Source organism: Acomys minous (genome assembly GCF_964271855.1).
Source record: "Acomys minous genome assembly, chromosome: 11".
Lineage (NCBI taxonomy): Eukaryota > Metazoa > Chordata > Mammalia > Rodentia > Muridae > Acomys > Acomys minous.
Genome location: NC_140492.1, coordinates 82414529 through 82486617, shown reverse-complemented (window position 1 = coordinate 82486617; position 72089 = coordinate 82414529). Strand labels below are relative to the sequence as shown.

Sequence of the window (72089 nt, the reverse complement as noted above, 5' to 3'; positions counted from 1 at the left end):
GTAAAATTCTCTATGCAAGCTTTTTTTCTGAAGAAAGGACTTTTTTTTTAAAGTTTTTATTTTTTCCAAAATTAGTTTTTTTTTTTTTTTTTTTTTTTTTTTTTTTTTTTTTTTTAGCACACTATTACTTTCTTGTAAAATGAATCAATGGGGACGTCACTCTCAAATAATGCTTGAGAACATTTTTCTTTCCATGATGTAGTCAGTGATTGTACCCACTGGTCCTACATCTGTTGATCAAATCCACTCTTCAGAGGACTTGGGCGCACCGCCACAGAGCCATCCTGCTCAAGCCCTCTGAAAAAGGTGGCAGTACGGTTACTTCATCGGCACATGTCCTTGCGTCTTGAAATATTCTGATAAATAATCCTATCGCCTCAGAATTATCTTTGTTCCTGTTGAAGAGCATTAGGATTATATTTGAGGTATAGAAAGGATAGGTTTAATGTTACATTTATTTGCTTAAAGTGTAATTCTAAAATATATGTTTCATGTAGTTGTGGCTGTGGGAATTCCAAAGCCATAGGAAGAAATGCTTGGTGAATTCATTTGCATACCAATACCCAGAATGCTTTTCCAGCTCACTGCTATTTAATCTAAGTCAGCTGGTGTCAGAGCCCTGGGAACACACTGAAGAATCTTGACATGCGTCTTTGTGCATGCATCAAGTTCCTCTTCAGCATGAAATGCATAGTTAAAACTCAAAGTTTCATATTTAATATGAATTTTCTATAAAGCTTTGAATATTTAAAAATCCATTTCAACTTTTCTTTAAACCTTCTCATCATATAGGCTCAAATTACAATTGTAATAATCTTTTAATTGATAAGTGTATTATTTGAATAATTTGAATGCAAGTAGAAGAATTGGAAGAAAACATTCTTCTATTTTGAAGAAGGTCAAATAGGAAATGATTTTCTAACTTGGAAAAATCTGCAGTTCTGGTACATGAAAGACAGATGATGATGTCTCCCAAAAGGCAAGAGTAAGGAAAAATCTAAGAAAAAAAATTAGAATCACATAGCACTGACAACAAGTATGAATTTTAAAGTTTGCGTTTTCTAGAGAGGTTCAAGTGTTAGAGAGAAGTCAAGTGTAACTATTTGATACCAATAAAAGTGGTATTAGTGTATTCAAAAATAGTAATATCATTGCTGACAAGATTTTAAAGTTCCTTATTTTTTACTCATATTTGAAATTATTTAAAAATAAATTCCCTCTAAAGCTTTGAAATAACATGGGAGAGGGAGAGAAATGAATGGGTTATAGAGGAAATGAAATTGCTATGTGAAGATAATTGTCACTTGTGTACTTTTTGGCGCATGAACATTCATTCTACTATGTATTTGTAGGTTTCAGTCTACTGAGAATATTCTGCAACAAAGTTACAACGATGAGGAAGGAAGGTATAAGTAATAAGAAACCGAGAGATGAAAACATAAGTCAAAAGAGACCTAGGCATTTGAGTTTAATACATACTTTTGTTCCCCTAAAAAGCCTTAATAATATGCCTTTAGGTACTTTATTATGCATAACACATAACTGTGAGAAATAAAAACTTGATGATTAATAAAATGCCAAGAAGAGACTTGATACCCTATGAGCATATACAGGGGGAGGAGGTCCCCCTCAGTCACAGTCATAGGGGAGGGGAGTAAGGGGAAAATGGGAGGGAGGGAGGAATGGGAGGATACAAGGGATGGGCTAACCATTGAGATGTAATATGAACAAATTAATAAAATAAAAAATAAAATAAAATAGAGAAGGCATGAAAAATTCACTTACTTTTCTCATTGCTCATTTGTTTTCATATTAGTCTATCTCTATTGACCTTCTTCTTGACCCTACACCCTAACACTCATGGGCTTATGGGCTGGAGAGATGTCTCAACACATAAAAGCCCTGTCTGTTCTTCCAGAGGACCCAGATTCAATTTCAGCACCCACATGGAAGCTCACAACTGTCTGTGACTCCAGCTTCAGAAGATCTAACACACATTCGGGAAAACCACCAAGTCACAAAAAGTGGAGATAAATCATTTAAAAAAATGTCTCAGATCTTATAGTAATTCCAGTTTTAGTCTGAGAGCCTCTATACTGATGAACGCAATGACACCATTCTGGATGAATGGCATCCATCAGATGGATGGATGGATGGTACTGACAGGATCCTGTAAATATTTTCACATTATTATTGCTGTCTGCACTGTGGATAATGTAGAAAACTACATGAAACAGAAGCATATTGGGTGAGTAATTCAGACTCAGAAGCTCAAATTCTGTGTTAGCTTCATTTTCATGTGAAGACCCTAACTTCAAACTGCCAAAAGGTATGTCTATGTGGCAGGAAATACGATTTTAACTCAGGTACTTACAAAGAGCCTCTAAGACTTGGAAATAACACCAGAGCAGTATCTTTAAGGAAAGGTGCTACAAGGAAGAGAATAGAACATTGTGGAAGAGAAAGTGCTGCGAACAGTGGTACAGTGGGGAGGGGGACAGCAGCGGACAGCTTCCAGGAGATGAGGGGTCAGTCAAGCAAAGTAAAACATATGTAAACCTGTTACTTTGTAAGCCAAATTTAAAAGCTAAAAATCCTTAAATACTTAAAACAATGGTAAAAAGCGAAGTTGAGATCTTTGTAATTATGGTCCAGACCCCCTTGTCTGTTTCTTCTTAGATCCTCTCTCGTTCTTTCACAAGATCTTTTTAAAGACATTTTTATTATTTTATTAATTTATTCAGATTACATCTGAATTGTTTGCCCCTCACTTGTATCCACCCGTTTCTCCCTCCCTCCCTCTGTCACCTTACTCCCCTCACCTAGGTCTATGATCATGGTGGACCTTTTCCCCTACTATGTGGTCATAGGCTGTCAAGTCTCATCTTGGTAGCCTTCCTATTCTTTCTCTGAGTGCCACCATGCCTCCCCACAAAGGGGATGCGGTCAAATATGGAGCACCAGAGTTCATGTCAGAGTAAGTCCTCACTTTCCACACAACTGTGGAGAATGTCCTGTCCATTGACTAGATCCGTAGGGGTTCAATGTTTACTGCCTGTACTGCCCTTGGTTGGTGCAGTAGTTAGAGCAGAACCCCCTGGGTCCAGATCCGCCTGTCTGATGTTCTTTTTGTAGGTTTCTGGGACCTTCTGGCAAGATCTTAAAGGCTTGTGAATATGATCTTTATTCTTTCCTTACCATGTTGGCCTTTGCTTAAAACAGAGGAGAAAACAATATCAGAGGTTTAAATAATAATTAAACACTCACATGCTAATATTCTATGAGGAAATGTAATGTTACCAATGATGTAGAGTTTTTGCTCTCTCCTTGCATCATACCTACCTTATCATGCTGAATAATATACAGGAAGATGGTACCTGTGCTGACTCATGCTTTCTCAGGGTGCTCTTAATATTACAGCAGGTGCTCAGATCACCTACAGGTTTATATGACTTGGATTATAGTCTTCTATGCTGGAATTATTTTTCATTCAACTGTTTTTGGAGGTTTCCTTTTTAAAAATACATTTTAAGTGCAGCTTTCCAAATTTAGCTTGTTTTATAACTATTTCCACAGCAGATTATTTTCACAATTAAAAAAATATTCTGTTATATTTTTACACAGCCATGCATTTTATTGTTGTTTGCCATTTATTTCTAGGTACTGTATTCTTAAGAATAACACCAAAATCCACCCTCTCATATATGTAAACAAATGGTAAGCACGGGTAGAAACATTAGTGAGTGTATGGCTCACAGAACCGAAGTCTCCTCAGTTTGTGTAAGCGAAGCGAATTGTTTCTCATGCTGAGCATCATGTCAGTGTTGGTGGTGGCAGATTACTGTCAAATTTGAGTCTCAATATTGGGGTTCATTTTTCTTATTCTATAGATTCTTGAAAAATCCAGTATCTCATTCACTCAACCTGTGGGTCTATCTACCATGAAACCTTCACTGAAGCCCATGTTAACAGACAGACAAGAAGAGGACTTCCCCACATTGTTTGACTTGGCTTTTTGTGGCTTGTACCTAAAAATCCCCAATTTAATTTTCATCACAGTTTCACCTCTTTTCTTGTCAGTATTTGCTTAGCTTTCCTTTCTAGTATTTACCTGTGTATATTTTCAAAGTCTGCCCTTGTAGTTCACACTTCATCCTGACCTTGTCTTATTGTTCCCTATCTCTCTGGGGCATTTTCAGGGTTGATGGAGTCTGCTGTGGTGTCAACGAGTCAAAATGAACTCTCCTTGGTGTTTTCTTTCCCTATTTACCAGTGGTTATGTTTTGTCCTTCAAAGACACTTAATAATTACTCATTAAGTTAATAGTGTCAAGACTTTGAGATATTGAGAAAGTTATGAAGCAGCACTTGAACATCAGTGCCTTATTTAGTTTATATTTAACCTGAGGATCAAAATTTCACCACATCATAGTAATTTCCATTAGTTTTTAAAACAGAGTTATACAGAAAACTTCCTTGTTCTAATTTCTATTTCTAATGTCTACTATACATTGAAAAATCAGTAAGTTACCCATCTTTTCAGCAGTGCAAATAAATACAATTTATGGATTTTACTTTTATTAATAGATGTTTACTGAGTCTCATTATATGTTTAATGCTTTGTTAATGTTTGGTACCACAATGACTGACAGAATATAGAGTTACCTTAACAAGCATTTTATGAGTCTAAAAGATGTACTTATCATTTAAACAATTTTGAATTAACTTGAAGTGTTTCACTGAGATTGCAAGACAGAAGTATACTTTTGAGGAATCGAATTCCCCCTTTCTACTTTATACACCCATAAATAGCAATTCAAATATCCACCAGGATTTTAACAAGGTGGTATTTATTAAAACACCCTGACTCTGGCAAAATTCTTCCTTCAGCTCATGTACTATTGATCCTCAACTCAAAGAAGAGAAACATACAAATCTTGTAACTATTATCCTCCTATTCCCCAATCTGTGGCTTTACAATCGCAGGAAGCAGCTGATAACACTGCCCCTTTTCATTCATCTCACCTTAAGTACAATCCATCTTTGCAGTTCTTTCATTGTTCATTGAGACAGCAAAGAAGTCATGTGTGGTTTATGGCTGGAAACAACTTGGAGAGAAGTGTTCAAAAACCTGTTCGTGCATAATCTAGGCCCTGTCCCTCCCTGTGACCCTGCACTCTGCTAAGTGCTAATCGACACCCACCCGGAAGTGAAAGTAGTTATCAGAGCTCTACCTCATATAAAACTTTCAAAAAACTTTTAAAAGGTCACTTTATATTTAAGGCTCTTTATAATTCCATTTCATGCTGGCTTATTATGTCATGAGTTTTATTGTTGGCTGTTTGGTCGTCACACTTTCTCTGCTCTGCAACATGTCATTTAGTGCTAATTTCTCCCATGTTAAAAAAAATTAAGTTAAAAAAATCTTTCAAACTAATTTTTAAAGTAGGTCTAAGATGTTAGCAGTTTGTCTTTCTGTAGTCTGCATATTTCCCCTTTTATCACAGACCTCCAGACAAATGATCTCTACTGGCTGCTAGTCAAACACTGAAATACAAACCTGGCAATCAACTACTTAGATAACCACAGTTCTGTGATCTTTCAGAGTCCTGTATCTAAATCAAAGAGGGGAGGATATTCTATTGGGACTCTATATGAGAGAAGCATGGGAGAATGGCAAAGTAGAAGGATCCAGAGGGTCCTAGAAACCTACAAGTAGAACATTATGATAGGCAGATTTTGGCCCAGGAGTCCTGCTCAAACTAAGGCACCAGCCAAGGACAATACAGGCCGTAAAACTTTAAACCCCTACCCAGATCTAGCCAATGGTCAGAACATTCTCCACAGTAGAGTGGAGAGTGGGATATGACTTTCTCACATACTCTGGTGCCTCACCTTTGACCATGTCCCCTGGAGGGGGAGACCTGGTGGCACTCAGAGGAAGGACAGCAGGTTACCAAGAAGAGACTTGATACCCTATGAGCATATGCAGGGGGAGGTAATCCCCCTCAGGAGCAGTCATAGGGGAGGGGAATAAGGGGAAAATGGGAGGGAGGGAAGAATGGGAGGATACAAGGGATGGGATAACCATTGAGATGTAACAAGAATAAATTAATAAAAAAAAAAAAAGGAAAAAAAGCTATAATAAGAAATGTAATGCCTATCTTATGTCCTGGCTCCAGAGACTTTGGAATGTTCCTACAGAAGTATAACCTGGGAGAAATGGAGCAAGTGAAGTGTCTTGTGAGGTGGTAAAAATACCAAAGGTAAGACAGTGGACCATAATAGAGATACCATTTACTTTTCATTAGAAATTCCTACCTGAGCTGGGTATAGTGATGCATGCCTTTAATCCTATTACTTAGGGCTGCAGAGACAGGCAGATCTCTGTAAATTTGAGACTATCCTGTTCAACAAAGTGAGTCCAGGACAGCCAAGGCTACACAGAGAAACCTTGTCTGGAAAAGCCAAAGGAGGAAAAAAGAAAAAGAAAAAGAAAAAAAAAAAAAAAGGAAAGAAATTCCTACCTGAAGATGAACTCATCTTTGTGAACAGTTTAATAAAACATGGTTAAGACTGTTAAATTTGAGGATAGAAGACTTTTAAAATTAATTGGCTTTTTATTGCCACTCACTTTTCTTAATAAGAGAATATTTTCAAAGAAATTTAGTCTCATTAAGTTCTTCTTTGGACATCAGCAGTCTTTATATTAAAATGTTTTCCAATTAAGTCTGTAGGCCAGTAATGAACCTTCAACTGAACCTATTAAGTGATACGAACATGTAGGTTGTTGTCAATATTACTTCTAATATGACTCTTAACTAGTACCGGTTTTAAGGAGTCTTCACCAAAAAACACAAAGCTTTTGTGAAAAATATAGTTAATTTGTTTTGACAACACCAGGCATCAACTTGACCCAAACAATTTTGTGAACTAGGTCTCAATATTGTTTTTAAGTGATATAGCTTGTTGTTAGCATAAGCAAGTTAAGAACAGTACTTCTTACTGTACAAAACCTGGAAAATTCTCAAGGATGATCTGTGCTTAAATCCTCTGAGAGAAATAATTCGAATAGAGGGAATTCTATCTTTGAGGCACATATCTATTAAGTGCTGCTGCCATCCATCTCTGGCCTGGTCCAGATGAAACAAGTAGACTCTTCATTGTCAAGATAGTCTGAACCTTGTACTGAACCAAACCAAATAAGGCTTTTTTTTTTTTTCAGTAGTGTTCCCGGCACTCTACCTAATAGTTGCTATTTCTGGTGGTCCAGGTAGCACAGCAAGGATGAAAAGGAGCCAAACACCTCTTTCATATGGATGGGGAAACACATGTGTCAGGGCTATTATAGAGGCTGATTAGGTGAAAGCAGTAGCACTGAATTAGAAATAATCTTGAATCAAGTAGGTAATTATTTTACGAACCACATTCAAATTCATTTCAGCTTCTTGAAGTGCCAAGCAGTGTCTTTCATGGCAAAACCACAGTGACTCAAGTACAGAAACAGAGCATAGGCAATGACGAGTGGTGAAAGGTTCCACCAAGGCAACCCAAGGGCCTACATTCAAGGCATTTAGGGGAATAAATAGCCGTGACTCTTATGTATGTATGTATGTATGTATGTATTTATTTATTTATTTATTGCAGGGGTTGCTAGATCAGAAAGCGGATAAGTTGAGGGATGCTTTTTTTCAAAAAGGTAGTTGATTTCGAAGCAACAAATAAAAACAAAATTTCCTAAGTTCTAGAAAGAAAATACAAGTAAATATTTCCCCTTCTCTGTCAATTACAGAAAAAAAAAATAGATCATCAGGTCCAATGCTCAAGGAAATGATTTCTCTCTCCCTTCCCTTTTCTTTCTTTCTTTCTTTTTTTCTTTTTTTCTTTCTTTCTTTATTTTTTTCTTTCTTTCCACACTGTCCCTCTGTCTTTCTCTATCTTTCTATATCTCTCTGTCTCTATTACACAACACAACACACACACACACACACTTGTCAGATATAAGCCATAGATTATGTTCTTGGTATAATTGTTGACATTGGGATCTTTTCTGCCTTCAGTATATTGAAAATGAATTCTATATTTTCGATAGACAAGGACTATCACGTATACAATGTATGCATTGACTAGTTTGCTGTCAAGTGTGTTGATTATAGTAGGGCTTATGATCACTGGTACCCTGAAAGAAATAGTGTATGGCTAACGAGTGAGGAAAATAGTGAATCTCATATTCGATGTGCACACAATCTTACCTCAGGTCATGGAGCCAAGTTTTCAGATTGCCCCCACCCTTTCATCAACCCCTGTGGACCACAGCTCTCATCAAACAGTGTTCCCTGGACAGCTGGATCTGCCATGTGCCATCTGGAACTTGTACTCCCCAGTGAGGCCCATTGCAGAAAAATTTCAAGTCCTCAATGTCACCTTTAGGGAATCTATATATCATTTACTGAAACATTCAATGATATATTAGAGGACAGTGTTGGCAAAAAAAAAAAAAAGAGAAAAATTCTTTGAGGAATATACAGTTGTATTTTAAGAGAAACGACCCACAGCAAAATAGAAAGAAAGGTGTGTATTCCTAAGAGGTGAAGAGAAACCCAAACTGAGCAATTACTGTGTTCCCGGATCCAAGCTGGTTGCTGCAAATACATTAGTTCAGCACCCAGAAAGGTACTCACCAAAAATTCGAGGGTTCCATATATACAGTAAGCTCCTCAAGAGACAACACGCAACAGTATAAATCCACCCAATCTGTATGCATCTGTTTTTCAACTTGTGTTTACTGCTGACTTTCTGGGATTAAGATATTGTTTTCTATTTGGTTTGGAGACGATATAGGTGTCACATATTGGGAAATCACATACACACACTTTATTTGTCCTGATGTATATGAGATTAGCCTTCTATGATATAACGTGACGAATTGTACAGAAGAACTGCACACACGGTTCTTTAGGGCAAATAACAGACCCACATTTTCCTCAGAAGGGAAAGAAAGATTTCATAGCATAGGAAGATTTTTGAGTAGGGATGTAAAGTACGATTACATCCCACTGCAATAAACTCTACATACACTGCAAGATCAGCTTGTACGCGTTGCTCCCTACCTATACTGTGAGAAATTTACAAGGTATAGTCTCAAAAAACTTCTACTATTCCTTGAGGCTTTTGAGAGAGGAGAGGGAGAAGGAGTGAGGAGTATAAGACCAGGGGGAAATGGAGCGGTAAGAATGACAGTTGAAGGAGAAATGAACGGAGGAGAGAGCAGCTCAGGTGTAGGCACATGTAAAATAAACAGAAAATAAAGATGACTCTAGAAATGTCTGGGAAATAAGGAAAAGAAGTAGAAAAGGAAGTAGGCGGGTATCAGAGCAGGAGGTGAAATAAAGGAGGGACTTGCCACGGGAAAGGAAACAAAGTAGAAAATATGGGTAAGAAGATAAAAGGTACTAAGAGCTTTATTGCATTTTGATTTATGCTGCTACAATACAAACAGATCTCTTACGGCAATTTCCATGCATGTTTTCTTACAAAAACAGAAAAAGTTGATTGAAAGTTATCTAAAAATCACGAATAGCATGTAGTTTGCTTCCATTTAGATACAACCATAGCTTCAAATGTTGAGAACAAAGCTAAGGAGAATTTTAGGCACCAGCATTCAAGTGTCTGATTCCAGTCTGTTTCTATGGCACTTTTATATAACAGAGACCAGAAGCAACTTCAGAAAGAAAGCATTTATTTCAGTTTACAGCTTGTAGTCAGTTTTCCAGGGTAACCAAAAAAGAGATCAACCAGGAACCTGGAGGCAACTGAAACAGAGACCAATGCTTACTGTTTTTAATCCTAGGCTCAAGTTCAGTTTCCTTTTTGATATGGGCCAGGCCTGTGTGCCTAAGAGTGACACTGGCCACAGTGGCCTGGACTCGCTTACATCAACTGACATTCAAGAACATTCCTCCACAGACTTGTCTATAAGTCAGTGTAATAGAGACAGCTCCTTAGTTGAGATTTTCTCTTCTAGGTCATCTCCAGTTGACAAACAAATGAGCCATTAGAGAGGTTAACGTGCATTTCAAAAACAAAGATTCATGATAATGGTGTGGAATTCATCATTTGAATATGATCAATTAGTTATCCAACGACAAATTGTCATCTCTGACAACATACACATACAAATAACATTATACAGACTTAGCAAGCTGTATTCATATCCTCGTAAATATATATGCATATACTTCTGCACACGTGTGTGTTACAACAGTTAATGAAAAGGAGGTTACAAACCTGAAAGATAGGAAGGGAAGTTATATAGGAGAGTTGGGATGGAGGAGAGGGAAGGAGAAATAATTTAATTATATTATAATCACAAAATAAATGTTTTAAATTACATTTTAATATTTTGTGAAATGTGATAAACTTTTTTAGTATTTAAAATAAAGCATGGGTTTTCATCTTCAGGCATTATCATAATCAGAATTAATATTTCTAACATCTATATCATTCTATAAAGGATTTCACTGTGTGTTTTCAGGACATCTTTATGGAACTGGTTCATAATGTTTTAGTGCTGTGTGAAAATTCATTTTCGGTTTCTAAAGAAGTGTTTCAATCTCAATCCCACCAACTGTGTATTGTAGTCACTGCCCTGATGTCTTTAAGTCTCTCTCTCTCTCTCTCTCTCTCTCTCTCTCTCTCTCTCTCTCTCTCTCTCTCTCCCCCTTGTGTGTGTGTGGGTTGTGCTGAGAGAGAGAGAGAGAGAGAGAGAGAGAGAGAGAGAGAGAGAGAGAGAGAGAGAGAGAGAGAGAGAAGAGAGTTATAACAGGAGGACTTAAGGGTGTGGTAGGCTTTTCTGACTCTATTGCTATAAACTCTTGCAACACATAACAAACAGCCGATCAGAGAAATGGCAAACATTGTCTCTATTCTCTGTGCACTTGGCAGGGATTTTTCATATTGTACATTATTGGCTGTGCTCTGTGATAGCACAACAGAGCCTTTGTAATGCTCTCGGCAGAGCTATTTATATACTGCGCCTCTACTAAGTACCCTTCCCTCTGCTGGTGTTCTTCCACAGCCTCAAAAAGAAAGTGATTTTCCCAAATAAAAGAAGTATGGATTGGCATCACTCGGAGCACAGGATGCTGCAAAGGCAAAATACGTCTTTATGGAGCTCACATTAAGTGTCATTATTTTCTGTTGAATGGTAAAATGAAGGTTAGCCTACAGTGAAGAAACGGGATAGTTCCCTCAAGCAGGCTAAGATAATTAGAATCTGGTTTGCCTGCACCTGAGTTCAATGCATTTGTTATACCACGGGCTGTGGACTCTGGGGCCACTTGGTTATCAGAGATTTCCTTCATCAACTGTTCAGATCAAAACTTTAACAGATGTGGGTCAAAAGGCACCTTTTCACTTGGGATAATTTTTAAAATTAGGTTAGTGAGAATGTAAATGACTTTGCTGTCCAGGGTACACAATAAAGAGAGTGAATGTAAAGTTAATAACAAAAACAGTGATGAAGAATATTTTTAGTCCTTAGAGTTCTAAATAAGTGACTAATAATTTTTAAACTGACAGTCAAATACCTAGAAAGATGACATCATAATTCTCCCCGATATTTCAAGCTTGGTTTGGCAGTGGATCTACCTTCTTTCTCTAAATTAACTGAAACCTTTGGGTGTTATTGAATCCATCAGTAGCACTATGTAGCTGCTTTCGTAGGGACACAGTTGATGTGACATTCTAGTTTTAACTTGACATTGCATGTGCTCTCTGTTATCAGATACAACCAACAAGGCTCTGCCGCGAGCTGACATTTGTATTCACATTAAAAGGTCTGATATTTGGATTCACTCATATTCAGTCAAGACATGCTCAACAGCATGACTTTAAAAATAGCATAAAATGCATACAAATAACAAGGGAGAGATATTCCAGCAGAACGCAATGCTCCTGTCCAGTTAATGTCATGCTAACCTGAGGATGTACAAAATGTCAATTTTCTGTGGTTAAGGCAGCTTGTAGATATGTGTTCAGTCAAAGGAAAAAATTAGGCAAATGAGCAAAGATCTTTTATTTTTTATGTATTCATTTCTTGGTTAGCTGTTTAAAAGATTAGATAGCCACGGGAGGAATAATTTTCTAGGCCTTATTAGTACAGTAAGATAAATGTCAGCAGAAAATAAAACTGTAAAAATAACTGTCAGGTGTTTTAGAATTAAGTATCATAGTATGGTTAATAAATAATATGATTTTCATAAAGAAAAATCATGCATATGCTTTTGTCAAATATAGGTATAAATTTATTCTCTTCTTGAGATAATTGTCTTTAAATTTCTCCCAACTATGAAACTGCTAGTTATTATCTGGCTTATTTTCTACATATGGCATAAAAAATTGAGTATGTGTTCAAACTTTTAATAGGTTATACTACATGAGAACTTATAAGAACTAATAAAATGGTGACTGATAGATATGTGCTCCAGTTTCAAAGTTATAGATTTGGCAAATATCTGTCAGTGAACTTATGTTGGTAAGAGGAAGCCTGCTGTGATAGTAAGATGCAAGAGCTTCAGGTAGGGGAAGAAGGCTAACTTAAGAGCAGAACTTTGGTACTGATGAGATGGCTCAGCATTTAAAAGTGTTTGTTGCTCTTCCACAGGATATGAGCTTGGTTCCCAGTACCCACATCTGACAGCTCACAACCTCTCTAACTGCAGCTCTGGGAGATTCATGACTCTCTTATGACTTATACAGTAACCCACAGGACATGCGTAGACACCAACACATACTCATAAATAAGCACAAAAACAAATATTAAAATAGAAAAGTCAGTTTCTAATATACTCAGCTGAGTATAAAGCCTTTTGTCAAAAAAAATAGTGGTAGGTCTTTTAAAATAGAGCCTCCCACTCTGAGGAAGGATAACAGACTACCAACATGAGACTTGATACCCAAGCATCATATTCAGGGGGAGGAAGTCTCCCTCGGTCACAGTCATAGGGAAGGGGAATGGGGTGAAAGCGGGAGGGAAGGAGGAATGGGAGGATGCACAGGATAGGATAGCAATTGAGATGTAATATGAATGATTTTATTTTTCAATAAAAAATAAAATAAAATAATAAAATAAAAGTAGGGCCTCCCAAGCATGAGGCCGACTCTATTTAGCCTGACAGTTCTTGAGTGACTTCTGAGACCAGAAGTTCATCTTCTGAAATTGACATTTGTGTGTTGGTGAAAAATTGCCTTTCCTGAAAATATATGTTGAAAATTTACATGTTGTGACTTTCCAAGTTCCAAAGGCACCTGAATATATCAAACCCTGTGTGAAGTCAAGTAAGTAGGAAAAGTGTTATTCTTCTTTGACATATTTTAAAACATATATATGATTGTTGACTCATTTTTATAATTTTGATTGATACAATAAGAAGCAAGAATTTCAGAGAACATAATTTGGACATATTGGATGGCAGTTGTTAAAGATAACTATGTTTAAAAATAGTCTAAAATGTATATTATGTTTTATTCTATCTATCTATCTATCTATCTATCTATCTATCTATCTATTTATCATCTATAAAATTGTACATCACTCATTGTCTGTCTATCTGGTAAGTATTATCTCTATTTTAAACAGGTGGAAACTCTGACTTATGGACAGTTTTGGTGATATCTGAAAATATTAGTTTTGGGTAAGAATGCTGTCACAGACCCAATCAGCACTTGATTCCAAATCTGATGAACGTTTGTATTGTTTCTTTCATTTCCCAGAAATGTTGGTTTTCCTAGTTAAGCTTACCACATTTTTTAATGTTTCAATTTTTCCATCAGAGATAGGACAAGTAACTATTGGGTCACTGATAATCATGTATTTGTTATTGGGTTGGTAAGATCATATTAGCTATGTTTTCTAAGGGCTTATGCTTCATGGAACACAGAAAGGTAGTAAATGATAAGCAAATGCAGTCTTTGGTAGGACCAAAGAGAAGAATTCTGAAAATGTGTCATTTTTTATGTGTACCCTATAGGGTGAAGTATCTTCTTCTCTTTATATCATGGAGTACTGTTACAGCTATGACTTTATATATTTTCCAAAGTCTGAATCTTCTAAAGTATTTGTGGGCTGTTGATATCAAACCCTTTTTCTTAGCAGTTCTTTATTTCTTCAAAGAAGGGATAAATGAGATTTTTAAAAAGTAGTTGTTCCTCTGAATGCCAGGAAGAGACTTGATACCCTATGAGCATATACAGGGGGAGGAGCTCCCCCTCAGTCACAGTCATAGGGGAGGGGAGTAAGGGGGAAATGGAAGGGAGGTAGGAATGGGAGGATACAAGGGATGGGATAACAATTGAGATGGAATAAGAATAAATTAATAAAATATATTAAAAACACAAAACAAACAAGAAAGTAGTCGTATAGACAGGATATCTGGTCTCAAATTCTTAGCACTCCTCATGCTCAAGTCTCTCTCCCTGTCCTCCACTACCATCTTCTCTTTTCTCTTTTCTTCTCCCATATCCGACACAACTGTATAATCATGGTTTTTTAATTTTTTTTATTTTTAGGATAGTAGACAATGGTAGTCCTGAGAATTTGGGAGGGGTCCATCAATGCTTGGTTTCCCTTAGGCCCACAACACAAGAGCAAGCCATGTTCTACACTTCCCAGATGTCCAAGAACCAGAGACTGGATATCCCAGAGACCTAAAGTAGAACCAATCAGGAGTGGGAAAACAATCGAGGAAATGATCCCTAGTGATATTCTGCTATACTCATAAATTACTGTGTTATCCATCTCTACCAGCAGACGGGAGCGGGTGTGGAGACTCACAACCAGACATTATGCAGAAAGAGAGTCTAAGTTGGAGGTTCCCATTGGGTTCCTCCCCTCAGAGATGGGGAATCTCACAGGAGAGGAGTCAAGAAGATTGAAGGAATCAGAGGGGATGGAGGACACTGAATCATCTAAACAGGGTTCATATAGACTCCCACAGACGGCAGCAGCAAACATGAGGCCTGCCTGTGTCTGGAACCAGATCCTCTCTGTATGTTATGGCTATAAACCACGGTGTTTTTGTTGGTGTCCTAACAGCAGGAGCAGGTGTCTCTGACTTTTTTGCCTGCTCTTGGAACTCTTTTTTCCCCTGCCTATTGGGTTGCCTTGTCTAGCCTCAATATGAGGGTTTTTAAATTTGTCTTATTGTATTATGTTTTGTTCTGTTTGGATTTCTTCTCTTGGAAGCCTGTTCTTTTCTTGAGAGAACGTGGAGGATAGTGGATCTGGGTAAAAGAAGAAATGTGGAGGGGAGTTAGAGGGAGTAGAGTGAGGAGGAACTGTGGTCAAGATGTACAAGAAAATAATACATTTTCAATCATAAATATAAATAATTATTTTTTAAAAAAAAGTATTAATTAAGAAAGGGGAAAAAATGAAAGAAAAGCTGCTTCAGCTGTCAGGCCTTGTAAGTCTTTATAATAGGTAAACATTTCACTTGCCATTACTAAGTGTTGGGTTAATCTAAGTTCATGATGTCAAATAGCACGAAACAGATCAAGCAAAATGGATGTTTCACAGTGAAAGGACAAAATGCTCAGGAGACATTTCTATAAAAGAAAATAGCCATTTACACAGAGAAACATACTTGTTCTACGCAACTTGGAAGGTCACTAATCCATTATGTTCTCATGCGGTGGAATAATCTTCCATCCAACATTAGACAACCCTTCCACCATTTCTTAAGAACTTTAAGGGCCATCCTTGTATTTGCATAGGAAACAGCTTCAGACCTATCTGAGGTAAGATATTATATTTGTTATAGTTTATATATTATATGTAGGCTACTATTAACTATCTGACATTGGTAAACTTAAAATGTTGATTGGTTTGTTACATGTTTTGGATATCACGGACTAAACTGTCTTTCTAACCCAAATTCTGCCATCAGCAAGGACATTTTGCTATTATGACACAACAAAATCTTCTATGAAGTTGGAGAAGTAAGAACATAACACTGAACTAAGATTGCAGTGAAGTTCCAATGAAATGTATATTTGATATTTACTACTAGGCAGACTATTGAATATTTTACAAATGCTCCTGGATCATGGTAATGCCAAAATGGTAAGAAAAACACTGTCTGATATGGAGAAGCTGAACAGGAAGAAGATAATTTTCATTACACACTATTTTGTCACAGTTTCTCTTCCCTTGAATTCTCCCAGATCCTTCCTGTCTCCCAACTATCCAACTCTATTCACCATCTTTCTCCTTAGCAAACAAAGAGGGGATCCACTCAAACAAACCCAAAGAAAACAAAGAAAAAATGCAAGACACACACACACACACACACTCACACATACATCCACACACATCCACAAACACACACCAAAAGCTCAATAAAATATCAGAAAAAGGAGTATACAAATTAAAGACAAGTAAGACAAAGGAATACGAGACAAAAATCTGCAAAAATACCATTGTTGGCTTTAGGTTGGTATTCTACTGATGATCAAAGGGGCCTGCCTGTAAGTGTAGTTTATACACACAATGAGGCTCCATTGAAGAAAACTAAGTTTTCCTTAGGAAGCAGTTACCAATTTCAGATAGCTTCTTGATTACTGGGGAGAGCCTCTGTCTACTCCAGGGGTCATTTATACTTAGGAATATTTCTGTTAGTCAGTTGCCTTTGAAACATTGCACATTGCTTTTTCTGTTTTTCCTTCATTGAGAAACTTTTCTTTGTTATCTAAAGCTTTGTTTATAAAATAAAAAAATCTGTATTTGAACTGAAATTTATTGAAAAAAGGACCCTCCAAAAGGAAATGGTTATAGAAAAATTAAGTCTAACTCTATGATGAGGCATTAATCAGCAGTTTCAGAACTTTTCAAATATCATGGACATAAGCATTGCTGGAAGCACTAGGAAGCCATCATGAGAGAGAGAGAGAGAAAGAGAGAGAGAGAGAGAGAGAGAGAGAGAGAGAGAGAGAGAGAGAGAGGCATTTTAATGTAGGTCAGTGGTAAGTAATACACATATGATAAATGCATCAAAATATATTATCCTGTCTTTTGTTTTAGTTTTTACTGAGTGCTATTTTTTAAATTTTTAAAAATTTTTTAAATTAATTTATTCTTGTTACATCTTAATGGTTAGCCCATCCCTTGTATCCTCCCATTCTTCCCTCCCTCCCATTTTCCCCTTATTCCCCTCCCCTATGACTGTTCCTGAGGGGGATTTCCTCCCCCTGTATATGCTCATAGGGTATCGAGTCTCTTCTTGGTAACCTGTTGCCCTTCCTCTGAGGGCCACCATGTCTCCCCTTCTCAGATTACAGCTCAATTGTTATCCCTTCACTTATATCTTCCTGTTTCCCTTCCCTCCCTCTTTCATCCTATTCCTCTCCCCTATGTCTGTGACAAAAGGGGACCTCCTTGTCCCGCCACTATAAGATCACAGCCTATCAGGTCTCATCCTGGTATCCTGCTAACTCTTCCTTTGAGTGCCATGAGATCTCCTTATCAAGAGGAAGTGGTCAAATAGAGGGCACCAGAGTTCATGGCCGAATCAGTCCCTGCTCTCCACACAATCGTGGAGAATGTGGTGTCCATTGGCTAGATCTGGATAGGGGGACTAGGTTTGCTTCATGCATTGTCCTTGGTTGGTACACTGACTGCTATTTTTATATTGTTTGAGTGCGCTTGCTAATATTTTACAAACTGTTGTGAGAAATACTTCTTTGGAAGTACAAGAAACTTTCAAATTTTTTTCCTTATTTTAAATGATGACTACCTGATAATATCAGACTCACAAAATTATCAGGTAGCAAGTTAACAGAAATCCTAACAAGAATTTCCTAAGCTATATTATAAAAAATTATTTTTGTGACACTTAGGATGGGCTTTATACATGCTGGGAAAACCTTGTCCTACTGAGCTACAGCCGCAGCCCCATCCTGACACGTAGACTGTACTAAACAGAGTAGCTGCAATAAAGCTCAATGCATGGTTAACTCTTCAGTGTGTAGCTGGGAGAAGCTGATAGGCGAAGAAACACAACTGGTGTTTTGAGACGTATTTCAGGAGTCTGTACAGTAGAAGCTAGGCTGCTGCCGAAGCACTTGGTTTCGTGCCAGACGCTCCTCTTTAGTTTATGGAAGGATTGTGGTTGCTCACTTCCGAAAATCTCACTGCTGCTTGGCTAGTGTACAAATGCTAAATCAAACACCTGTTTTCGAGGCATGCACACTTAATAGTCCGCCTACTTACTCCAGTCCATCTGATGCTACGTGTTGCATTTTCTGATGAAGTCTTACAATCGGTCTTTCCATGTCAAAATAATGGTTTGCCTTCCTGATCATTTTTATTTTTTATTTATTTTTAATTTTTTATTAATTTGTTCTTGCTACATCTCAATGGTTATCCCATCCCTTGTATCCTCCCATTCTTCCCTCCCTCCCATTTTCCCCTTATTCCCCTCCCCTATGTCTATTCCTGAAGGGGATTTCATCCCCCTGTATATGCTCATAGGGTATGAAGTCTCTTCTTGGTAACCTGCTGTCTTTCCTCTGAGTGCCACCAGGTCTCCCCCTCCAGGGGACATGGTCAAATATGAGGCACCAGAGTTCATGTGAAAGTCATACCTCACTCTCCACTCAACTGTGGAGAATTTTCATTTTTAAAAAATAAAATATTTGAGAGTGTAAACTGCTTTCTTTCTTTTCTTTACTGGGGACTGAACCCAGAGTCAAATGCATACAAAGCCTCTGCTTCTGGGCTATATGCCTTACCCAGTGCCCCTCAAGCCTTTTTAAAAAATCTTTATCTCTGTTTCAAATTTTGAATTATTTGTAATTAAAATATTCCCAAATTCAGGTACCTCCTGCAAACATTATTAAGTGAGATTTTTTTATGTACTAGATGGAAATCTTTCTTTTCATTTATTTTGCTGTGTCCTAGGTAGGTTTTGCCAGGACTCCAACTTGTTGGGCAGACTAAGCTAGATAGCTAGACAGATAGAGAAAAGATAAGATCCGCTTAATGGAGAAATGATTTAAATTTGTATATGCAAATCTTGTCAACTGTAGATTCTTTGAATATTCATAGCAATATACATGTCTGTATCTCTCTCTCTCTATCTATCTATCTATATACATATATGTGTGTGTGTGTGTGTATTTCAAATAATAAGTACAATAAAGGATTTTTAACCTTGATTTTTAAAACATTTTATTTATTTTGGAATATGAAAGAATGTGGTGTACATGTAGATAAGAAGCAACAAGTGACTTCTTCATTCATCAAAAGTTTACTGAAAGCATGGTTAGCCAGTAGAACACAAGAACCTGTGGAGCAGACAAAGATTAATTGTACCTGTACTCATGCAGCAATGTTTGTGTTCCAAACAAATTATATTTGCTTGTGTTTAAACGCTGCATAAATCTGATGCGTGCAGATGAACGCGTGTTCAGGATGAGCGAGCACACTTGTTTGAATGTCATATTTATCCCTGTATTTTGTCAGAAAATTAACTTCTTTGGAGTTTGTGCTTGAGCTGAGCATATGGTTGCTGATCTCTGGAGATGACAGTCTATCTGAGCAGCGGCTCCTTATGGCTCCTGCTCTCCTCGGCTGGCAGATGCTTTGGGCTTTTCTACAATTAAGTGGAGATCATCACTGTTTTCTTTGAGCACTGCTGTGCCTTGTACTCTGAAGTGTTTTGTTAATCACTGTCTGCCTTCGACAGAAGCTGCCAAAGCTCTCATTAAGTCTGAATTTTGAGATGTCATGCTCGGATGATGGAATTTCATCCTTTTTTTCTGCATGAATGGAATTGGCTATGGAAAGGTGCCAGGAAAAAAAAATCATGTCACTACAGTGTACTTGCTTTATATTTTGGAGATGAAACAAAAGGCAGTTGGAGGGGGGGTCCCCAATAATTTGTCAACTCTGGAGGATGTAGTTTCCTAGGTGATATAATTGTTGGGTGCTCACCTTATTAACAGTAGTTCCATTATTATATTACTTATCAACAGCCAGGCATTTATTCTTCACAAACTGAACTCTCTTCTCCTGCTTGCCCCAGGACCCTTCATGGCTTTTGCTATCGACTCCCAGGACACTGAAACACAAAGCAAGTCTAAGTTGCATTAAAAACAGAATGATTTCTTTAACAACCTGTCTGCCTAATTGGGGACAGGAGAAAATATTTGGTAGTAAAGAAAAAAAATCCACTTTTGCCCTTTAAAGTAATTGCTTGAAGTTGTATAGAAACTAAAAACTAAATGTGACTGTTGACTGTTTAATGATTTGCTGCAGAAAACTAAGTGCTATGGGAAATATGGTTTGAAAAGACATTATCCATTTCTCCTGGCGAATCTAATTGTTTCAGCTGAACGAGGAAAAGTAGGAAGTAAGCCTCGAAGAGAAAAAATACTCAGAGTAATGAGCTCTAATGCCTAATCACTTGAGTCATAACGCATTTGGAAATTTATTAAACTGATCTATAAATCCCTATTCTTACAAAGAGTTCCACCTCCTACTTGTTAATGAACTTGAAAGAAGTAGCCATTTTGTGCATGTCTGCCTGTTGCTGTTAACTTTAAACAACAGCATGTGCAACGGATATTTCACTGACCCATTTCAATACATAAAAACAAAATAAAATCGAAATCTGTTCCATAGTAGGAGGAAGAGGATTGGCTGCTCATGGCCACAGAAACGCTGCAGGCTGCTCACTTCTGTATGAATGAAGTGCATTTGCTGTAAAGCTAAGGATGAGTGTCATAGCACACTATATATGGAGAATGTTTCCTTCATCAGTGTCATGAGTTTGTGGGTTGAAAGAAGTGGGTCACATGTTGATTTTGAATTTTGAGCCAACATCTTATGTAATGGTTTCAACACATATAATGCAGGGAAAGCATACTCTAGTGAACATGTTGCACTGTAATTGTATGATCATGTGGTGCAAGATAGGCATTGGATAAAAAGCTTTATGCATGTGAAATTCTACTTTTCCTCCATGACCCATGTTTAAATAGAGAATTTAGTTAACTTGGCAGGCATAAATAGACTCATGGAATGTTATTCTGTCACCCAAAGTATAACACATACTTGAGCTTAATGAATTACCTCTAGGACTAAAAAGTATATTAATTACAAATTTCTGTTGAACCAAATAATGCTATTATTTCTTTTACCTCCAGCAAGTATTATTTTAGCCTGTGGAGCCAACACTTCATAGACTGTAAAGGAGTCTATTACAGTAGGGGCCCACCTGAAAATAGTCAAGAAGATCTGGGAAATCTAGCTGGCTGACTTACCTTGTAACCTTAATATATTAAAAAAAAAAACTATGATGGTGACTGGTACAAATGGTGTCCCAAAGCAAAATCTAAAGATGACCACACCTACTCTCACTATAATTCAGAAGATGTAGAGGATGCTGCAAAAACCAATGGAACACTAAATCTGTCTTGTTTTGCTCCATCATTGTGGACAAGGTTACCAAGAAGCCACACAAATTCTAAGATTATTTTTTTTTAGAAAATGCTATCTGCTGTGTATGACTCAAAGTGGCACTATAACTTTAACTTAATTGTATATTGAAGACCATTAAATACCTGGGTTGGCATAAAGGGAAGATAACATCCAGCTTAAAAATTTCAGCCTTCTTTATAGGCTCCTTTCCATAGAACACAGATTCAGTAATGGTCTATAATTACTGCAAATACTGAAAATTCCCAAAGCAGACATCTTCTGTGTATGGTATAGTAAATCATGCAAAATATTAATTCTCCATGTATATGTGCAGGTACATATAACATATGATTTGTGTACATTTGTATCTTTCTGCCTATAGTCTTGGATTTATGGTAACTAGTATATTTTTCTCTTCTTTATACACAGGATACGTTTAAATTTTATTAAATTATTTTGAAATTTACTAAAATAGAATATAAAGGGCAAACATGTCATTGATATTGGCAAACACTTTGCCAGATATTTGAACAGCTCTAGTCATCAAAAAGGGAAGATTTCTTTATAATTTCTAAATTTTATCTTGCATATACTAATTTCTGAAGGAGCATATGGAACAGAAAGATTAGCTGTTTACAACTTTTAAATCATCACCTCTTTGCTTCAAAAAATTAAAAATTATAAATCTTTATGGTAAAAAGTACCATAAGTAAGGGAAAACAAAAGAGTAACTAAAAGCAGTCTTTCTCTTATAGGATGTGATATGATACCTACTTAAATATGTTGATGTATATCTACTGCATGCTCATCTTTAAAACAAGGATGCCTGCCAGGCATTAGTGGAACAGGCTTTTTATTGTAGCACTTGGAAGGTATGGGCAGCCTGATCTTTATGAGTTCAAGAACAGCCTGGTCCGTATAAGGGAGTTCTAGACCAGGCAGGGCCACAAAGTGAAGCCCTGCCTCAAACTAAACTAAACAAGCATCTTAACTGTTATATTTTATTAATTCTTGTGCTTTTGATTTAGTAGTATAGATACTTATTTGACTTTGAAACTCCTTAATTTATATACAGTTTTCATGTGTCATATGATATATAAAATATACAACACAATTTGCTATTCTGTTATTCTGAGATCTCAGTTTCTCTAGTATTTAATTGTTTCAAATAAAACTCATATATATTGAATATAAACTATGTGAAATGAGTATAATTTTTTTTATTTCTTTTTTTTTTTTCAGAATTCTAACACTACTTGAAAAGTCATGGGCTTTGTTAAGGCTGTAATACATAAGGACAAATTTCAGCTTGGAACTTAATTTGAAAGTTATTACATATCTTGATTTCTTTCATTACCATAACAGCACACCACAGTGAACTCCCCAGTAGTAACATGGAAACAATGTAATGTTTTTTTTTTTTTACTTTCTTGTTACATACATGGTACACCCATGTGCAACAAGTGATCCAAATGGAGAAATAAATATAACTTTGTGTAAGGAAACATACATGACATAATATTTCGGGATATAACCTCTTGGGTCTCAGCTGAGCAGAGTGCAAGTGCACCCCTTGACCACAACCACACTTGCAAACATGCTTGGTCACTGTCGTCTGCTGTGTTCTTCATCCTTTGTCCCTTCATACTCCTTCCACTGTCTCCATTTCTATCACACTGCTGTAGTATATAAAAAATCACTACTAGACATGTGTTTAAGCATAGGTTTAATTAACTAATTATAAGATGCTTATGAATATTAAGACAGTAAAACACACTGAGCGACTGATAGGAGAACATAGCAAATGCTCAATCAGGAATTAGGTTTTCCACTTTATGCCTGTAAGCAGATCAATGACATAACCCTACTGAACTTAAAAATTGCCTATAAAATATATACTATGTATCAAAAGTAAATTATTTCTAGAAAATTAAAAATCTTAAATTTAGAAAAGTCTTCATACCAGTTAAATTCTAGCGATAAATGATAGCTATTGAGGAATATAAATCCATTTATTTTCCTATAAAGATATGAGAAAAAACTTCAAAATATATATATAAAATGTAGCTATCAGAAATAATTATGATTTTTTTATTGCCTAGAATCAAGATTATTGCCTTTGTATTTATGCATCCTCTCTTAGGTTTTTCTTGTTATTTATCTTTTTTGGGTCTGTGAATTGTATGTTAAATCTCATCCCTAAGGAGAAATAGAAGCTGAAGTAGTTGAGGAGAGGGCACAATGTAGGAGAGGGAACTAGGAAAGAAAAGAGGGTCGAGATTGGATCTAAGGAGAGTCGGGGCTGGAGGAGAGAGCGCCTGCAGAGGGAATAGAAACTGCAGGTAGGGGCATTTATGTGACAGGGTAGAGACTTACAAAAGAGTAGAGTTTTGGGAGGATATGGGGGTGACTTAGCTGAGACTCCTAGTAACACCCTCTAACTAGACAGGACTCCTAGTGGTAGTCCAACAAACCCACAAAAATTTTCATCCGAAATTTACCCTGCCTACAAGATTTGCAGGGATAAAGATAGAGGAGAGATGGAGGGAATGTGTAACCAATGCCTGGTCCAACCAGAGACCAACCGTATTTGAGAGAGCCAAACCCTAACACTAGATTAATGATAATCTGCTAAACTTTCGGGAAAAAAAAAAGCCTAGCATAGTTGTCCTCCGAAGGGCTCCAACCAGCAGTGTATTAAAACAGATGCAGAGACTGACAGCCAAACATTGGGTCGAGAGTGGGGAGTCTTGTGAAAGAGTGGAGGAAAGGACAGAAGGACCTGGAGGGACAAGAGGTCCACAAGAAGACCAACAAAGTCAACTAACCAGGGCCCAGAGTGGTTTAAAGAGACTGAAGCACCAACCAAGGACCATGCATGGGCTGGACGTAGGCCCCCTACACGGATGTAGCCGATGTGCACTTGGGCTTCGTGTGGGTCCCTTAGGAAGGGGAACAGGGGTGTCTCTGAAACGGACTCTGTTGCCTGCTTTTAGATCACTTCTCTCTGGTGGGACCGCCCAACCCAGGAAGAGGACTCTCAGTCCTGATGCAAATTGATGATCTGGGGTGTGTGGTGGGGGCTCCCCTTTTCTGAGGAGTACGGGAGGGGAGAAAGGCGGAAGAGGGAGGGAGGGGGCTATGGCCAGGATGTAAGATGAACAAATAAATAAACCTAAAAAAGATTATCTTTGAACTTTTATCACTGTCTATTTTAAATATTCTATTGTATCTTTAATGTAATGTTACCAATGTTAATTAAATGGCAATTTAAAAATTTAAACATAACTTAAATAATAAGTGATAATTTTGAAATATGATGGCCATTGGAGAAATCTCTTCAGGACAGTGCAGCTGTGATGGGATGGTCAGTACTCTGTTGGATATTATGTCTCCAAGAGGGAGCCTAGAGAATTTAAATTCTGTTCTCAACAGTGAATTAATACAAAATTCATATTTACCTAGCACTTGGCACCACCCAAAGACACTCACAACACCAACAAAACATTTTTTTTACAACACAACCATATGGCAATATTACTGACATCACACCTCACCTACCTCACATAGTGCACTCCAACACCTGGAAGAGGGCAGTGCAAATGGAAAGAGTTTGAGTTAGAGTCTTAATGCTCTGAGGGGAAAAAAAAAAACAATCTTACCAATTAAAAGGTAACAGGAGGAAATACCTTGGACATTTTTGCTGGTGTATTTGGAGAACAGTCTCCTCACAACAGAATGACTTTGCACCACTCACACATATTATTGTAAGTCAGAGCAGGCTGTTCTGTCCTGTGAATGCTCCACAGAAGTAGGCTTTTTACAACCAGGGGAACTGGGTGTGCTCTCTGAAAACCTTTACATAATTATCTGCTTTCAAAGCTTGCCTATAAAGTTTACTTGAAGAACACAAGGTACGACTTTACCTCTTATATTATAAATCCTTGGAGAACTCTGGATTTGGGTTCTGTATATTAAATATGTGACATGCATGCCTTTCTCTTGATATACGCATATTTGTACACAAGTACAGCTATACTTTTTAATTAAAGTAGATTTTATTTAAATGCGTTTTCTTTGCGGATGAATGCACCTGTGTGGGCTGCATAAGCCTGTAAACAGGTGAGCTGAGGCCATGGGATGGAATCAGGTATCCTACTCTCACATTCTTATTCTCCTGAGCCAACATATTTAAAAAAACAAAACAACAACAACAACAACAACAAAAAAAATGGAGCCTGTGTCTAGACTAGCAGCCCGCAATCCTTAGCAATTTTCCTATCTGCTCACCCTACCCCTCCCAGCACTGTGGTTATAAGAGCAAATTAGTTCCATCCATCCAACTCTCTTGTGGGGGAGAGGGAGGAATGGAGAAAGAATTTATTTGTTCGGCTTACACTTCTATGTTAGGGTTCATCTTTCAGGGACCTCAGGATAGGAACTCCAGCAAGGCAGGAGCCTGGAGGTAGGAGCTGATATCCATGAGGGTTAAGAAGCGTAACAGAAGAGATCAGGAATCAGATGGGCAGCAGTCAAAAACATTACCAAAGGAGATATGGTGGGGTGAATTGCCTGTTAGCTGAAGAGTGTCAGTGATGTGTATGTGTGTGTGTGTGTGTGTGTGTGTGTGTGTGTGTGTGTGTGTGTGTGTGTATATACTGACACTCTAACACGTAGTTTACTCATTCTGGTAAGAGTGTAGGTTGTACACTGCTTGCTTTTGGGGGTAAGTCATGCAGCTCCTGGAGAGTCTGGGAAAGGCGCCATAGTGTGCCAGTAAAGAAGAGGAGCAGTGCTTCAGCTAACCGGTCCCTGGAATCCACTGTCACTCTGCTGTCTGTGCTAAGATCTGAGACAACTGTGCAAAAGGTGCATGACTTCCCACCGTAGGTGGAACCACCAACCCCAAACACAAATTCGCGATTTTGAGGAAACATCATTTTTTGTCAGAAATTGATACTTGGAAAAATTTTTAATTTTGGTGAGTGTGACATTAAGACAAGAGAAACTTGACTGATACCAGAAGTGGAAAGAAGACCCTGATATGCAACAGTTCAAGGTCTCGATCTGCAGAATAGGCTCTGCACGTTGGAGAAAGAGGGATGGCGTTTGTAGGTTAGTCTAGATGAGGCCTCCTTGGAGTAAGCAGTACCCATGTAGCACAAAGAACGCAATCGAGAAAGAGTAAAAGACAGTGTCATTTTACTTGAAATCTCAGATACTTCTATACTGAAACTTCATTTTACAAGAAGCATAAAGTTTAAAGGGTGAGAAACAGAGTAATTAAGACAGAATAAAAACTTTTTTGTTATTGGTTTTTTGAGACAGGCTTTTTCTGTGTAAACTGAGCCCTGGGTGTGCTGGACTCATTTTATAGAGCAGGCTGGCCTCGAACTCACAGAGATCAGCCTGTTTCTGCCTCCCAAGTGCTGTGATTAAAGTCATGTGACACCAATGCCTGCCATCACATTTTAAGAAGACAATTTACGTCATTACTTAGTTTGAACCAAAGATTACCCTTCAACTTTTTTTTGGTGACATTTTAGGTTTCTCCTGTCATTCTAGGCAAGTGAAAGTTGTTTTCTGTATGTAACTCATTGTAGACTGAATGAAAGAGTCCCGTCAAGATGGTTTTGTCAGGTTGAGAGAATAAAGTGAGTTATAAGCAATATCAGGAAATGAGACAGAATAAAGGCTTCTGAAAGATGAAAATAAGAGAACTCATTCTCTCTGTCTCTGTCTCTCTCAGTGTGTGTCTGTCTGTCTGTCTGTCTGTCTGTCTCTCAGATTTTGTTTTTTTACTAAGACGGGGTCTCTCTGTGTAGTGTGGGATGCTCTTGAAATGTCTCTGTATACCAGGCTGGCCTTGAACTCAGAAATCTGGCTGCCTCTGCCTCCCAACTTCAGGGACTAAAGGCATGCGCCTTCACCATTTAGCTTCTGGGTTTGTTCAATGTTTACTTTTTCTCTAGGATATCTCTGGACAAAGAAAAACCCTCTAAACCTTTAGGAGAAAGTTCTAGCATGCAGCAGTTGATGCCATGTGAAAATAGTGTTATGCGCACAGTCCTTTCTTTGTATTGCGCATTGGAGCTTCCATACTTAACTTGATCAGAGTGAAAAGCTAAGATGTGTGGATGGGCAGGTGCGAGTACCACACCACTGTGCTCTGTCTACCATCAGTAGTGCACTTGGAAAGCAGCTTTCAAATTTTGTAGAGAATTCTGACTTATACTTTGTCAGCCCTGGGGAGAAACAGAAATGTGAGTGAGTCTACTTTTGTTCTAATCTAAATTTTCTATATGTTGTTAGAAAACTATGTCTAGACAAACTGTCCCAATAGAGGCGAAACAGAGAAATAAGCATTTACATTTGTTAATTTCCTGAGAAGTCACCGCTAAGCTTCTCTTACCCTAAGTCTTCTGTTGCCCTGGCAACTGCCTCCCTTTGCTGCAGCTTAATCAAAGGACACTGATTTACTTTTTAGATGAATAAGATTGCACACCTATAAAGAGAAACACATCATCAAAAGTTGTATCTTTGGACTTTTCAAAATAAGAAATACGTATTTATAGACTGGTCAGACTATGTATGTAGTCTTAATTCTTGCAGTAGGTATGAACCTTAGTTTGTCACTTTTTATTTATTGGGACTGATTATGACCCCACGGAACTCATATCTCAAAACTCTAAGGCACAGCTGTGATGAACATAGGAGGTTAGGGCCCTTGGAACTGTTTAGATTATGAGCTTATATCTTGCACTGATGAGATTTATATGCTTGTAAGGGACAGGAAAGATATTTATCTTGATACTTGATAAAAACAAGGAAGTAGTAGCCTTTGGCAAATTGAGAAGTGAGGCTTTGTCACATCCGGCAAGTTTGCTTCTTGATCTTGGACTTCCTGCTTTCCAGAGCTGTGAGAAAGTTTATATTGAAAGTCCAACTTTACAAGACAGCATTGTAAAAGCCTCTTAGACTAGGACAATAATTAACAACATATGACCATAATTTCTTAGGAGTACTTAGGGTGGACAATGGAGCTTTTCTTGTTCCTATTGAGTGTAAACTGAGGCAGAAATGGCTATATTTATTTACTTTGTAATGATTGATTTACTTTTTCTCCTTGCTAACTTTTTTTTTGGAGGGAGGTAGAAAAAAACCCATGATCCAAATCTAATGTGTGAAAAAATGTCTATTTGTAGGTTTCTAGGACCCTCTGGATCCTTCTACTTTGCCATTCTCCCATGCTTCTCTCATCTAGAGTCCCAATAGAATGTCCAAGGAGAACATTATAATAGGCAGATTTGGGCCCAGGGGTCCCGCTCAAACTAAGGCACCAGCCAAGGACAATACAGACGGTAAACCTTAAACCCCTACCCAGATCTAGCCAATGGACAGAACATTCTCCACAGTAGAGTGGAGAGTGGGATATGACTTTCTCACATACTCTGGTGCCTCACCTTTGACCATGTCCCCTGGAGGGGGAGACCTGGTGGCACTCAGAGGAAGGATAGCAGGTTACTGAGAAGAGACTTGATACCCTATGAGCATATGCAGGGGGAGGTAATACCCCGTAGGAACAGTCATAGGGGAGGGGAATAAGGGGAAAATGGGAGGGAGGGAAGAATGGGAGGATACAAGGGATGGAATAACCATTGAGATGTAACAAGAATAAATTAATAAAGGAAAAAAACAAGCAACTAAAAAAGACAGTGAGGTGTTTTGTTTTGTTGTTGTTGGTTTTTTTGTTTTTTTTTTGTTTTTTTTTTTTTTTAAGCTACTTAACCTTCAGCACAACTGGATGAGGTGGGTAGCTCTGCAGTCTCCAGGATGCCACAAAAACTTTTCTTTCAGTGTGAAGTTTTCTGTCCTAATGTGTTTGTTTTCAAATTGTTCAACTACCAAAACAAGACCTAAATCATCATGTTTTGGTGATTAAAATTATGCTGTCACACCAGCCTAATTATTTGAGAAAGAGTTTCATTACACAATAAACTATTGATCTGATGTCTCCAGATCATGCTTATCTTATGCTTTCTTGATGTCTTAAAGTAACGAGACTGTCATGTGCTGATGCAGCGACATAGAACAATATACATATTCTTAAGTAAAAATAATCTGCATTAAATCACATCGTGTGCTTAAGTTCTTAGATACTTCCCGTGGTTTCCTGCTTGAATGAAATATCTTGACACGTGAATGGTGATGATACCGGTTTGAGCCAGACTCCAAGCATGAGACCTCTGTGGAAATAAGTCTCAGAAGACACAGGATTGTAGATCCTGCGCATTGACTTTTTAATAAAGCGGTTTCACCATTTTTGTCTTTGATGAGCATAATAGAAAATCATCCTAGCCTTACACGTGTACCAGTGCTGCAGTTCTGTCCCACACGAGTATGCAGCTATTTTGAAAACCACTGTCATAGAGAGTACAGAAAAGGTAAAACTGCCCACTCTTAGTTTTAATAAACACCTTGAATCATGAGTCTTGAGAATGTTAGAATAGTTTCTGCCCTAACTGCCACAATAACATTTCATACTGCATTGGCATTTTATGCCTTACAATTATATTTTCAAATGAATTGTTTAATAACTCACTAGCAATAGATTGCTAGTTTTTAATGCCCTTGGATTTTCACAAAACACATTTGGACTTAAAAACATAATATAGGAAGCTGAGATTTTATAATACAAAATCACTGCTCCAAAGGAGTGAGACCAGTAAAATATAATCTTCCCATGGCTCTTCCTGAATTTAGCCTCCCTTGGAAGGCATGCGGCTGTAAGCCTCTGTGATCTGCTGCCATGCTTATTGTGTGAGCTTCAGCACTGCAGAACTATCAACTCCCGTTAAAGGTGCTAATCTCCAGGTCCTCTGGTCTCCGTGCACTGACTCCTTTTCTTTCACTAGGAAGATTGTGGTGGCTCTGTATACTGGGCTTTGGTTTTTGACATCAAGTAGCAGAAACTCACTGTGTATAGAGGGCTGTAAAAACACTCTGATAAATAACATTGCTACAAACATCAAATGCCCATAGTGCTCTTGTTCTGTCTCATCTGTTCCAGATGCATCGTTGGGCCATCTTTAAAATATAGTGTGTATAGCTGCACCTTTAATTTGGAACTGATATCAAGCAAAATTCGGCTTAGATATTGTGAATTTTTTTTTACACAGATTAAAAGACAAATTTTAACTTTAAAAGAGGCTTGCAAAATTGGCTACAGCAGTGTAATGAAATCACTAGAACAGCATTATGTAAATTAGCTGAATAAGCACATTTACATTGTCCTATGCATATGTGGTAACATTAGATAAGATGGGAGATGTTTAGAGAACCACACACAGAACAGACCATACAACTTCTGATAGATCAACATATCAACTAATATAGTTAGGCTGGGACATTAAAACTTAAACAAGGCTTTTTTTCTATCCAGACTTTCTATTTTTCAGAGTTTATATTTTAATAAAGGAAATTTGATTTTTCTCCCTTTTGAACCACACTTCCAGTTTTATTGCCCTTTTGATCCATTTCCATAATATAAACTTTCTTCCTTGGAACTGCCCTAAAATAACACCCTCTAATCCCTTTATAACACTACTGAAAAAGGTAAATGTGCATGAAAACTCACTTTTATAGACAAACGCACTGACTCAAAGCAAACACATCGCGCTCATGTCTGGACTTTCAGGTTCTGTCAGATATCTGCTTCAGTCAGGAAATTTCTGAGAGTGCACTGGCATCTAGGTACCAGGGCTTTAGCCACTGTGTGTTTGATTTGTGACAGCATTTCATATATTTCCTTTTCATGTAATATGGACCATCTTTCACATCATCTATTTTACACATCTACGTCATAAGAAGCTGTTCAACAGTGGTATTATTAGGGTCGACACTTCTGCAAATCCCATAGCTTCCATTTTATCAAAGATACATTTCATCACTGCACATATTGAAAGGCGATTAGGATGTTTACGTGCCTTAAGATGCAGTGGTGTATGTGTGTGTGCATACAGGCCTGCTTGTGAGTGTATGTGCGTGTTTCTCTATGCACCTACACGTACAACTAGACAGACTCTGTGAGGTATATTCTTGAAAGAATGAGATCTGTTTAGAAATTTAATGCACAAATTATTGGAAATATTTGAAGCAGAAGACACGGTTAGCTCAGCATAATGAATATGTCTGCCAGCTATTTTTATAATGATCTGCTGTGGTTTTCATTGTCTGACAAACCATGTGCTGTGCTTTACTGAGAGCTTTCTTGCTTGACATAATAAAAAACGATGCGATGTACCCCTCAAAGTCTAGCAGGATAAAAGGAAAACAGCAAAGAGTTGCTTCTACCAATAGTTTGGTTGCATTTCAGTGGAAATTATCCTGTGACTGAGAAATGCACAATTCTTGTCATTTATCATGCATTCTTCCTGATTTATAGTAGGGATATTAGGTAATTACAGAGCTTCAAATCCATTTATACATCCCAAATTTCCTAATATGCATTAAAACACTAGTTATGTCTAAACATATTGAGAAAATATGTTTATGTATACTTACAAAAAGCACAAGATAATTTACTTTTGCTGAGTTAATGTGTGACCTTATTTCATGTGACTACATGCTCATTCGAGAAATTATTTCAAAAGATAAAGGTTTTAGTTTATTAATAAATACGTCAATTTAACATTAAATATTTAGCATTAATAGGAGTAATCATTTTCATTTTATACCTCCATACATTGTAAAAGATCCATGCTAGATTTTAATAAGGGCACATTAATGTAACACTGGGAAAAAACCTCGTACAATAGAGTCACATAGTATGTATATTCACTTGGGTGATAAATGCTTCCCTCTTTCTTCAGAGGATTATTAAAAGCATTCTCTGGAGGAATAAAATGGTGGAAGTCACACATTTAATAGCTCAGGTACAAAGAGTCAGATTGTGCCAGTTGGCAAAAGTTAGCAGGAAGCTGTCACAATAAATGGCAGCAGCTGCTCATAGTTCCAAAGAGTATGTCCCAGTCAGAACTGAAAACTGATGGCATCTACATTAATACTACCTTAATGGCCCATCTGCTGCTCCATAGGGTCCCTAGCTGCTGTATGGAGTCATAGGCATTTGACAGGCAGTCTCTGTATGCCAGACGCACATTGTGCCAAATGTTTTAGGCTGCTTCATCTCGCTCTGATCTGTCAAACTCTCCCTACTCATTTATCAGGAAGGAGTTACGAGGGTTTTCTTTTCTACACATCATTGGCTTTCAGCACTGGGGCAGCTAACAATTTGGAAGGCAAACTATTTTGGTTATTATTTTTTTTTCTAATTGATGATGCAAGGCAAAGTTGTCTAATGTACTGTACATTAGTAGGTAGGTTAACAAAATGCTGTGACATGCAAGCCCCGTGGAGAAATCAATCCAGTGCATTTGAAGTGCATTGCTGCATAAATATGTTTCTAAAATTATACTGAAGGAGATTGTTGTACGTTTATGTAGAGCCTTATTAAGTGGGTAAATATTTTAAAAAGCTTACTTTAGATAATTTAGATAGAAAAGTGCTATTATTCTATGGGTATAATTAAACATTTTAAAATAGGAAATAAAAATTTCCTCTGATCATATATTAAATATATATATATAATGAAATAAGCCTGATGCAGAACAATGAAAGGTGAATGTAGGCAAGCTTGTGTGATGTAGCAGTTAACTCACACAGAAGTAACATTGTTAGTTGTCTAGAATAAAATATTCATACTGAATGTTCCTAACTGTCAAGACAGTCCAGTTCATGTCTTACCGAGTGAATGATCAGTTCCAAAATAAATCAGATTCATATTACTCATTACACCCAAAAGTGTAGGGAAAAAAAAACCTTTGATATGGCTTCCTAGACCACAGATTTAAGTCTAATTCTTGAGTTCACAGGTGACTGTACTTTTCATTTTGGGGATCAGTCACAATGTGGCTGTCAGATACAAACACTTAACAAAACGGGGCTCCCTTCTGAGAAGGGAGTTGGCAATTAAACCGCACATCCCCTGGAACCTTCGTGGGCCTTGTTTCACCTGCATATACTTCAGACACAGCTGGTGGATGCTTACATATGTTCTCCAGGCCATAGGATACATACAACTTTTTTCGTTAAAGATTTTTCTCAGCGCCCACCATTAATTTCTAGAATGCCAATTTTGGTCTCACCAGGACGGCAAGATTTTATGATAAACAAAAATAAGCAAATACAGTGTTACAAGAAAACCCCATACAGTGAATATGAACCGCAGTGTCATAACACAGTGTCAAACACACAATGTCAACTGTTGTGGTGTTCTTACAAAATAATGTGAGTTAATTAGGTGCTTTAGGAATTCTCTTATTGTACAAGACTTTTAAAAAAGATTTTTAAAATGTAATTAATTTATTCAGATTACAACTCAATTGTTATCCCATCACTTGTATCCTCCCCTTCCTCCTTCCCTCCCACTTTCACCCTATTCGCCTCCCCTAGGTCTAAGACTGAGCAGGACTTTCTCCCCCACTATATGGTCATAGGCTATCAAGTCTCATCTTGGTGGCCTGCTTATTCTTTCTTTGAGTGCCATCAGGACTCCCCACCAAGGGAGGTGGTCAAATATGGGGCACTAGAGTTCATGTCAGGACTGTTTTAGCTATTCTGGGTTTTTTGTTTTTCCATATGAAGTTGAGAATTGATCTTTGGATGTTCTTAAAAATTATGTAGGTATTTTGATAGAGATTGCATTGAATCTATAAATTGCTTTTGGTAAGATGGCCATTTTTCCTATATTAACTCTCCTGATCCACGAACAAGGGAGATTTTTCCATCTTCTAATATCATCTTCAGTCTCCTTATTCAGAAAATTGACATTTTTTAAACAAGTCTTTCATTTACTTTCTTAGAGTTACATGTAAATATTTTTATATTGCTTGTAGATATTGTGAAGATTGTAGTTTCCCTAATTTCGTCCTCTGCATGATTTTCCTTTACATACAGGAAGCCTACTGACCTTTTTTGAGTTAACTTTGTATCCTGCAATTTTGCTGAAGATGTTTATCAGCTGTAGGAGTTCTCTGGTAGAATTTTGGGGGGTCACTTATGTATACTATCAAATCATCTGCAAATAGGGATAATTTGGCTTCCTCATTTCCTGTTTGGATCCCTTGATATCCTTTAAAAATTATTTTATTAATTCATTAAGATATAATTCATTATATCTCAGTTGTTATCCTATCACTTATATCCTCCCATTCCTCCCTCCCTCCCACTTTCACACTATTCCCTTCCCCTAGGTCTATGACTGAGGGGGACCTCTTCCCCCACTATATGGTCATAGGCTATCAAGTCTCATCTTGGTAGCTTGCTTATCCTTTCTCTGAGTGCCACCAGGCCTCCCCTCCAAGGGGAAGTGGTCAAATATGGGGCACCAGAGTTCATGTCAGAGTCAGTCCCCACTCTCCACACAACTGTGGAGAATGTCCTGTCCATTGGCTAGATTAGAGGAGGGGTTTGATGTTTACTGCTTGTATTGTCCTTGGTTAGTGCCCTTGATCTCCTTTTGTTGTCTTATTGCTCTAGCTAGAGATTCAAGAACTATACTGAAGACATATGGAGAAAGTGGGCAGCATTTCCTGGTCCTTGATTTTAGAGGAATTTGTTGAGTATCTCTCCGTTTTATTTGATGCTAGTTATTGGCTTGCTGTATATGGCCTTTATTAAGAAGGTCATCAAGATGGGCAGATATGGACCTAGGAGTTCTGCTCAAACTCCTGTACCAACCAAGGACAATGCATGCAGTAAAGATTGAATCTCTACTCAGATCTAGCCAATGGACAGCACATACTTCACAGTAGTGTGTAGAGTGGAGACTGACTCTGACATGAACTCTGGTGCCCCATATTGGACCACTTCCCCTTGGTGAGGAGCTAGTGGCACTCAGAGAAAGGATAAGCGGGCTTCTAGGATGAGACTTAATAGGCTGTGACCATAGGGTGGGGGAGGAGGTCTACTTCTGTCACAGACCTAGGGGAGGGAAATAGTGTGAAAGAGGGAGGGAGGGAGGAATGGGAAGATGCAAGTAAGGGGATAACAATTGAGATGTAATCTGAATAAATAAATAAGCAATTATTGCATATTTTCTAGTCCTGGTCAATAACAGAAGTTCATTCATAATCATTTTAAGTACAGGTAGCAACCATGTAGTTATGTCTGCTAAAGAATACAATCAACTTGCCTTGAAGACTAGACTCTGTGTGAGTAATGGTGTCTAACATGAAGTATAATTATATGCAAATGTGTGTCCCTCTGCACACGTATGCATCTACCATGAAATTTGGAGGAAGGTTTTTGATGGAAGCACACTTTTAATATGGCTGATATTCTCTTAGTTATATTAGTATCAATTATTCTGACATACACATTTAAAGAAGTTTAATAGTCAGCAAAACTTAATGTAATATTTATAGGTGAGCGAAACAAAGGCGTTTGTCATCTGATGATGCATCACAGTTGAGCACATTTAAAGGCTAAAGGGGAAAACTGAGTCCATGAAGTTGTCTACTCACCACCATATACATGTACGTACCTTTTGTACACTTACATACATATCACACATGCTCTCACACACACACAGACATTTGTGTACACACAACAACAACAACAAAAACAAGTCCTCTTTTTGAAAAAAGGTTTACATATTTTTAAGAACAGTTTAAGGGTCCTTAAATTATTTCAAAATTCAAGTAAATAGGCCCATTGCAGCTTTCCATCTTTTGGGGAATTCAAGTCCCTCTTAAGGTTTTACTAATTTGTAATGCATCCTGGGGTGCAGTTGTACCATCTCACTTAAGGGTCCTTGCTCTTCAAAAGCAGAAGAGTTAAGTTTGAAGGGTCAGACAGAGTCCTATTGTTGTTGGTTTTTTTTTCTGAAATTCTCTGGTATTACTTACTTTCATTGGTATGTGAAATCTTCTGAGATGAAGAACATGTCTCCATATTAGAAATACTGTACTTAGAACCCAACAATGGTTTGTGGCATTATCTATTACATGTCGTCTTTCCTCTAACCCTGTGATGCAAGCATTGATCTGTTTATACAGAAATGGAAGCTTACTTAGTGTTCTGGCCAGTTTAATGTCAACTTGACCCAAGCTAGAGTCAGCAGAGAAGATGGAGCCTCAGCTGTGAAAATGTCTCCACAAGACTGGACTATAGGCAAGCCTATTGTGCAGTTTCTTAATTAATGATTATGGAGGATGGCCTAGCCCACTCTATATGGTACAATCCATGGGCTGGTGGTCCTGGGTTCTACAAGAAAACTGGCTGAGAAAGCCATAAGGAGGAAGCCAATAAGCTGCACCCTCCATGGCCTCTGCATCAGCTCCTGCCTAGAGGGTTTTCCTCTGCAAGAGTTTGTGCCCTTGCCGATTCTGATTATGGACTGATAAATGGAACGATGGGCAGCATAATCTCTATCCTCTCTGAATTGCCTTAGGTCATGGTGTTTCATCACAGAATAGTAAGCCTAATTAAGACAAATACCAGCTAGGCAGTGGTGGCACATACCTTTAACACTAGCACTCAGAAGCAAAGGTAGGTGTTGTATCTGTGAGTTCAAGGCCAGCCTGGTCTAGGTAGCAAGCACCAGGACAGTCACCCTGACAACTCTCCCCCCCAAAAAACAGAGAAAGAAGTCCTTTCTCATATGGAATTAGATGTCTTGACCAAGAGTCACCAGTGAGGTTGGACTTGATTCTACCAAAGCCAAAGTTATACTACTTCACTGTTTACAATTATATTTTTGAAAATAGTATTCCAGGCATTTTATAAAAACATCAAAGAAGCAGAGCAGAAGGAAGGAGTATGGCTTTTAGAATTTTCTTTTTTTCTTTAAAAATTTTTTTTATTAATTTATTCTTGTTACATCTCAATGGTTATCCTATCCCTTGTATCCTCCCATTCTTCCCTCCCTCCCATTTTCCCCTTATTCCCCTCCCCTATGACTGTTCCTGAGGGGGATTACCTCCCCCTGTATATGTTCATAGGGTATCAAGTCTCTTCTTGGTAACCTGCTGTCCTTCCTCTGAGTGCCACCAGGTCTCCCCCTCCAGGGGACATAGTCAAATGTGAGGCACCAGAGTACGTGAGAAAGTCATATCCCACTCTCCACTCCACTGTGGAGAATGTTCTGACCATTGCCTAGATCTGGGTAGGGGTTTAAATATAAAAGGAGTCTAGCAGACAGAGGAAGGTCAAGGTCTACGCATTAGAGGAAAGCAAAAGTTCCCTCCACAGTATATTAGTGGTATGATGCCCAGACATCTCTTTGACCCTGGAAATTTCTTGGGAAATGATGTTTTACCATTGTTTGAGTGAGCTAAAACTCTTTGGAGCACAATAATAATCTGTGGTATTAATTTCAATTGTTTTTATTTGAACACAAAGTCATGTGATGCCTTGGGTAGTTTAATTTATTTTTTGGTTCTTTTCTTCCAGATAGTTTTTCTCCAGATACCCCTAGACTTGTAGAAAATACATATTTTGTTTTTATATAGCAAAGGCTAGTGCACAGGGAGAGAAAAAAAAAACCAAAATAGTGAGCAAGCTTTAATATAGTTATTGCTTGGAATAAAGTATTCTATTTCCCTTGTAATTTTTAGCACAGACTTTGGAGATATGTATTAATTTTTGGGAGGGTAATTTTTTAAAAGAAAAGGAACAGGAAAACAAACAAGACTGTGTGCAACTGGAGACAAAGAAAACCCTATGAATATTCATGTTCTCTGCTGGTTATAGCTTTGGCAATGAGACCACTTTTTGGTAGCAATATCAATGCGGTATTTGCCATATTGGAGTTTTCTTGCCCTTCCCTTACACCCTGTTTTTATTATTCCTTAAGCTATTCCAGCTACTTTTTTTTTTTGTAGCTTATTTGTAGTGCCCACGAACTAATGTTACCACTTATATGGTAGAACACAATCTCATTCAGAATGATACAGGTGGCAGTAAAATAATGGTCCACTATCCCAGATAGGCACGTCAACAGGATCTAGCAACCTGTCTATAAAATAGACTGGTACAACCGGGACACACACACATGATATGAGAATAATAAAACACTTCTAAAATTGGATCTAAGACCCACTCTATGAGCTGGAACCCACAGCCGGACACTGATTGCTAAAGTGGTCAAGAACCTGAGACTAGATAGGTCATTGGCTTAAGGGAAAACAGCTACTATTATTCTGCTGTAGGAGTAAAATGACTCCTCATGACGTTCTGCTATAAGATTAGGTAGATGCATTGCTCAGTCCACAGGATGCTTGGCTCTCACTCAAAGAGGGAAATAAAATAGGCATTGAAGGTGGATGGAGGGAAGGAATCGGGTAGGAGAGGGGACAAGGAAGGGAACAGGCGTGGGGATTAGGAGTAGGGAGAGTGGGAAAGAAGGCTGGGTGGGGTTAGAGAATAGAAATTGGAGGTGGGGTCATCTTTGGGATTTGCCAGAGACATGGGAGATGGGAGACCCCAGGAAATCCATGGAGTCCACCCTGTCTGAGACTCCTAGTAGTGGGGGATATTGAGCCAGAAGTGGCTCCATCTCCTATAGCCAGGCAGGTCTTCCAGTGGAGAGATAAGGACACCAATCCATCCACAAAACCTTTGATCCAAACTATGTCCTGCCTACAAGATGTGCAGGGACAAAGATGGAGCAAAGATTAAAGAAATGGCCAACCAAAGACTGGCCCTACTTAAGACCCATCCCATGGGAGAAAACCATTTTCTGACATTATTAATGTTATTCTACTATGTTTACAGATAGGAGCCTATCATAACTCCTCTGAGGGGCTTCACCCAACAATTGACGGAAACAGATGCGGAGACCCACAGCCAAACATGAGACAGAGCTCGGGGAGTCCTATGGAAGGATTAGGGGAATGACTGAGGGAGCCAGAGCGGTCAAAGTCCCCACAAAGAGACCTACAGAGTCAACTAACACGGGTCCATCTGAGTTTATAGAGACTGAACCTCCAACCAAAGAGCACCCATGCACTAGTCTCCTCGCACATATGTAGCAGAAACACAGCTTACTCTTCACGCAGATTCCCCAACAACTGGAGCAAGGGCCTCTGGGACTCCTATTCTTCTCTTTGGATTCCATTCCCCTAACTGTGCTGCCTTGTCTGGCTTCAGAGGATTGCGATTCACCTAGTTTTGCAGCAACTTAATGTGCCTGAGTGGGCTTGAATCCATGGGGGAACCTCCCTTAATCTGAAGAGTAGAAGAGGAGAGAATAGCGGGAGGTGTTGGGGGAGGGGCGGTAGGAGAGGAATGGGGCTATAATCAGGACAAAAAGTGAATAAATAAAATTTTAAAAAGAAAATTGTCAGCAGATCCACTTGAACATAGCAATTTAAATTTTGTTTCTAAAAATAGAAGAAAACAATAGTGATACTATTAATAATTAAATAATAAGGTATAAGTGGGGAAAAAGAGTATTTTCTTTCCTCAGTAAGATTCCTTCATAAAAAAAAATTATTTTTCCTTTGTAAGTGGTTATCAATTGGAGATAGCTCCTGGGTGAGATATAGAGTAAGTATATTTAAAGAACTAGAAAATGTTAGATGTCAAGAAAAGAAATAATACAACTAAATATGGGGCCCCAATCTAAATAGAAATTTCAAAGGAGGGACTCAAATGGCTGGGAAACACTTAACAAAGGTTCAGCGTTCTTAGTCATGAGGGAAATGCAAATGAAAACTATGTTGGGCTTTCGTGTTTCACTGTCAGAGTGGCTAAGATCAACAAAAGAAATGGTAGCTTGTGGTGGTGAGGGTGGGGAGCAAGGTGAACATTCGTCCATTGCTATTGGGAGTACAAACTTGCACAGCTTCTGTGGAAATCAATATGTGTGACCCTCAGGATGTTTAGACTCTATCTACCTCAAGATTCTGCTATACTACTTTTGAGCATATGCCCAAAGGATGCTTCATTCTACCACAAAGACAATTTCTCAACCATTTTAATCACTGTTCTATTCACGATATCCTGACATTGGAAACAACTTGTTTCTCAACAAGACAATGAATAAAGAAAATATGGTACATCTACACATTGGAGTATTACTCAGCCATTAAAAAAAGAAACAAAATTTCAGAGAAATGGATGTGACTATAAAAATCCATGCTACATGAAGTTACCCAGAGCCAGAAAGACAGACATGGTTATGTATTCACTTAAAGGGGACATTTGCTGTGTGGCCAATGATAAGCAGGCTATAATCCATAGAACCAAAGAGATAAAGATGTTAGAGCGAAGGACTGGATGGAGGGTGGGGGTGGGGTCCAAAGTGATATCCCTAGGAAACAAAAGTAGAATAGATAATTATGGATGGATAGGAATCTGGAATAGGAGGATCATGTGGGAGTGAGAGAGGGAAGAGGGAAACAAGGTGGAGGGATATTACGAGAGACAATTAAAAGTAAGGGGCATCTGAGAGGTAGTATGGGAACTGAATAATGCAGAAAAAGCATCCTAAAATGTGTATATATATATATATATATATATATATATATATATATATATATATATATATATATATATATGATTTAAGTGAAGTTGCCAAACAATGAATAGACACAGCCCCAACTGGACAAAGAGCTAGAGACTAAATAGCTCAGGGACCTGGAATAAACCAAAATGCTGATGCTCTTACAGACAGGCAAACAAACAAACCAAACAGTAATAGCAACAAAAATACTCCTAATGGTATTCTGCTATACTCATAGGTCGGTGACTTGCTCAGCCATCATTAGAGAAGCTTCCTCCTGTAGCTTCTTCTTTTATGACTCAGGGGGAACCTCATGGAAGAGGAAGCAAAGAGTAAGAGTCAGAGATGATGGAGGACACTAGAAAACCAGACCCTCTAAACCAGCATGATCTGTATCTATCTACGTGAGCCCACAGAGACTGTGGCAGCATGCACAGGGCATCATGGTTCTGAACCAGATGGGCTGGCTCCTACAGATGAAAGAAGAGTTGGACATATACTCCCACCCCTAGATCACTTTTCCTATGAAATTTAAGCTTTGTCAAAATATCATGCTTAAACTTAATTCCTATTTCAGATGCTATATGTGATTCCAGTGCCAGGCATCAAATAAAATCAGAGTCATTAGTACACTGCTATTTTAAGATCTAAGACAAATTTCAGAATCTGTTAACGGCTATGGAGGAGTAATTTAAGTTTTTTGAACAGTACTAACAACTCTAATCTACTTTAATAGAGTACATTTTTAAAATCCCCTTTCCCCCCAAATGTCTGGAATCACTTCTTAAACTTTAAGTGTTTAAATGAAAACAGAAACCTGAAAAATTCAAGCTTACTGATGGCACTCTTTTAAAGGCAACTATGTAGCAGGTGTGATATGTTGGACCATGCTTTGTGCCTTCTTCAAAAGCCCATACTACTTTTAATATATTTAGTACAAGGCCATGAAAATAACCTGTACATAAATATCATTTTGTGGCTGTTAAAGCGAAGCATTTGTAAAGTAATGAAGTAATAGGTCTAGGTCACAGTATATAGCAGAGACTAAGACAACCTGTGTCTCTTTCAAGTGCACTCATCTGGAGGAGATAGGACTAAAATAAGAAAAAATAGGTGACTGGAGAGATGGCTCAGCGGTTAAGAGCACTGACTGCTCTTCCAGAGGTCATGAGTTCAATCCCCAGCAACCACATGGTGGCTCACAACCATCCACAATGAGATCTGGTCCCCTCTTCTGGCCTGCAGGTGTACATACAAGCAGAACACTATACATAAAAAATAAGTATTAAAAAAAAAAAAGAAAGAGTAATCAAGGTTTTCTAGCTTACATTTTTCTCACCTATTCTTACTTAGAAATATTGTCAGCATTTGACTAGAATCTAGAATATGAAATGGGCGTTCAGAAATTACCCCTTCTGAGTTCTTAGGATAAAACCTAGTTTTCCAGAAGAGAGGTTTGTTTGGTTGTCTTTCCTGATCTAACTTCATTCAGAGTTGAAAGTACTAGACTCACAAGCCAGACCCAGGCTTCCTGCCTCCTGGGTATGCTGTGGTTTTCCTTTTTCTAAATAGATCTTTGCAGTAATACCCTATACTTTGTATGCTTTATACCTGAAGGCACATTTGTTATCTTGTCTTTAGGACAACAGTCTGAGCTACAGGAAATTACTTATTTGGGAAATAACTAGCACTGGCTTTATACAGCTGAAGCAAATGATACTGAAGGATGGTTGGTAGTTTGTTTCCTGTCTCATAACTTTTGAAAAATTCTAGCATGGATTAAGGAGAAACTCGTAAGTCTTATCCCAGCTGGGGAAGGTATTTACAGGTTGCTGACTGCTAAGGGAGAGTGAGTTCTGTGGTCCCTGGTGGATTGAATATACTCTGGTGATGGTCTCACACTTACGTATATGTGAACAGCATTAATGATTCTATGTGTTTGTGTTTGTGTGTGTGTGTGTGTGTGTGTGTAAAAATAACACATGGAGTTTGGAAGTGGTTTTCAAGGAGGAGTTAGGGGAATGAATAGTCTCAAAATATATGATACGCTTGTATAAATATTTCAAAGGATAAAACTAAAGAGCGTGTTATTTTGTCTCATTTTTCCAAGACTTTGTTTTCTGGACTGCAAAGTGGGTTAGTCACATCTGTATCACATTGTTTACATCAGGAGAAAATAATTGAAAAAAAAAACATTCACTAATAAACATGACTCTTTACTGCAGAAGAACCACTGGACAGTTTATTTTATTTAATTTTTGGCCTCCACTGGTGTCACGTCCTGGACTCACGTTGTAGACCAGACTGGCCTCAAACTCAGAGAGATCTGCCTATCTCTACTTTCCTGAATGCTGGGATTATAGGTGTGTGCCACCACACCCAGCAAGATAGCCTTTCTTTATCTCTCTCTTTCTTCCTTTTCTTTCTCTTCCTTATTTCCTTCCTGCCTTCCTTCCCCACTCTATCTAATTAATTAATTAATTTAATTAATTCACCTTACATCCTAATCATAGCCACATCCCTCCCCTTCCCTATTCCTCAGAAAGGGGTAGCCCCACTACCCACCGACCTGAGCTCATCAAGTTGCATCAGGACCGAATTCTTTCTCTTCCCCTGTGGGCTGGCAATACAGTCCTATCGGGGGAAGGGATCAAAAAGCAGGCAACAACATCCCCTTACTAGTGGAGTCACATGAAACCTGAGGTGTCTGTCAGCTACATATATGTAGAGGACCTAAGTCCATTCCACGCATGGTCCTCGGTTGGTGCTTCAGACTCCACTGGCCACTCTGGCTCCTGGATAGGTAGCTCTATTGCTCTTTATGTGGAGCTCTTGTCACCTCTAGGTTCATGGAGACTGAAAAGGATACCCTCTAACCAGACAAGACTCCTAGTGGAAGGAGGAGAACACCATCCAACCACAATAACTTTGATCCAAAACTTACACTACCTACAATACATGAAGGGATAAAGATAGAGCCAGTAGATCACAGATTGAGGGAATAATCAATCAATGCTTGGCCCAATTCAAGATCCATCCAATGGAAGAAAGCTAACCCCTGACACTATTAATGATACTCTGCTATTCTTGCAGACAGGAGCCTCGCAGAGTTGTTCTCTGAGAGGCTCCACCTAGTAGAGGTTCGAAATAGATGCTGAGACTCACAGTCACATGTTGGGTGAAGCATAGGGAGTCTTCTGGAAAAGTGGGAAGAAGAATAAAGATAGCTTTTCTTAAGGGCCATCCACAATAACAGAAAACCTGTTAGAACCATTATTTATAACTGCATTTAATTTGCTAAATAAACCTGATGCTGAAATGTATGCCTCTCAGAGCTATGGAATATGGGTTTTTGCTACTGCAAAACTATAAGTCTTAAATTAAATTATTATGGGATAAAAATGATATCTCTCTATATACAGGTATAAAACTATATAGACAGGTAGAAAAGAAGAAGTGAAAAATATGTAGTATTAAATATGTCCAGATAAACTTAACATTTAGAAAAAGGAGAAGCTGAGGGGATTCAGAACCATCTAGTGGTCAGGTATGTATTGGGTCTTGATCAGGTAGTTGTCAGAAAAGCAGAAAGGAAAACAGGGTGGTGATTTGTATCCCACACATTCTAGCCTGAGGAAGAGTAAAGCCACAGGTGTGGGAAGTGTTTGAAAAGTACCGGGAAACGAGAGTGGTTCTGTAACTTTTGCTTTTAAGGATGGTGAGAATGCCAATGCCACATAATAATGCTGGCTTAGAGTTTGGAACGTTTCCTGGATAAATCCCTGTACCAGGCCCAGAGCTCCCAATGTTATTTTGTGTCATCATGGAGTCATTGGTTAATTCCAATGCGAGTGATATGACATTTTCTCTAGGACCAAAAAATTTGTTCAATACCAGAACATTCAGGGAAATGTTAGGACAGGACAGAGGTAGATACTGTACTAGATATGATGTAAATGACTGACTGAATAAAATTAGACAGGAGGCCTGGTTGTATGATGCCCACTCATCAACGGAAAGAGTAACCCAGCAAGAACATCTGCCAAGGCAAAAGAAATGAAATAGTGTTAGATCTAAAGATTTCCTATACAATAGATGATGAAATCACTATAGCACAAGAAGCAATCTGAGCCATCAAGTCTCCTGTATTCACTTACTCTAATGCTCGTTGAAGCTGGCAGACACACTCAGGTTAGCAATGAAGGAAGGAGAAATTCCCACCCACCACTTTTCTCTTTACAGGACTGTCATAAACTGGCCTTGACTCACAGGGTTAAACTGAGGTGGGACTTTGAGTTAAGGGAAGAGTCAAAACTTGGTAGCTTCTAGGGGGAGAAATAGAACTCTTTTTAAAAACCTGTTTTTATTCATTTTTTTATCCTGATCCCAGTGCCTGTCCTCTTTTTCTCCCAGTCCTGCCCTCCCATCTTCTTCCCAGAGGTACCCACATGGGACAAGAATGCCACAAGAAGACCAACAGAGTCAATTAACTGAGGACCATGGGGGCTCAGTGAGACTGAATCATGAACCAATGAGCATGCATTGGCCCTGGGTCCCCTACACATATGTAGCTGGTGGGCAGCATGATCTTCATGAATTAGCAATTAGAGCAGGGGCGTCTCTCACATGGATTCTCCTGCCTGCTTTTGGATATCTTTCCCCTAGCTGGGCTGCCTTTTAGGGCCTCTTTATCTCTTTAAGAGCTAGAGCTGGTGGCTCTGCTACTATTTCCATTGTGGGGAGACATTCTAAGGAAAAAAGAAAGAGGAACATGGAAAGGAAAAGAGCTGATGGCTTCTGGCATAGGCTGCTCATAGAGAAAGGAAAAAAAGGGGGAAAATTACACATGGACGCACACACCCACACACATGCACACACACACACACATGCGTGAGCACTTGGTGGATGAAGCAAAGGTAGGCTCCAACATGCTTCAACAAATTCACACATACACGTACATACATACATACGATACACAATCAGACAGACATGTATTTGGTGAATGATGGCTGGAACAAACCTCAAATGAGGAGGCTATTATAGACTCCAGCAAACTTTACATATATATGTATATATGTGTGTGTGTATATTTATATGTACACACATACACAAACATGTATGTGCACATGTACATATATACATATATAAACGTCTATACATAGTGTGTACATACACACACACACACACACACACACACATATATATATATACATACATACATATACGGTGGATGGAAAAACCCCAGAGGTTCCTCCAATTTCATACATACATGCATACATACATACATACATACATACAATCAGACAGACAGGCACATATTTGGTGGATAAAGCAAACTCTGAAGAGTGAGCTCCAAACCACGTTCCCTCTCTCTCTCTGTCTATACACACACACACACACACACACACACACACACACACACACACAGAGAGAGAGACACACACAGACACACACACACACACACACAGACACACAGACACACACACACACACACACACACACACACACACACACACACACACAGACATACACGCATTTTGGGTGGATGGAGCAAATTTGAGCAGCTCCACCAACTTTTATTATTGTCGTAGGCTTATATACCCTCTAAAGCAAAGATCTGCATTTCAGCAGAAAAAAAAACCTTTATGGCCATAAAAGCAATTATCACAGAAACAGATAAAGTCTTTACACTGATGGAAATACAGCAGGGTTATTGATAACTAGACCTAACTAGACCTTTATTATCTATCACTTCATTCCACAAGTTCAAAGCAATAAGTCTTTATGCTATAGGTTAGCAAAGTTGAGAAGTTTGGAGGCATTATAGGAGGAAAATTGTTTACATGTCTGTCCATTAAGGCTCATACCTAACAAAACAATCTTTATATTCTCTTAGCTCCCATAAGTTCATTATAAGTTCAAAGTAATTTTTCATATGTCTTTCATGCCACAATCTCATTGTAAGTTTGGAGCAATAGTTTTTCATGTCATAGGCTGTCAAGATTTTGAGTTGTTTTTTGTTTGTTTGTTTTTGTTTTTAATATCAAGAAACAGGTCATTTATTTTATGTCTTATTTTTAAGGCCTTGTATAGATGAAATTAGTTCCCATGGTGCATATTGAGACTTGTGATCCCATCTCTGGACCTAGATAGAATGATTGCCTTCCTAGATCAGAAATTTGCCTCAAGCCTGCTCTTCTGAGTGCAATTTATGTGTTTCAGACATGAAGGTGCAGCTTTTGATATTCTGCAGGAGATGCTTAACGTTACTTGAATCAAATCAAAAATTCTATAAAATAATTTTCCGGAATTAGAAAATCCTCAATTCATCTAATCAGCATTATTTCACGAAAGTACATCTTCATATTGGTAGGCAGTGAGGGTCTCTCCATGCCATGCCAGATATATGAGGAATACAGCAATGACAAACATGAAAAGGCATATCAGCAGCAAGAAACAGGCCAGAGATAAAACTCCTGCGGTCCATGCCTCACCGGGGTATTCTTAGCCCATGCAAAGAGTGGGCTGCCTTCAGGGAGCTCACTTGCCTGCCTCAGCCTTCACTCATGGCTTATGCCACAAGACAAAAATAATTACTTTATAAGACTAGAAGCCAAAGCGTAAGTTTTAAAATCAACTTCAAGATTTATGGTGATCTCTGGACCTGTTCATGCTAAAAACTAAACATTGATTGGTGTCTTCATAATAGGATAGTCCCCTACTCTACTAAGAAGCTTGCTTGCATTGTTATTCAAGTATGGAGATTAGTGAAGTGTGACACAACTTGATTTCAAAGGAAGAAACTATTTGTTATTTTCTTCTTCTTTTTTTTTTTTTCACCTTCAGAAACAGAGTCTTGTGGAGTCTGGTCTAGCCAGGAACTCACTGTGTGGCTGAAGATGGCTTTGGTCCTTGTCCTCTACCAGCAAAGGGCTGTGATTGTAAGACAGCTGCACCACCACATGTGGGTTATGATAGCCTTCTTTACTTAGTTGACTTCACAGTAGCCCTGTTTGCCAAACTTAACATTGTTCTGAATCAGGAAATATATATATATGAATAATTAAATACAATAAAAAATTAAAATCGCAATTTCTAGAAAAGATAAAAAGTGTCAATAAGTCAATGATGTGGAGGGGTCTAGTTAACAAATGAAGAGTTGACAGCTGAAAATAAACAAGGGCAAAGATTCTTCACAAAGAGTGAGTTGGAAAGAGATGTATTCCTTATATTCCAATTTCACATAAAATAAGTTTTAATCTATGCTTGTGTTATACCTAAATTAAAACATTGTATTTTATTGTTCTATTCAAATTGTTAAGGGTACTCTCCCATGCAAACGTCTTTATTCTTCAGCATGCTTAAATTTTAATTTACCTATTTGATAGTCTTTAAAAAAAACAACAAAATAGTTTAGAAAGTAAAGAGATTTACTGTACTAATTTCATGTGTCTCTTTGCTTGTGTCATCTCCCCACCCTTCCTTAACTTCTGGTCAGCTAGTCTCCCTCCCCCTCCCCAGTAGATGCCCCCCTTCATCCAGGACACATGTATTCCCGCTCTCCTTTCCATCTTTTTCTCCCATCTCTGGCACCTGCCCCTAAGATGTCCCTTTTACCTCTCAATTTCTCCTTTCAGTTTCATTATCAATATGCCCGCCATGCATATAAAGATTAATATCTAAGATCTGTGTTAGACAGACATAGGGGAGGGGAGTAGGGGGGAAGTGGGAGGAAGGGAGGAATGGGAGGATACAAGGGATGGGATAACAACTGAGATATAACATGAATAAATTAATAAAAATACATAAAAAAGATCTGTGTTAGAGAAATCATATTTATCTTTCTGATTCTGGGAAATTTCACTTAAAATACTGACTTCTATTTCCATCTGTTTTCCTGAAAATGCCATAATTGTATTTTTCTTAGTGAGTAAATGAAATTCATACACAAACACACATGCACACACACACACACACACACACACACACACACACACACACACACACCTATCTTTTCAGATGCACATCACACGTTTAGGCCATTGTGTCAGTGGTGAGAGGAGTTACCCGAATTTCAAGGAAGTTATTTCAGGCTCAGGGTGTTACAGGAATTATATATATATATGAATATGTAATTTGTACTTTTAAAGAAACAACTCCCTATGACTTTTAAAATATCTTTTGTGCTTATTCTTCATCTCCTTCCCTGTTTCCTTTGGTTGCCTCATGACGCCCTCCATGCTCAGGTAAGTCTCTTTCACCTAGGTGGCCTGTTTCCATCCTTGTATTCTTTTATACAATATGTTTTGATTATGGTTTCTCTCTTCTTCTCCCAAATTCTCCCCAGTTCCTTACCCTTCCAGCTCCATGCCTTCTTTCCCACTCATTTTTAGAAAACAAAGTTAAAAAAAAAACCCTCAGAATAAAGCAAAATAAAACCAAACCAAAGAAACAAACAATAATCACAAGAAAGACATACATAGACACATACTCATGCATACTCACACATATGCTTATACTCACACACTCAGATATTCACACAAAAAATCTTGCACACCCTCACGTGCACATGGACACACTTGTAGGCACACACACGCACGCGTGCACACACACACTCACCATAAAAAACAAAATTGGAAAGCACAATATACAAGCAAAAGACAAGTAAGGTTAAAAACCACGCAAACAGCAATATGAGACAAAAAGTATCTCCAACAAGAGCATTACGTTTGCTTTTTGTTGGCATCTGCTGCCCTGAAGTGTGATTCGTACCTAGTGTGATTGGCTCCAAGGCCAGGGGGACCTGATGGACATGGACAAAAAGGGGTGTAGGTCAGTGAGTCCCAGGTGGTGCAGAACTATATGGAGCACTGGGGCGACTCTCCTGGAAGGATTGCTGGCCTTGGTTCTTTCGTTCTTTGGCAGACAGAATCCAGGTTTTCATGTCTCTCTGCATGAAGAGGGCCCTGCTAAGTCTAAGTCGCATCAGCAGGGAAGGAGTCCTGATGGTTCTCCGCTTGGAGAGTGCTAGAGGCAGTTGCCAGAGTCAAGAGCTAAGGGAGATAGCAAAAAACCAAAACCAAACAAACAAACAAAAAACCCAACCAACCAACCAACCAGCCAAAAACCCAACAACAACAACAACAACAAAAAACAAAAAACAACCAGCCAACCAAACAAATAACCAGGAATTAAACTATATTATGCACTCTTAAGCCTAGTGCGTTCGGTGTAGAGGGGGAGTCAAGGCTAAGCCAAAACTAAAAGATTAAAAGGAAGCAAAAAGTAGGGCAAGAAGGAAGGGCAGGGGAACAGAAGGCTAAAAGGGGAAGGACCAAAAAAGACTAGACCAGAATGGGCCAAAATGAGACTTGCCCCCACTTGGCAATGTTGGGGTTCTTAAGGCCTGGGGGTTGTAAAAGAGAGGGGGAGATCCCAGGATATGCCTTCTGTCTGTAGTAAATATCCTGAGAGTCTTATCTCAGACAGGGGAACAGCCCATTGTTAATCTGGACTTGGCTTTGAAGGTTTTGTTTTTGTTTTTGTTTTCGTTTAAATCAAAGTAGCACCAAGTTTATGATACCTCTCACCAGATGGTATTTAGGGGTCTGCTGAAATCAAAAGGGAGGCCCTTCCTTTTTCTAGCATGATAGGCCAGCTTTCTGGAAGTGGGGCGTGGACTTCCACCTTGTCCATCCAACCACCCATTCCTCCATCTCTCTATCTCGGCACATTGTCTCTCTGTGTGTCTCTGTGTCGGCACCTAATACAGGAAGAAGCTTCTCTGATAATGCTGACCAATACTCTGATCATATTTGCCTCTTGGCATCTGTGGTACCTCACTCAGATAATTTTTTTCTAGCTCTATTCATTTACCTAAGTCTCAGCCAGTGGTGATTTTCCTGTTCTTGCTAACAGTGTCCTTGTATTCCCCTCTCTTAACCTCCTATTGGCTCCTCCACTACTCCAGTCTCCAGGCACCTGTTCTTATTATTTTCCTGGTTTCATGGTGACTCCGGGTTCTATTACTCACATCAAATGATTGACTCGTGGATAGCACACACAAATAAAAGAAAACAGTAGGTGTTTATCTTTTCTGCATCTAGGTTACTTCACTTGGTACTATAGCTTTTAATTCCACTCACTTATTTTTAATTTTGTACTTAATGTTCTTAACATAGAATTCAGTCATCTACCAGCCATCCTGACTAGATCTCCTCTGCACCATTTCTATTTTCTTCCTCATTTCCTTTTGGTTTTTCTACTATGAATGCCTGAATGCTTCCATAGGCTTCCAAGGCTTTATTGGTTTTTTTTCCTCCTTTAGTTCCCCTTTCTGTCTGGGAATATCATTCATGCTCTAACAGTATTCATACCATTACTCCTAATTCTGTCATGCAAAAACCACCACTCACACAGAGATGACAAATTAGGTCATATCAGGTAAGCGCTGGGTGAACACAAAGCATGTACACATGTGAACCTATGTATGGCAGCCCATTAAGAATCCTGAGACTACATCTCAACTTTTTCAGCTTTCCTAGAGGCATATCATTTTCCAGATATTTCTCAGTTGCCAGTAACTCTTTGTGTAGGGTTGGGGTATTGTGAGCTTTTTCTCATCCACTTTGGCATGTCCAATGATGCCATCCTTGTTCAGCTCACTTTTGTTGGGCGGGATGTGGTGAGGATGTTCACGTGTGTAGCTTCTCACATTACTAGGAGACAAATTCTCAGAGCAAACTCCCTGATCTTCTGCCTTTAAAATCTGTTCCCTCCTCCTCAATGTTGCCCAGCCTTAGGTATGAGAGTGTTTTGTAGAGTATCTCTTGGGACAGAGCTCCAAAATGCCTTTCGATTAGTTGTACTTTTCAATAATGGTTGCCTTCTGTTGGAAAGAGAAATTTCCTTGGTGAAGGGTGAAAATTATGTTTATCTTTGGGTATAATGATGGGCATTTACTCCTTACTTTTAATTTTATAAGCTTAAAAATGTATTTCTTACTATTTGTGTTAATTTTTTAAACTTTACAAAAATATTTTCTTTCCTTATATTACTGCATTTTTCTTTTTTTACTTCTCATTTTTTAAATTTGTTCTTAAAAACCTAGTTCACAAACAAAGCAATTAGGAGTGGTCTACTCAGGATCAAGATAATCAAAATCATCTCCATTTTCTCCTCTGTAAGGTTTCAGAAGCAGTGCACACACAGCTCTCATCTTCCATGTCTTCAATGCTTGCCTTCAGAGTCGCTCCCAAAGGATTTATTCTTTGCTCATATAAGGTAATATAAACTAACAGAATAATATAAATAATATATAATATTATAATTATGTGTATATATGCATTTACATGCTGAAATACATTGTAATGATAAAAATTATAATACAGTAAATACATACAGCAACAAGAGTCTGTTGTCATTTTCAGTCATTATCTCTTATACTTATTTCTAGTATTCTTTTACATGTATTTAAACTCATATATACATATGTTTGTATGTAATTTACCCATAATTTCCTCCCCTCTAATTCCTCAACTATAACACTACAAATTTTCCATCCCAACTTTATGTTTTCTGTCTCTATCTCTCAGTGTCTCTAACTTGTGGATGAGATGTCATTTTTCATCTACCTCTGTAGCCATGATTGTCTACAGGGAGGATGTTCTCTGCCACTTACGGTCCTGGAGTCACCCTCCGAAACTGTAAGCACATCTCCAATTAAATTCTTTCTTTTATACATTGCTTTGGTCATGATGTCTTTTCGCAATAATAAAACAGTAACTATGACAGGTTCCTTCTTATAAGGGGGGGGGGTTTAAATCTTAACCAGAAATATAGGAGATTAATTTCCAGCAGCATCGCTCCAAAGTTACGAGCAGTGCGTTGCACTATGTTGTCACGTGACAAGACAGGGTTCATTCCTTGTTAGCTCCATTACACTCCTGTGAATCACCTGCAAATAAAATCTGCCACTGACCGAGAGGTACACAGTACATGACTACAGCTGTCCTCTGCCTTTGTGTCCTTTCTGAGCCAAGGGTGTAAACAACTATTTCCTCAACACTGCGACCAAGTGTTTGTGTCAGGTTTTTTTTCTGCAAACACAACACGAAAGTTCCACTTGTTCCATGTCTCACAAAGGCTTGTTGTAATGTAGTGTTAATTTGTATTTGTCTAGTGGCTGATGAGGATGACTACGTCTTCATGTATCAGCTGAATGTTAGGATATCCTTCCTTCTCATTTATTCTGGGTACTTTTGTCAGTATTTTGAAGTTAAGTTGTCTGTAATATTTATATGCGTATCTGTGTACATTTAAAGATATATGCATATACATTGAAAGATATATTTAAAGATACGAATATACTTCACCATTTGAGCATGTACTTTTTGTCATAAATATGTATTGCAAAGGTCTTTTAGATGAAAGAATTCCTGTGTTTTCAGCTGTTTCGTCTATATAGGTTAAATGAAGAACTTTTTAGCTAATACATAAAAATGCACATCTAAATGGGCTAAGGGTGTGATATTTTGATACATGTACTTATTGAGTAATGATTACATTAGTATAATTATATGTACCTTCTAAAATACTTGTCTTAACTTTGGGGTCAGAGTCTCAAGATCCTTTGTTCTGGAATCTTGAAGTGTGTTTTATGCTATTGTTTCCTGTAAGATCGATGCTTAAGCTCTTTTTTTATTAATGCTCAAATAAAAAAGTACAAAGATTATAATCTATATTTTATTTATGATTCGCTATCCTCTTAACTGTTTATCATAAAGGCAAAATTTTTATTTAACCTTCTCATAGTCTTTCTTTTTGAGATAATATGCTGATGGTGACAATATGTTTGGCATATTATAAAAGTCAAAAACATTTATATAAATTGTGCTTTACTAAAATGGAAAAAATAATTATATACATTGAGTGGTTTTAAGTAAAATTATCTGCAAGTTACATAAAAACTTAAAGGAGGAGAGGCCTGCTACCAAGCTGAGAGGGAAGGCAGATGGGTGACATTTCCATGATCAAGTATGCAGTGGATAGATAAGTGAGGAAAAGAAGCAGATAGTTTGTATACTGGGTGGTGAGGAAAGCTTGATAGTAATAGCCTTAACTGACACCTGAGGCCATGGTGATGTCCCTCCCAGTGCTGCAACTGAGAGCCATGTCTAGATCTGTGGCCCTACAGTAGCAGGTAGCTCTGTAGATGTCCTTGGCTCATGTTACCATCCGGGGCTATGTGGACATAACTGGTCTCGGCTGGCATGTTGGTATCCAAAGGCTGCACACAACTAGTCCTGCCCATTGCCTGGGGTAAAGATGGCTCCAAGGCATAAAAGCAGAAAGATGACCCTGCCTTTTGTGGCCTGTGGCAGGAAGGATAACTTAAACACCCCTCCCTGGAGTGGTGCAAGAAGGATGGTCCCCATGCTGTGAGTCGTCCCCGTCCTTCACCTGGGAAAGCACCTGGTGGCACTGGTGCTGGAGACTTGGGCATGCTTACCAACGCAGCTACCACCTAGGTCATGACCCATGGCTTTGAATCGGCCCACCCCAACATCTGCCTTGTATATGAAGTGCTAGAGCATGTGAAGTCAGTGGTCCTGGAAAACAAAAGCTTCAGCATCTCCTTCACATAGGGCCACAGCAGGGTGTTATAGAGGTGTCCTCGTGAGTATCGGTATGGCTAGTATAAGAGAAAGTAGAGGCCTTGAACCAGACCAATGACTCATTGAAATGAACATTTGCAAGTAAGCTGTTTGAGCAAAAGGGTATACTGTGTGTCTTGCCATGACATACTGCAGTTCCTGTAGCAATATTTTTAATATTTAATTTAACTTTTTTTTTTCTTTTGGTGGGGAGAGGTTGCAAGGGCAGAGGGTAGAGATGGCTGGACGGAGAGATGGATAGAACTAGAGTCCATGATATAAAATCTACACACACACTATACACACACACACACACACACAGACACACACGCAGGCATGCACACACAAAATCAATTAAAAGAGTTAGAAAAAAATAAAAGTTGAAGGAAAGATTGATATCATTTTGTATCATTACTTCTTCAAACTTAAGGTAGAAAATATAGGAAGTGTTATTTATCTCTTTAGTCTTAAGAATTATTTATTTAATTGAACACTTTTTGTTATTAAAAATCAGAGCACATTGTAAATCAAAAGTACGATCTTAAGAGAACACTGGTTTTGAAATTGGGTATATAAAGCAAAGTGTCCAAAACTAAACAACCTTTTAGTTATTCTACTTTCTATATAAGGTAGCAAAATTTATAAGCTACTTGTATAGTTTCTCGTTTCACCTTCATGACATTAACTAATGCTGAAATGTCATCATAGCTGGCTTTCAGTGAATAGCTGGTCCAGAAAAAAGTTCTTCTTTTTTTAATTGAAAAATGAAATCATTCATATTACATCTCATTTGCTATCCTATCCCATGCATCTTCCTATTCCTCCCTCCCTCCCTCTTTCACCCCATTCCCCTTCCCTATGACTGTGACTGATGGGGACCTCCTCCCCCTGAATATGATGTTAGGGTATCAAGTCTCTTCTTGGTAGTCTGCTATCCTTTCTCCGAGTGCCATCGGGCCTCCCCATCAAGGGGGCATGGCCAAATATGGGGCACCAGAGTTCATGTGAAAGTCAGTCCCCAGTCTCCACTCAATTGTGGGGAATGTCCTGTCCCTTGGCTAGATCTGGGTAGGGGTTTGATGATGACTGCACATATTGTCCTTGGTGGGTGCCATAGATCGAGCAGAAACCCTGGGCCCAGATCCGCCCATCATAGTGTTCTTCTTGTAGGTTTCTAGGACCCTCTGGATCCATCTACTTCCCTATCTCCTATATTTCTTTCACCTAGAGTCCCAATAGGATGTCCTTACTTCTATCTCACTTTCCTGGTAAGTGAAGCCGTTCATGGGACATGTCCCTTGGGCTAGTGTCCAGTTATAAGTGAGTATATACCATTTGAGTCTCTCTGCTTCTGGGTTAGCTCACTCATTATGATCATTTCTAGTTCAATCCATTTGTCCACAAATTTCAGAAATTCCTTGTTTTTAATAGCTGAGTAGTATTCCATAGTGTAAATATACCACTGTTTCCATGTTAGACATATCAATACTAACTACTCCATCTTCATATATCTTTGTCTTATTTTCTTCTATACTTTAAGTCAAAATAGAGTTCAACCTTCAGATTATTTTTCTTTTCTTTGCTGAATGGTAAAAATGCATTGTTTTAATCAAAGAACATGTCTGCTTTGAATAGTTTAAGGCTAAAACAATTGTATGGTGTGACTTTGAGAATTATTTTGGAAAAACATAGACGATCTGAATGGAAATAATTACTCCTTTAACAAGTTGTGTGAGAATATTTGAGTGAGGGCTAAGTATAAAAATGTCTTCCTGTGCTTTCTCACATCATGCACTAAGCTGCTTGTGTAGAACAACATAAAGCCTCATTCTCACATCTCAGTTTGTTTTCAATGCAAAGCCTTACTAGTTACAGGCATCGCTCTGTTACATTTTTAGAGACACAGCGGACAGTCTCCAGTTTGATTGTATCTTAACTATTGATCTACTAAGTATACACGTAATTGAAGGAATCTGAAAACATTGGTTTTTTTTTGATGCTCAGTTTGCTTTTGGATTAGTTGAATTCTTATCATTTTCTTTCCCTAAATAAAGTAAACAAGGTAACAATTCTAAGTTCAATGGTCTTGAATCACTTGTTTTCGTTTCTACTCTAGTATCATTATAACTCCTCAGACTAGCTGACTCCAGCAGTGCAGCAAGGAAGGAGAAGATATTTTGAATGGAAAGTTTGTATTGCCTGATGTTATCCTAAAATATTAGACATTTAATGTAAAACTACATTTCTTTATGTAAATCTCTACCTCTGTTTAAAACTGATCAGTTATAAAATAATTTATTAGCTTAGATTAGACACATTATTTAATCTCATTTTGAAAATGATTCAAATTATATTTTATTTTTTAAATTATATATTTAATTTCTATATGAATAGAAATGAGTTTTCAAATGTAGGCAAACTTACATTTGACTTAATTTTTTTTTGATTTTGACAAATTTTAATCATGAACATTCGTTTGATAATCATAATTAAATTTGTGTGCATTTACTGATACAATACAGTTGCAGGTGTCTAGGTCATGGAAATGTCATTGATAACAAGCAAGCTAAAGAAACAATCAGAAGTAATTTATCTTAGAATTACTTGGCCATGAAGTAACTTATTTTAATCAACATTTTCCTTTCTTCTCAGGTGCTAGGTAATGTAATGATTTTAGTAACATTACTTTCTATAAAGAACAACCATCAAATAACAATATAAATACATGAAAAACTATCTGATCAGTTGTAATCAAGTTTGTATCATTTTGATAGTTTAGGTACCAATAGGAAAAACAGCAGGTTGGGCACAAAATTAGAATTTAAAATTTCTCTTTTCTGGACTAAATATACCATATGGAGTTGTTCTTTTTAGAAAAGAGGTCTAGGGCCAGTCCTTGGCCAGATGTTTTCTCATAACCCTTGATGGCTGTGAGTGCTGAGACATCTGCTGTGTTCATACTATCTACAGTTACTGTACTGTGAACTTTTTACAGACCCCTTCCAAATATTAGAACGCTCTGTTCTTTCTAAATATATTTCCAAACTAGTATTTAATCTTGAGTGTTTTATACTCAAGTATAAAAGCAATATTTTTATTCTTCTTCACTGGCTCATATGTTAGGCAATTTGTTTCTTGCTGATGCTTAGGAGAAGATTTATAGTTTTCACCTCTACTTTTTCTTTAGGTAGCAAGAATGTTGTCTCAATGTCTAAATCCTTAGTTTAATTTCATTTTTTATTGTGTGGGAGGTGAGAGAGTTTGTTGAAACTGATGACTGACCTCCATGTGATTTATAGTTTCAAAGAAAACCTACTAACTTTGTGAGTGACATAAGGTCTTCAAAAACCTCAGAGACATACAGAATATGAGATTTACTCAGGTAATTAATTTTATTCCTTCTCAAGTTTCTGATGGGGCTGAAGACCAGATGGTTTAGTTTTACAATTAGGCTGAGTTGTTTAGGGGTTAAGATGTTGTTAAGTATAGATAGATGTTTTAAGTTGATAGAGATGAGATATGATAGATACTGATTTACATTCCAAATTTTAGACTCACCAAGATAGGAAAGATGTTTTCTTCAAGGATGTCAAATGCAAATAGCCAAAATACTAAGAATGCAACATTTATATAATTCCTGATTCTTCATGCTTCTTCTTGCTGTAGGTAGTTTGTTGTACATATGCATAATAGTATACATGTATATGTAAAAAAATTAATAAAAAATGAAAAAAAGAAAACCTACCAACCAAGAGCCTCTGGTGTACACATTGCCACTTAGCAAATTTATTACAAGATATATGTTATAGGAAATATTAATCTACTGAGTTTTATTAAATTTCTTAACAAATGTAATGATACTACATAAAATTTGAGGCTTCTGTTACTCTAAGAAAATATCTTGTTATCCTTTTGTGGATCTTCAAAAATTTGTAAATTTAGGTTTAGGAAATTAAAATATACTAAAACCTGACTAGAATGTACAAAATTAATGCTATTATGATACCTCTAGAGGGCAGTGTTAAATTATTTGAACAAATTATCTTAGAAATTTCTGATGTAAATCACTCAATTTGTGGAACAGAGACAGTCAAAATGGAAGAGGGACAATCTCACTGTAATCTATATGTGGGTGCAAATGGTTGTCAGTTCAACACTTGGACCTTGAACCAGCATGCTTCTGACTTGCTCTCCAGGAAGGAGTTTACTTTCTCTTATAAGGTTTAATGGATCAGTACTGGCAAACTGAAAATATGTAGTTTAGAATGTCAACATTTTAAATGTTTTCTTTTATTTTTGAGATTACAGTATAATTGCATCATTTCCCCTTCCCTTTCTTCCATCCAAATTCTTTCATATAACTCTTCTGGGTCTCTTTAAAATTCATTGTTTCTTTTTATTAGCTATTGTTATGTGCATATATCATTTATGTACACACACACACACACACACACACACACACACACACAAACACACATACACATTTCAAGATAATTTTCCAGTAAGCATTGTTTTCATGCAGACTACAATAAGCCATAGTTTGGGACAAACTTAATTACTTTTATCTTTGCAATTTAAATTATGAATGTTAAACATATTAATACATTAGTAAATTTATAATAATTTAATTTTATCAGATTCCAGAGTACTTTTCTCTTATGTTTTTACTCCATATATATGTACATATATACACACATATATATTACATTTATATAATTTCTTAGACTACAACTGAAGTGGGAGGAAAGGGTGAATAAAAGGAATAATACATCTCTCATTGACAGGTGTCACTTAGCTTTAGTCTTTTTATACGTAAACAAACAAACAAACAAAAAAACACACCTCATCTTCAAAGCACAAAGGAAACTAAGACATAGAGGATGGAGCAGATTATCTGCCTTCCTTAACCAGAGAACTATAATTTACAGTTTTTCATTTTAGTTCCCTTCTTTGTAGATAGACCTTTCCAAAGTTATAAAGTCAATTTTATTTCTCTCGAATAATCCCGTCACACCCTGAGGTGATGAAAGATGATCTGTGGTCCCAGCTGCTTTGCTGTCTTCAAAAGTAGTTGGAGAAGTAAAGGTTTATTCCTCTTGTTGATATAGAAGGCGGGATCAGAACGACTTCTTTATTCATTCTTCTGGCATTCTCTTTGGGAGTGTAGAATATATGTTCTTTTGTAGAATATGTTTCTAAACTGAATACAAAATCTGAGGTAGAGTTTTGTATTTCTTTCAATATGTTTTGTGAAGGAGGCATTAAATATGCCCTTTAGAGTTGCAGAAGTCATGCTTAATTTAAAATGAAGTATATAAGAAAATGTCAATTTTGCTAAGAAATTTAATTTGTTGACAGGGTTTATGTGCCTCAGTTTCTTACTACTCTATATTTGAAAAGTTTGTGAATATTTAATGAAAGCTTACAGTCTGTGGAGAGAGAGGTACAAAGAATTACCCCTGATTTAAATTTGCAACAGAATTTGAGAGTCAAAAGTGACTTTTGTAAGGTTACACCAGGATCAACATTGGTATAAGGAAAAAAGTTCTGACTTTACACTTAAAATTTCTTATTATAAAATAATCTTTTCTGTATGAGAAAATAGTTTTACATTGAAAGTAAAGAAACAAACTAAGTCTTGTTGCTTCCAAGTTTTATATGAAACAGAGAAGCTCCCCAGAAAGCTTCCTTCACATCTCTGTATATTTCTTCCTCCACTGCCTTCTCTCTAAGGCAGCAGCTCATAAGGTGCAGGACCGCAAACTGATCCTGCACCTACAATGTTACCCTCTGTTGTGAAGTAACAGCTTTGACTCAGAATAACTATGTAGGGATAGGAAACTGGATTTACGTGCATGGCTAACCAACCAATATGAGGTTCTTAAGATATTTTTCATACACTTAGATATGACCGTTATGAGTTTTCCAGGGAAATCCTGCCATTTCTCCCGTTATGGAAGAAAATACAAAGCGCACTACCTCAAGCAACGCAATAAACAGAGTTTGAAATTACTGCTGGCTGACTCACTGCTCCTGCTCATATCAGACCTACGTGCTAACTCTAGCTTTTGGAACTGGTAGAGGAACTGTTTAATGGAATGTGCTTAGTCCAGCAGTAACAACATTCATTGAGGAAAGAGGCCAGAGTCACTAGACTTACTGAATCATGTCTTAACATGTTTTCCAATTCCTTGTTCTATTATTGCACGACATCCATGTGGTGGTTTGAAGAGGCATGGCCCCCAGAGGTTCATGTATTTGAATGGTTGGCCTCATAGGGAGTGACACTATTAGGAGGTGTGGCCTTGATGGAGTAGGTGTGGCCTCTTTGGAGGTAGTATGTCATAGTGGAGGCAGCCTTTGAGGTCTCATATATGCTCAAGTTACTCCCAGTGTTGAGACACTCTCTTCCTGCTACCTATGGGTCAAGATGGAGAACTCTTCAGCTCCTTCTCCAGCACCATGGCTTCACAGGTTTTGTGAAGCTTTCCACCATGAGGGTAATGGACTGAATCTCTGACACTGTAAGCCAGCCCAAATTAAATGTTTTCCTTTAAGAGGGTTGCCTTGGTAATGGTGTCTCTTTACAACAATAAAATGTTAACTAAGACAAAAGTTGGAACCAGGGGCTGGGGGTATTTCTGGGATAGGCACGGCCATGCTTTTGTTTGGAGGAATGTGGATTCTGGTACTTCGGATTAGGAAAGCAGTGGGATGCTTTAAGTGATGCTTAGAGGGCCATTCTAGTTGGAGGAGAGAAGAAACAGGTCCTGAGGGTGACTCCGACTATGGGAGTCGGCCTCAAGGGGTTTCAGAGGAGAAAAACTTTAGTATGGGGCCTAGAGATAATTCTTGTGATATTTTGATGAAAAAATGTGGCTGCTTTTTACAGCTGAAGAGGCTTCGGAGGAGGACCAAGGTGAAGAGATTTAGATTAATTGCACTGGCAAAGAAAATTGCAAAAGAGCCTAGCATAGACTCTGTCCTGTGGTGATTCATGCTTATGAAAAGCATTTTGATGAAATACAGCAAGATGAAAAAGGAAAAACAACAACAACAAAAATTTGGTTCCAGGAGTAAAAGGCTACCAGGAAGTGAAATTGAGCTAAATCTCATGCTCAAGGAGATAAACAGATTAAAGGCAATAAAAGGATTTAAGGGAGTGGTGACTTCTGAGGAAGATCTCACCCAGATAAACTTCTACCTCTGAAAAGGAATTAAAGAAAAGTTTAGGTCCATGCTTTACATGACTTTAATTCTAGCACTATGGAGACAGAGGCATATCAAAGATCTGAAGTCAAAGTCAGCCTGGTCACAGAGCAAGTTACAGGACAGCCAAGCTTAGGCAGTGAAGGAAACCATGGAAAACGGAAAAGTTGGGCAAGATGAAATTGAACAAAGGCATCATCTTCCAGCCCAGCAAGCAGAACTTTGGCCACAAGGTTATGGCTTTAGAATCAAAGGATAGAAAAAAAAAAAGGGGGTTGTGGAACTTCCCTATGCAATGAAGGAAAATTGCTGAGACAGAAATGTCTCACAGGTGTCCCTGCATGGAAGTCTAGAGAGGATATTGCATGAGGCTAAATTGCCTTGGAGATTCCAAGATGTTAGAGATGCCAGAGATGTGGAATACCAGCTGAGGAAAGCTGCTAACAGAGAGTGAAACCAGCTCAAGAGAAAAGAGTGTGTTACAGTCAACAAAGCTGAAAGGAGTTGTGGATCTGAAGAGCATTTCGACATCAGACATGGATTTACAGTGGTTGGAATTTTCCCAGATGGTTTTCAATCTTTGGCCAAGTATTTATTCACTATGTTCACATTCTTATATTTTGGAATGGCAATGATAATATGTATCTTGTGTCATTATATATATTGGAAGTATTTGACCTGTTTTGTTTTTAATAGGGGATTAAAATTTGGGCCAATATAGATTGCATAGATCCAGGAAAGACTTTGAACTTTTGAGTTTTAAGCAAACCTATGGGACTTTTGAGGTTGAACTAAATCCAAGCCTATGAGGGCCAGGGAGTGGAATGTTTTTGTTTGAATAGGTGTAACTTCCACAGACTCATGTTTTGAATGCTCAGCCCATAAGGAGTGACACTATTAGGAGCTGTGGCCTTGTTGGAGTAGATATACCCTTGTTGGAGGAAGTTTTTCACTGTGGAGCAGAGATGGGTCTCATATATGCTCAAGCTATTCTCTGTGTTGGGACAGTCCCTTTCTGTTGCCTACAGATCAAGACCATGTAGAACTCTTAGCTCCTTTTCCAGCACCACATCTGCTTGCTTCCCACTGTGATGATGATGGACAAAAGCTCCAAAATACTAAGCCAGCTTTAATTCAATGTTTTCCTTTATAAGAGTTGCTGTGGTTATGGTTTCTCTTCATAGCAATAAAACTCTTACTAAGACCACCATTATTGCTCAACAAACTGTGGTCCATGATGACATCACAAGCTCACAATGGTTTTGGATGCATTTTGATTAATGATTTAGGCAAACTTATAGTTATCCTCAATACAAAATGTCATGTATACATCAAAAATTTGGATACTTGAGTGGTATTTCCGAGCTCTCTAACACTATGTATGCAATGGGATCTTGGATGTTAATAATTAGATCCATTGTAAAGAAAACACATTTAGCCTATGCAGCTACTAACTTTTTACACAAACCTGACTTCATGTCTTGCTCTTCTAATAAAATAAAGATTTTCCCATTTCATCAAGATTGAAACTACTATGATACCCCACACAAATTTCTCATCATTTTTGAAGTCTTAAATTTTCTTGAATAGCCGGTTATGGTGATACATGTCTTTAGCCCTAACACTCTGGAAGCAGAGGCAGGCAGGTTGCTGTGAGTTTGAGGTCAGCCTGGTCTACAAAGTGAGTTCAGGGCAGCCAAAACTACACAGAAAAACCCTGTCTAAAAAAACCAGAATTTTAAGGTTTATCGCCTGTATTGTCCTTGGCTGGTGCCTTAGTTTGAGCGGGACCCCTGTGCCCAAATCTGCCTATCATAATGTTCTACTTGTAGGCTTCTAGGACCCTCTGGATCCTTCTACTTTGCCATTCTCCCATGCTTCTCTCATCTAGAGTCCCACTAGAATGTCCTCCCCTCTGTTTCAGTTGGAGGGGGAGACCTGGTGGCACTCAGAGGAAGGACAGCAGGTTACCAAGAAGAGACTTGATACCCTATGAACATATACAGGGGGAGGTAATCCCCCTCAGGAACAGTCATAGGGGAGGGGAATAAGGGGAAAATGGGAGGGAGGGAAGAATGGGAGGATACAAGGAATGGGATAACCATTGAGATATAACAAGAATAAATTAATAAAGGAGAAAAAAAACAGAATTTTTTTCTTGAATAAAACCACTTTATTTTATTTCTGATCCTGGATTATTAATATTTCTCAATTGAGCATGACAGCAAATAAAACACCAACTCATGAACAAATATTTTGAACTATAATCTGTCCTGCCTGCAAATATACTAGGTTAATGGTAGCACTAAGCTTGTTGTGGTAGTAACCAACTAACATCTGATTTGATTTAAAGCCTAATACACAAGATGGAATCCATATTTGACAGTACTTATACGACTTAGAACCATAGACTGAATAGCCAGTAGACCTAAGATAAAGCCAAATACTACTGATTCGAAAAATGTAGTGATAAAATGACTCATAATGATATTAGTATTTATACTACCAGGTCACTGCCTGGTAGTCGTTTCCTTGTGAAGTATAAGGGAACAAATACAGAGACACACACCCCTGGGGGTATGGGGACACAGAGCTCTAAATGGGATATCTCCATCAAGTCTCACCCCTCAGAGCTAAAGGAACCCCATAGAAGAGGAAGTAGAAAATGAGGAGATCAGGAAAGAATGGTGCTCTAAATCAACAGAACCATGCCCCAGACCTTACAGCGTCTGAAGGAGCAAGGATGGTACCTAAATGAGTCTGTACCTCGTTCTCTATATATGTATTATAGCTTCCAGTTTAGTATTTTTATGGAACTCCCGAGTGTGTGAACAAGTGAATCTTGTGCCTCTTCTTGGGCTCTTTTCCTTCTGCTGTGTTGCCTTGGCCAACTGCAGTGTGATGGTTTTGTTTTACCTTATTATATTTTATTTTGTCGTGTTTTTCTGTAATCTCACAGAAGCCTGTTTTTCTCTAATGAGAAACAGAAAGCGACTGAATCAGAATTGGGATGGTTGGGGGGAGTAGAAGAAGGGAAAACTATAATCAGGATAAACTGTATGAAAAGAATATGTTTTCAATAAAAGGGACAATAAAGCTATAGGATTTTGGTGGCACGACTAAACTGGTTGGTGCTGGTTGTCCAACTGTATATATGAAACAAAAGGTCTGAAATGTAGACTTTGACTATATAATGAATATAAGCCAACTCTTAATAAATCTGTTTTCAAAAGGAAACAACAACAAGAAAACAAAAAATTATACAGAAACAAAAACAAAAGCAGAAACCTAAAAATGGGAAAAAAACTTTCAACTCCACATCCCATAGAGGATTAATAAGCAAAATATATAGTGAGCTCAAGAAACTAGATATTAAAAAACCAAATAATCCAATTAAGAAATGAGGTACAGACTGTAAAATAATTTTCTTTTTGATAATTTAAAAGTTTTATAGATTAAATTTGTTCTTTGGAAGTTTTATATATGCATATATCATTGTCAGGCTCCTTTCTTTTTTTCTTTTCTTTTTTGTTCTTTTTTATTTTTAATTTATTCACTTTACATCCTGATTGTAGCTCCTCCCTCATCTCCTCCTGGTCCTACACTCTGTCCTCCATTCCTCCTCTCCACTCTCCTAGTGTTCAAAAAGGGGGAGCCCTCCTCCCTTATCATCTGACCCCAGCCTATCAAGTTTCATCAAAATTGCCTGCATGCTCTTTCTCTGTGTGCTGGCAAGGCTGTCCTACCAGGGGGAAGTGTTTATAAAGAGTGCATACCAGAGTCCATGTCAGAAGTAGCCCCTACTCCCCATATTATGGGACGCACAAGGAGATCGTGCTGCCTGCTGACTACGTTTGAGCAAGGTTCTAGGTCCTCACCCTGCATGGTCCTTGGTTGTTGCATCAGTCTCTGCAGCATCCCCTCCCTCTGCCTGGATCTCTTTGTGGAGCTCATGTCCCTTCCAGGTTCTGCTTAACTATGTTCAGTGTAAGTTTATTCAGAATAACCAGCGACTGGAAACAACCTAGACATCCCTCAAGTGAAGAATGGATAAAGAAAATGTGGTACACGATGGATTATTACTCACCTGTTAAAAAACATGATATCATAAAAACTTGCAGGCAAATGGATGGAACTAAAAAAAAAACTGAATCATCCTGAGTGAGATAACCCTCACCCTGAAAAACAAATATGGTATGTATTCACATATAAGTGTATCCTAGCTGTTAAGTAAATAAATAACCAAGCTTCAATACACAAACCCAGAGATGTTAGATCAAAAGGAGGTCTCTAGGGTAGGGGGGGGGTCACATAGATACCCATGGGAAGGAGAAATAGAATAGATTTTATTTTAAGGGTGGACTGAGCATGGGAGGGGTCAGGAGATGAAAGGATCAGGTTGGGTAGATAGATGGGAGGGACAGAGGGAGAACCAGGGGAAAAATAGCTGAAATAAGGGGGCATTTGGAGAGGGATGTAGAGACGGTGCAATGAAAACTTCCTGGAATCTATGAGGGTGATCCTCCTGAGGACTTCTAGTAATGGGGGATTAGAAGTCTCAACCAGCCATCTCTTGAAGCCAGGTAAGGCTGTCAGCAGTGGGACTGGTTTGCATTTGGTTGACTTATTGGCTGAGAGGGTCCAGTGCAGATTCCAAAACTCCCTAGACCGACGCTAGGACAGAGGGTTGATCTCTGCATACTGAAATTGGGGCAGTGTTGCCAAGGAAAGCATCCACATATATCATTGACTGTGGAGAGGTTGAGATGGAGCCTGCATGGACTCTTCACCCATACATTCTAGCCTCTGTGGTGCAGGAAGATACTCTGCAGGCTACCAAAAGAGAAGCCTGGATACGACCCCAGCCAGAGAAACCTCAACCTACAATCTTTCCTTCCTGCAAGATGTCCTGGGGCAATTGTGGAATAGAAGTTTTAGGTGTAGCCAATCAATGTCAATTTAACTTGAGGTTTGCTCCATTAGAGGAAGCCCATATCCAAAGCTGCTTGGATGGCCAGTAACCAGAGACTGCATAGACTAGAGATCTAGGGTAGAACCAAGCATGATTGGTCCAAAATAAAAAGTAATAATTGTCAACGATATTCTGCCATACTCATAGATCAGTGTCTTGTCCAGTCATCATCAGACAGTCTTCTTCCCACATCTGATAGGAGGGCATACAGAAACCCACAGCCCGACATTATGCAAAGAGAGTCTAAATTGGAGGTCTCCATCAGGTCCCTCCCCTCAGATTCGTGGAACCCCACAGACAATGGGGAGCAAAAAACTGTAGGAGTCAAAGGGGATGGAGGAGACCAGGAGAACATGTCCCACTGATTCCACTAAGTAGGATGCGTATGGTCTCACAGTGACCAAAGCTGCAAGCATGGAGCTCACCTGGGTCTTTCCTAGGTCTTCTGCCTATATGTTGTGGCTGTTAGTTTGGTATTCTTCTGGGACTTAAAATTGTGGGAGAGGACGTGTCTTTGATTCTTGTGCCTGCTCCTGGGACTCTTTTCTTTCCATTGTATTGCTTGTCTAGCATAGGGGTTTTACTTTGTCTTACTGTGTTATGTTTTATTGTGTTTGGTTGTTGTCTTTTGGAGCCCTATTCTTTTCTAAATAAAGATGGACGGGGAGCAGACGTGGGGGACAGAGGGATTTGGGGGAAGCTGGGAAGAGCGGAGAGAGTGGAACTGTGGCTGAAATGTATGAGAGAAAATGTGAGATTTTTAGTTTCCTTAAAAACCCATTTGTCTTATGTGAATTATGTCCTAATCTAAAAATATATGGAACAAAATTTTGAAAAGTATCAGATATTATTTATTGTGTGTTAAATGTCAACTAACTACTTGCTCATTAATTATAGTCTTCTTGAAACTTTCTACAATAGTTTGTTTTGCTTTTCATTAAAAGGCAAATATCCTATACATTTTCATTAGAAATGTATTTGTTTCTGGAGCTATCAATGGGGCATATTTTGTTCCATATTGGAGCAAACACCTTCCACTATGTTTTTTACTGCTTATGTAAAGAGTCACTATTTCTTTATATGGTTTTATTTTTGAGTGAAATAGGATACCGTAATAAGGGAAATTTAGAGATTGAAAAAATACTGTTTTAAAAAATGGCTCTGTGCTAATAAGACATCCACAGAAGATGAAATTTGGAAGTTTCCTTAAGATTATATTTATACATGAATAATGGTGGCAGCCATTAAAAAATCAGGACCCTTGATTCCACACATGTAAGACCAGAAAAAGACAATATTGGATTGTCAATGATTATAAGAATGAAGACATTTTTTAATGCACATTAAACTAAAATGGCATCAGCACACATTGAGATGCTTTTATATCATGATGTATGCATGCATTATTTATCTACAAACAAAAAGATGTAAAATGCCTAAATAAAACAGTTTGTCACATTTTAGATTTGTTTGTGTCTCAAGTCTTTTACACAGTTCTCATGAAGATTGTATAAGTTTGCCATTTGTGAATTCACAGTGATTTCTCAAGATGTTCTTTAGTAACGTGCAATCTTTTTATTATTTCAGTATATTTCCAAATTCCTTAAATACAAGCTACTTTTTGAGGCATCCGAGTCATAAAAATCTATTGATATTGAAATATGATATGTCTGTGTGATTTGGAACCACTCTATGACCTTCTCGGTAAAGTACCGCAGAAGCTCTACCAGCGGCCAACAGCCTCCGTATTTATGGCTTCCATTATGATTCCGTCTGCACTGTGTTGGTGTGCTGGAAGGATGGTCCATGGTGTGGAGCTACATCAAAGTGTGTATTGCCCTGGGCTTCACCTCGAGAGATGAGCCCCCATCACGGGTATCACTGAGGATTAACGAAGGCCAAAAGAGGATATGCTTCAAGCCCATTTACTTCCCCCCCCAAAAAAAAAAAAAAAAAAAGAAAAGGAAAAGGCCATCATATATAGAGAAATATGGTGTTCACTCAAATTGTCCACACTCAGCTGAGGGGATGAGTAATATCTGTATGGAGTATCCACAAGGCAGAGGAGTTATCAAAAAGAAGGAGAATTTCAAGATATTTAATCTCAGTATAAAAGATCAAGAGATCTACTGGAGAGAATAAAAATGGAAAAAAAATAAAATAAAAGTAAAGAAAATGTTTTAAAACATAAAAATAAAATGACTGATACATTGAGTAAGCCAAGCATTTAAAGACATGCTAAAGAAAACCAATTGAAATTTTCATTTGTTTCAATTGTGCAGCTGTTTCTTGATACTTCAGGAATCTCCCAGGTTAAGCATATACATGTAGTTTAAGGGAGTTGATATAGAATGGCTAGTTGATGAAAAAAGACCAATTTATAAAACAAAGTGAAAATAATTAAGAAGTTTACAGCCTTGGTGGAATTCCTATAATGAAAGATTAAATTTTCAGAAGTGCTCTTCTGGGTGGTATTGTTAGGGTTATAGCAGGAGAGCATTACCTACTGTCTTCACTAAAATCCACACTATCCATCACATCTTTCTGATAATATGTATTTTCACATATTATTTTATATATATATGAAATATATACCTATTCATATGTGGAAATCTATACTATAGAGCTCTGAATCACTGCAAGAAATACTCTGCGTGTATAGGAATTATTTATAGGATTTCCTTACTTACTCCTGGTAAGAGGTGTTTGGATACATGAGGAAGCCTGGAGAATGGTTTGTTGCTAGGAGCAGCCAAGTCACATGTTATCTCCCAGATGAATTAACTTTGGTAAAACAAGAAACAAGTGAAAGCGAGAAAGGAAAAAAAAAATAGGAAGAAAGCAAACATTACCTTCTTCTACTTTCTCCAGTTGGCGATTTAGTCTTTTTAGTAGTGTGGGTTGCCCCAGAGACGCTAGAGCTGTGGACCACACATTTCTTAGCCTCCCCTCAGATAGAGCATCAATTGGTACCAGACACTTTCCTGTGCTGTGTCACAGGAATATGATGGAATACTAGCATGTAAGAGGATTAGGAGGAAGAAATGGAAAGAAAAGGTGGGAAACTTTACATTCCAGAGATGGCTGCAGAGCTCTTACTAGGACCACCACTGTTTATGCAGTTGTGTGCACTCTTACTTCTTTGGGCCCTTAGTACAAGTTTCCTTTATTCTTAGTCTTTCCAGACAGAAGCCATGATTGACATGAAAGTGAAGCTCTCATTTGAAGTTATACGCTGGGGAAACAGTGCTACTCAAATTGGCCTCAGAAGTAGGTACCATTTCTCAACTTGCTTCTTTTCCTACCGAATTGGATTGAAGATCTTGAAAGGCATCGGTAGCAGAGTGACGAAGTGGATTGGGCTTTGTCCTTTGGAGTGATCTGAGTCTCCACACAGCTACCTGGGTTCCTCCTTTTCCAAGAAAGACCTCTGTCTTCTAAGACTCTGAACTGCAGCATGTGGCTAGTCTACCTCTTGTACATGTAGGATAATTTTGGCTTCTTATGCTTTCCACTTCACAGGGCTCTTCTTTTTTTTATGATGTCTTGTTCAGATGGGATCCTAATGCAGATAAGAGTCTGAAGTAGCACAGTTAAATCTGAAGCAAGAATACTCAGCACAGTAGTAAAAGCATGGTTATCTCGTGAGGAAAGCACATGGCTTCAATGAATGTAGCTTTGAGTCCAGTGCTTGGAAAAAAAAAACACCTAACAAACAAGAACTCCCCAAACATTATGATACTATGCAGTATTTTACTAATTTTTGTGCGTGTTTATAATAGACTGTCACGTCTTGGTGGGAAAAAAATCTGAGTCATTCTGTACAGCGCTATCTGATGTTTGAAATGGAATCCAACCTCCAACTCAATTTCTCATGAAAGAAATTGTCTAGTGCGTTCTTTGTGTGTGTGTGATGGAGGTAGGAAACAAGAGCTTTCTGAAAGTAACAGACAAAACTCTGTAGTAGTCTCCTTGAGTGATGTTTTTAGAGATTTCAAATTGCGCTCAAAAATGGCAGAAACTATGGTCAAACATTTTATGAAGGCAAATAAGATTGACGTCTCTAAAAATGTTTATTTGACTTTATTTTATATGTATATGCTTGACCTGCAGACATGCACATATAATGTGGATGCTTGAAGTCCACAGGTGGCAGAAGAGAGCATTGGGTCCACAGGAAGTGAAGCTCCAGATGGCTGCAAACTGCCATGTAGATGCTGAGAACCAAACCTGCATCCTCTGGAAGATGAGCATGTACTTTAAAGCACTGAGCTGTCTCCCCACACTCCTAATGACTAATTTTATTCCCTCAAAAATTGACAAATAACAACCCTGTGTTGTCTGTAAGTTCCTGGTCCATTAATCCCATCTTATTCCAGCTAGTTTTCGTTTTGTGTCCTCTCTCTTCTGACATCAGGATGCTGAAGAGTGCCAACTAAGGAATTTGGTTAATTTTTAACATACTGATTTCTATAATCAGCAGTAGTGGTTATAACCACACATTTTCCAATTTTAACAGAGATTTGTGTTTAAAAATTAACTGATGCTTGCCCCTAGAAGCCCCTGCAGGTGTGGCTGCTGTGTCACATGTGCATCAGAAGGCGGTAGAGAGGAGAGAGGCTATGTCTATGCTCAATGTTCTGAGCTATGAATATTTGATTGATTAGTAGCCTAACAGTCTCTGAAAAAAAAAAAAAAGAGCATGAGATGACCACCAGTCCAGTGCCATGCAGGCCATGGAAGCTTCCAGAACCAGGAGCAAGGCGGTGACTAGTAGAGCATCACCTGGTACTAAGGACCCTTAGGCAGGAGTGAGCCTGAGACAGACCAACCTCAGATGGGGTCACTTGAGTAGGTCAGGCAAGGAGTGAGCCCAAGATGACCACCCAGACGGGCTCTATGGGGCCTGGGCAGGGAGATAGTGTGGCGCAGCCACCAGTCACTGCCACACAGGCCTTGGGGAGATGATGCAGACCGTGGCAGACATGACTCTTGCCCAGTGCCATAATGAATAGATGGGGTATAACATTCCTGAGACCCTTCCTGAGATGACTGCAGACATGCAGAGGCCTCAGCACCATTAAGAGGAGCAAGGAAACGGTGGAGAAATGGAAAAGAAAGAGAAACAGAAGGATGTGGACACAATAAAGAGAGGCAGATTTGGAGACTCGAGGGTGATGAGGAACAGATTGATGTGAGTAGC

General features: G+C 38.2%; 1 long non-coding RNA gene across 1 annotated transcript; it reads right to left on the bottom strand.

Moving 5' to 3' along the window:
* Positions 1-19253: 19253 nt before the first annotated feature.
* LOC311608762 lies at positions 19254-60974 on the bottom strand. Its single transcript, XR_014783146.1, has 4 exons — positions 60866-60974; positions 27893-27985; positions 19993-20119; positions 19254-19343 (listed from the first exon to the last, which is right to left on the bottom strand). It is a non-coding gene; the product is annotated as an uncharacterized lncRNA (long non-coding RNA).
* Between the last annotated feature and the right edge of the window lie 11115 nt (positions 60975-72089).